Raw genomic sequence first — 72,089 nt, forward strand, 5'->3', positions numbered from 1 at the left:
AGCAACTAAGAATAATTAAACTCGGTTAGCAGCTAGCTAGGCCCCCTTATATATGCATGCATGGTACGTATAGCTGATCTAGCAATATTGACGTTTTCCACAAAATGGAAAACGCAAGCTTAAAGATGAGTAAAATAAGAAAAATACTTTGAACTATTTAATGCATATTTTACTTTTCTTTTCCAATATTCCAATTAGAGCCAAGCCAGTGAGTCTGATCTCTGCGTTGAACATTTCCTTGTAATATCGATCGAGGGTAGGGAATTACACGCGGTCTACAGCATAAGCTGCATGGCTAGACATTTCATTAGGATCAAGAGGTCCCATATATGATGTATCTGTATAATAAAAATACGTAAAAGTTGAGTTGTCATGAGATAGAGAGCCATGCAATCAGTGACGAAATAGCATTTGTTGCGTGGATTAGTGAATGGGTGAGTCCCTCTGACCAGCCGTGCCACCTGTTCCGATCCCTGACGTAGAGTACTACTGCTGCTAGTTTGAACCCTGATTATTGTCCGACGTACGCACGTAGGAATAAAATATCTAATAAAATATCGATTAATTAGCGCAGGAAATTAATTAATCTGTATTGCCCCTGCAGTACGTACCACTTCTGCATTCTGACGTCTGCTCTTAATTTCCTCTTATAGAATGATCAATCTTTGTTTAAATGGATTTTCTAATCTTTGTTCCTCGATCGATGGAGTATGAAATAGATGGATATATATATATATATATATTGTTCGAAGCACACATCTTAAGTCTTGTTAACTAAAATTCAAAACAAAAAACCAATCAACTTGACGTGCAATTGTGCAAACATGAAGCTGGCCTGGTGTGGTACTGTCTTTTAACTAAGATATATATGATAAACCAGATGCTAATTAACAGCTTATATATATACGTATATATATATGCATTGATCGATGGTTAACTATATATGTGCACATGACATGCATTTTGTGCATAAGAAAATCGCGTTAATTGTCTACAAATTCATGATTGCTATGAGAAACATGATAGTTAGTACATTGGACTAATGTTTGGATGCAATATCTGTTTGTGTCCATGAAAACCACAAACCTAAGACAAAATAAAGTCAATACTTAAAAAAAGATTGTCGGGGATACACGCGTCGTACTCATTAATTGCAAGAAGAAATGAAGGGTACGTATGGTAATTATTTTGCTAGCAAATGGGAAGCTAGCACGTCATTGCAATTGCCACCTTCCATCAGTTGGAAATTGACAATCCAGGAGATTACAAGAGCGAGGTGTGTATATATATGTGTGGAGAGCTGCCAGCATTTAGGTTGGAATTAAGGGAGGCAGCATAATCTCAAGGAAAGGTTAGATTTGGGTGGGGCAGCAGATTCTGAAGAGAAATAAAATTAAAGAGGCAAAGATGGGAAGGCCCCCTTGTTGTGATGAGAATGGCCTCAAGAAAGGCCCTTGGACACCTGAAGAAGACCAACAGCTTGTCAAATATATCCAGAAACATGGACATGGAAGCTGGAGAGCCCTTCCGAAACTTGCAGGTATGAAACCATAAATGACACCGGCCATTCCCAACTTTAATTGTTCTCATGTCTTCTGATCTGTCTCTCTCTAATTGTCTCTCAACTGATCAGCTGTCTTTATGGTTTTTACAGGGCTTAACAGATGCGGAAAGAGTTGCAGATTAAGATGGACAAACTACTTAAGGCCTGACATCAAGAGAGGGAAGTTTTGCCAAGAAGAAGAACAAACAATTCTGAATCTCCATGCCGTTCTTGGCAACAAGTAATTTCACCAATGCCCATTCCCTTTATCTGAATATATATATTACGTTTTCTTAACATCTTACCAGTTTTTGTTTTCCTCCATACAAGATGGTCGGCAATCGCAAGTCGCTTACCTGGACGGACGGACAATGAAATCAAGAATTTCTGGAACACCCATCTGAAGAAAAAGCTTATTCATATGGGATTTGATCCCATGACACACCGGCCTCGAACTGATATCTTGTCAAGCTTGCCTCATCTTATTGCTCTGGCTAATTTGAAAGAGCTTATTGATCATCACTCCTGGGAAGAACAGGCTTTGAGACTACAATCTGCGGAGGCCGTTCAAATGGCTAGGCTTCAGTACCTGCAATATCTCCTCCAACCTCTACCTTCCAATGGTAGTACTACCGCAAACAGCATAAATAGTTTCAATGAAATGGATGTTATTAATCATATCAAAGATAACTTAGGATTGGGTGCATCTCATTTGGACACCCCAACACCATCCCTTGGAACTTCCACCCTTCAACCAGGCCATGACGCAATCCCTTTCTCTCATTTGCCTGACCTTCAGATCCCTTGCAATGACTATCAAACGCCGCTAAACAAGGAGAATAATGTTCAAGCTCCTGAGTTTACCGCGTTGATCCAAGGGGAAAGCTCTCTCAATTCACCATGGCTTGCTTCATCTTCAAGTACTCCATCTCCTTCTGTGGTTCCGCCCATGACAGAGACTTCCATGAACAACTTAGGCGATGCTTGCAGTACTTCAAGCTACGGAGAAGCTGCCCCTTCCATTTGGCCTGATCTCCTCCTTGAGGACCTTTTGTTTCATGAGATTTCTTAGACGTTTTAAATGTGTGTGAAAGGTTTGTACGCGCGCAGTTGCACTACCACCATACACTGTCATAATAATTCATCATCATCCTTTTTTTTTTTTTTTTTTTTTTATCATAATAATAATAATTCATCATCTACGGCCGGCCGGGTTCTTTTTGTTCTGCCTTTTCTGCCCTACTTTTCATGTTCATTATTGTGTAGCTTATTTTATCTTCTGATCCATTTCTTCGGCCCTAATCTAATTTATCGCTCTATGTCAATTTCTTGTTCATCAACAATGCCTTTGAGACCTAGTCACAGAGAGAGAGAGAGAGAGAGAGAGAGAGAGAGAGAGAGAGAGAGAGAGAGAGAGAGAGAGAGAGAGAGAGAGAGAGAGAATTGACCGTAGTATCAATGTCAAAAAAGGTGGCGTAGAGGGACTTGCAATGATAAGAGGGACCCCCAGTGGTTAGGATAAAAACAAGTGTTTTCATAATTTTCTGACTTGCAAGAGATAATGGACGGATTTGGCACCAACAGTCTAGCTAGAACGTTTTATATATATCATGCGATCATATTACAGTTTTCATGTAATAAAGATCACGTACGTCCAGACTCCAGTCCAAAGTGCATTAACTGAACGGAGCAATAAACTGCCGCGCGCAATAGAACACAGAGAGTTTCAAAAATTGCAGGCGTACGTGCATGATCATTAACAGTTGCTTTCAAATTATAGAAAAAGTAATATAACTGTATATTAAAGGGTTATATCTCCCGTGTTTAATTAGCTTGATTTTCTCACTTCTAAGAAATTTTTGTTTCAGTGATTTTCTATTTTTACCATAACATAAAGCTGGAACAGATACGAAAACAGAAACTCCATCAATATAAACAGTAAACAATATTGCAGATCATGTGTAGATGAAATGGAAAGAAGAAACACTTATTTAATTTCTTAATGTAAACATTTTGAATTACCAAGCTGGAATATTGACCAAAATTGATCATTTACATGTACGTACGTAATTATGTAATTTCAAGGAAATTAAAGATCCACCCGAATGTCTGATGATGTCCAGCTCCATGCAGTAAACTTAGGCCTGCATCATGTATAATATCTTTAAATATGCCAAACAGCATTTATATATATATATGTATGCTAATTTGAGTATGGAAAATTAAAGATATGATTAGCAGCAACTTGATTTCAAGATGCCTGAACTCAATTAAATATAGTAGGTGGCATGGAGACGTGTACTCTGGGCGGGGCTGGGAACAAAATGGCCGGGGCAGAGACCTCCCAATCAAAGTTAGGTTTGCGACAGATTTTGAATACGACTACTACTACTACTTTGGGCTATATATTAAGATATATATATACCGACGATCATTTGTGGTGGTGTTCTATTGTAAGTCGATGCTTTCTAAGTTCCCTTTCCTCCCAACGAGATGAATTAATTTACAGAATATGATTTGTTTTTTTATCTTTGACCAATGATCATATTGATCAGAATAGACTAGTTGATCATTAAGATATAAGTGACGGAAGAAACCTGATTATTAATGCTACTCTTTCCACACTGAGTAGGTGAACTTTATTACTTTTCTAACAAGGGATTGACTGTCGTTTTTCCGCTAACTGTCCCGTTAACTCTCCCTAATTGATGAAAGCTATATATATTTCTGCATGTCAAGGATCTATTTTGAATATACATATATATATATTATATATATATATATATATATATATGAGTAATGCTATACACCACACTACCATCTTACTTACATCTCACTATATATGATGTGGAGCATTTATTACTATTTGATAATAAAGAAGCATGCAATAAATGATCATTTAAAAGTAGTAAATAAGTCACGTCTTAGTGTGATACAAATGAGATGATAGTATGGTGTATAAAATTTTCCTATATATATATATTTATATACACACATATATATAATAGATACCGTGCTATATTGATCAAAATCTAATGGCGCTGGGTGGTTGACTTATCCCGGCCTTTGAGTAAGCCATACTTCGAGATGTTGCGGAAAAGAGTGGAATTAATTGATTAAAGTCGAGAGGGCCATGTATGCCTAAAAAAACAATTAACATTATATGAAAGACATGCTGCTATGATTTCATAAAGGAGATAATTAAAAGCCAAAAGTTCAGCAGTACCTAATCCTCTCCCTTTAATTTGGTTGAATGATCATGACTAAATTAGTTTTAATTATATCGTAATTTTTCCACTAGCCACAATTTTTGAAAAAATTTATAGGCCTAATTTATCGCATAAAACCGGTTCAATAAGAGATGATTGTTCATTGCTTATAAATATGACCAAAACCTTATTTATAGGTAATGTGTAATTTATTCCTTAATACTCTCCCTCACGTGCATGTCAATATTTTTCTTAGTCCTTGTTACAGGGTAAGTAGTGTGGGCCCCAATTCATTCTGTGGTAGACTCTGATATACCATGAAAAAATTTATGCGTCTAACTCATTTCATAAAACCGGTTCAACAAGAGATTTATTCATTGCTTATAAACATGCCCAATACCTTGTCCATAGGTAATGTAGAATTTATTCCTCAACAATTTAAAATGATCTTAAAATGTAACAACCCAAGTAAAGTACTCCAATTTAAAGACTGGCCAAAGTTACCATTTGAATTTTGTAGAATTATTATGAATCCCATGATTTTTATCCCGTGAGGAATAAATTATGTGGGGCTTGAGTACTCTCAATTAATATTTATCAATACACCTTCATCTTTATCATATTCCTTCCATCCAATGTTAGACTTTATATGGGTATTAATAAATATTGTAGGACTTACTTCATGTGTCTAATTCTTAACAAAATTCGAGTAGAATTTAGAGAATATTTTCCTTAATTTTTTTTTTTTCTGATGACAATATATTACTTTAAAAGTAGAATATTATAAGACATAAGAAATAAAAGAACTTTCTTAATAAATAGATTAATTAAGGCCGGCTTGTTTGGGAAACATATCTTATTCATCTCAAAATTTTTCATAATTTTTTCTCCAAACATAACTAAAACGCAAACACCTTTAATTTCAAATCTTTAACTTTGTTATTTAATCATTACCTAATTATTCCAACTTTTTCAAATTTACAAACAAACCACAAAAAATAATACTACATTTTAAAATTTCAAAACAAAAATAGTAACATTAAAAAATTACGTTTTAAAAATATTTTAACTTTATAATATTTTTTTATTCAAATATTTATAAACTATTTTATTACTATATATACACAAAATTTTCCTCGCATTTAATTCATCAAGCCTCACTAAGTACAAGTCCATCCAAATAAAATAAGTCCAAAAAGGCCAAGTTACTTGGTAGTCCAACAAGGGTACTCACAAAGCCCGGACCAAGGAGAAAGTATATAATTAAGGGGCACACAATTCAGCACTAGGGTCCAGTCCAAAACAGAGGTAAACTTCTTTGAAAGAGGTGGGCTGTTCATCGGCCATCCATGGCTTCCAGAGGCAGAGGAGGCGGTCCGAGGCCATGGTACATATTTTTTTTTTAAAAAAAAAACCCGAAGAAAAGTCATTTTTCATCAATTACCTGACTTAGAAAACACATTAAAGATAGTGGGGAGTCTCCTCCAAATTCACTATACAGTCTGCTAAATGCAAAGCATGTTTACTTAGTTTATGTGCAACAACATTACCTTCTCCACATACATGTTTAACTATACAAACATCAAAATATGCTATTTGATTGAGATGAATTATTACATATTTTTAAATATTTAGAATCAATATATTTTAATTTTATTATTACATTATTATTGATTTTAGATAGAAAAATGATTAAAAGGCATAAATTTGAGTTATAATTTAAATTGGTTAATATTATAGTTTATGCTTAATTTTATAATTTATGATTTAATTGAGTAATATTTCTTCACATATATGCACAACATATTTTTGACATTTTGTTTTTCCTTTTTATTTGTTTTTAATTTTTGTCTATTTTTTTTTTTTTTTTAAGCTTCTAAATAAATAGGATGCTCATATCCACGCACGCATGCTGGCTGAAGGCAAGGAAGTCTTTTGGTTTTATACACCACGCAGGGCCCATTTATTTCTTTGCTTTTTGGATGGACGTGAGACAAAGGATGGCTTTTTGGGCTTAACGGAAGACATGCACTTGAGCGACCTTTTTGGGTTTTTGGACGCAGCACGAAGTAAGGCGAAGACGTTTGACTGACATACGGGACCCATAGGGATTTTTTTGATTCTCGTTTGAAGAGAACCACAACATGGGACGCAAGATTTTGATTTTGAGTTTTATTACATATAAATAAAATTATATATTAATTTATATATTAATATTAATTTTTTATATTTAATATTTAAATTAGTATAATTTTTAATAAAATTTATTTTTTATTAATCATAATAAATTGATATAATTATTAATACATAATTATACTTGTAACTAGATTTTTTTTCTTTTAATTTTTGAGTGCAACGAGAATTCTTCTGCACGCACACACGAAGATAGAAAGCAGGAAGTGATTTTTTGGAAAAGAGCTCCAGTGCTGCATTGAATCCAACCTCTTCCGTTGCCCAACCTTCCTCTACAGCTTGCCACCTCCATCTCCAGCCATCTACTTGGTTCTTTTTATTCCTTATTTTTCATTTAATTTTAATTTTAAGTTTATGGTGGATTTGTGAGATTTTTTGCGTAAAAGTTTAAACATTTTATTTGTTATTTATTTTTCTTGATATTAGTTATTTTTCTTCATTCTTTAAACTTCCATTAAGTACTAGGCATGACAATTGTTATGAATTGATCTTGAGAATTTATTATTTGAATACAAGAATGAATCCCTGAATATTGATTTTAGGACTTTTCAATTTTTAGTTAGTATTTTGTCAATTATTTTCTAATCTAGCTTAATTCTTGGCTTAGTTTTATTAATTTCTTAGTTCCATTGCATATTAGATTGATTAAAGGTTAATTAGGACTTAAATAATTTCAGTTTTATTATTTAATTTTCATATTAATTAAGATTATTTCGCTTAATTGTTTTATTAATTGTTAATTTCAATTTATTAGTCTTCTACATTCCATTTCGACACTTAAAAATTAAAAAATATGAATCTAGTCCATGATTCGTACAATTTTCATTTCTGTTGCACTCTTCCATTCATTATACATATCACTCATTTGATTTTCAATCTCTTTGTGAATATTTTTACCTTTACACAAGTTTGGTTTTAAACAACTTTCCCTGAGGAGACGATTTAAGAATTTTATTTCTAATTATTACATGACATCCTCCTGCACTTGAGATAGCCTTTGTGCTACTAATTTTTTAGCGAGTTACTATTCTGCTACTTATATCTTGGATTAGCATCCCAAAATAGCTTTCATATTCCTTTTATTTCTAAATGGTCATAACAACCTTCATTGAATCCCCTTCTAGTTCTACCTTTCGCATTCCCAATTGCATACCAAAATCTGCTGCTATAAGGGCCCTTTTTGCTTTTGCTATTGCTAGATCAGGAGCACAACTTTCAATCTTTCTCGTTGTTGCGAAGAAATTACCAACTTCATCTCTTACAGCTATGCCAATTCCTAGTTTGTAATGGTTTTTTATCAATTGCCATTTCCCAGTTTATTTTATAGAAACTAGAAGGTGGAAAAACCCACGTGACATTCCTTCTCATGTTGGAATTAGCATGTGCATCAGATATGTTTTGGAATTCTGCAATATCTTTCTTTATTTGGTTTACTCTGTGTAACACTACTTTGGGGTCAATTAATATGCTTTTAAAAACATATTCATTTCTTCTTCTCCATAAGTTCCATAGGATCGATGTCAGCTCTTCCATTTCTTATGTTTCCAGATGGTTGAGCATATCTTCTATTGGAGATTTTAACCTGTTGCATGAAGCCTTGCTTTTTTGTATCCTTCTAGAACCTTGCCCAAATATATCAAAGGCTGAGATGCACTCCCATAAGATATGTTCAGTGGTTTCTGGTTCCTCTAAGCACAATGGACAGCTTTGATCAATTAAAATCTTCCTCTTGCATAGATTGACTTTAGTTGGTAAAATATCCTGACATGCTCTCTATAGAAAATTTTTTGTAACTAAAGGGATTCCCAATTTCCAAATCCTTGTCCATCCTTCATTTTGCTGATTTCTAAGAGAGCATTATCCCTTGCTCCTATCTTGAATGTCACCTTGAATGAAATAAGCACTTCTCACTGTGAACAAACCATTTGATGTTCCTCTCCATATCCATTTATCCTAGCTGTTTCCTCTAGTCAATGGAATTTGACTTACTAATTTTGCCTCTTCCTCAGAGAATATTTCATTGATGAGGTTGAGTTTCCATTACTTTGTTTGTTGGTTTATTAGCTCCTTAACTATAGTTTCTGCATTGAAGTAATTCTAACCACTTTGAGGAGTGAATGTAGTGGGTGCTGGCAACCATCTGTTAGTCCAAATCTTAATATTTTTCCTATCTACCACCCTCCATATTAGTCCTTCTACAAGCAAAGGTCTTGCATGAATGAAACTTCTCCATATATATGATGGATTAGATCCTATTTTTGCATTTAGAAAATCATCATGAAGAAAATATTTCTTCTGCAATACGTATGAAGATAATGAGTTAGGATATTGAAATATCCTCCAACATTGCTTTACAAGCAAGGCTTCGTTGAAATTTTCAAAATCTCTTAACTCCAATCCTCCATCATTCTTTGAGGCCATAGTACTATTAATAATACATAAACTCGGTTCTTAAATATCTCTCCTAATAACAATAGAGACAAATACCATAGAAACATAATAACATTTAAGGTTTTAAAGTTAATCATTAATCAGATTTTGCATGTTGTGTCGCATTATCCAATATTTATATAAATTGTATTAGTATCTTAAGAGTCGATCCGTTTTATTAAATGGATCATATTAAAATTAATCAATATAATCTAATATTCATGAGTACTAATTAATATAACATGAACATAGACGAATACGAATTGCAATCACTAACCATATATAAGGAAGGAGCCTCAGTAGATATATTTAAACCAGATTAAAGATATACACTTACAACACATTTTTCATTACATATTTCACAACAATGTTGCAAGATAATGATTTTTTTTTTTTTTGTCACAGTCATGAACGGGACACATGGACCATGGGCTAGTTTGGGCCCATTACTTGTTGTTTCCCTTTACTTGTTTTTTATCTTTATGATATGTAAGGAAGTGGGCCATAGAGTAGTTGAGCCGTTCCCTTGTTATTTCTTTTTATCCAGTCCGTTAGTTAGTAGTCTTGGGTCATGTTTTATCAAGGCTGGGGCCTTTTTATTCAATGTTTGTGCTTTAGCATATAAGGGTACTATAGCTACTGAAAATGAATATCCAAAATCTTAATGAAAATATTTCTATTCTGTTTTCTCTCTCTTTTCTCTTGGAGGTTAGGTCAACCTCGAATGTGACTAATTTTCTTATATTTTCTCTATTTTCTGGTCACCTAAACATTTACTATCAAGTGTGTTATAAGTGGTATCTAGAGCTAGTATTTCCTTGGTAGCTATTTCATCAATCCATGGAAATGGAAGAAATTATATCATCATTACTCAAAATTAAAGAGATGGTCGAGCAATCGCAAAACATTTTGAAGTTATTTTGCAAACATTCAAAGATGTCGAGAGCAACTTTTAAAGCTTCAGGAAGAACTTCAATGAAGAGTTCACCTATCTTGAACAAGAGGTCCATGCATTGCAGGAAGAGGAAGATCAAACCAAGGGTTATCCAGCCAAAATTCCTTCTCACAGATTCGATTGGGAAGGCGCGTGGGTTGGAAGTAGTGGAGAAGCTGTGGAGGACAAAATGTGGCTGTTCGGCGAGGAGTTTGTTGGTGTTTGATGAAATGCATCAAGAACCCATCGAATATGAGGAAGCTCCTTTCAGCAATGATGATGGCAATTTATTTGTTCCTTACGACTGACAAGAGCTAGAAATGCTCGATGGCCATGGTGACAAGGCCAACCAAATTTGGGAGTTCATGCATTTATTGATGAACTCCAACATTAATGCCCACTTCTATGTTGAAAATCTGAGGGGTAAGAAATTTTTCACTCCTCTTTTGCTTGAGGTATTCCTATTGGGGGGTATTGTAAGCTATGGTGGAGGGAAAATATTAATGAGTTCACAAGTTTTTTTCAAGCCTCTTAAAAGAGAGAAAGAAAGAAACCCTTTTAGAATGATTGTGACATATTGGGGATTTACCACTCTAGATCTTATAGGGAAGCTTGATGTTGTAGATGGGGAAGAGGTTGTCTCATGGATCAAGAAAAGCCAACACGAGTCAGGTGGGTTTGGTGATAACATTGGGTTTGACCCTTACATACTGTATACTGTAAGTGCTGTACAGGGTTTGGGCCTTTTTGACAAACTAAAATTTCTTAATGATGAGAAGGTGACTAATTATATTGTTGGGGTGCAAAATGAGGATGGATCCCTCTCAGGGGATCATTGGGGCGAAGTCAATACGTGGTTCTCTTACATTGCGATATGTTATCTCTCAATATTGCATCCTTCAATTAAATTCAATGTGGAGAAGGTAGGGAGCGACATCGTGAGTTGCAAAAAAGGGGAAGGTGAATTTGGATACACAACTGGTGGCGAGTCCCATGCGGGCCAAAATTTCTGTTGTGTGGAGGCACTTGCTATAATGGGATCATTGCATCATATTGACAAGGAGCTCCTCGGGTGGTGGTTGTGCAAGCCTACTTTGATAATTTGTAATGTCTACCTAAATGTGTATGAAAAAATGGGTATGCCTTGGAATAAAACTTTGCTAGCTAGCACTCTTGATGAGCTACACATGGGATTATTAAATGCCATCTTGATGCTTAATAAGGTTCTCTCTGTTGTTGAACTTCTTCAAAATAAAGTTAAGCCAATGGTGTCTGTAATGAAGGTTGAGAAGGCTCCTGTAATGCCTTGTATTTAAGTATATTTTTTATTGAAGGATTATTTAAATTATTATAAATATTTATTCTCTTGTTTTAAATTATCATGTTTCTCGTTAGATTATTTTATGATTTTTAAGTTGTGAAATTTATTTTAATGGACTTTTTTTTATATTAATTATTGTTTTGCATTTAAATTACTCTCTAGTCTAAATTATTTTATTATTGGGTTTTAATTAATTTATTTTATTAATGTTTAGTTATAGTGCTTTTATTTACTTTTATTGTGCCTTTTTTATTTCTTAGATCTTCATTTTCGAATTGGGCTTATTTTAGTGAGTTTCCCTTTATTTTTGGGCCAAATCCTTTCAAAATTCGGGCATAGCCCGTGAGCCTTCAACCCAGTCAATTAAAACCCCCCAAATGGTGCAATTTTGTGTCCAGCCTTAGGGCTCCTTCATCTCTTTTCTTCTCCTTCTTTCTCTTGCACCGCTGCCTCCTTTCTTCTTCCTCTTCATCTTCAGTTTTCTGCATCTTCTCATTGCCGTGCGCTGCTGCTACTTGTCTCCTTCTCCTTCCTCTGGTTTTATTTTCTTTTTTTCTCTCTTTGATTCTTTTTTTTCCTTGTTGAACCGTATATTTCCTGTTCTCTATGCATTTTTATTTTCCTCTATTTTCCTCCATTACAGCTCCAAACTTTGAAGCCTCCATGCCCTTTTCTCTCTCTATTTTCCCTTGGTATTTCTGAAATTTTTGCTTGTGAAACTCCATTTGTATTTCCAGAAATCCGTCGGTTTTGCTATGTTTTTGGCCCTATTTTCATGCTCGGTTTTCTCTCTTTTTTCCTTAGTATTTTTGTGATTATGCTTGAGTAAAACTCTTGCTTTTCCCTTTGTTTTCCAATTGAATCGTGACTTGTATTGGACCTGAAAATCATACTCTATTTTGTCCCCAAACGTGAAGCTTCAAGCTCGGTTTTCCTTTCTTTTTCTCTAGTATTTTCGTGTACTAGATTATGGGTAAATCCTTGGAAGTTTTGGGTGTTTTTGGACTCAAATTGTGCCCTTGTTTTCGTCCCAAACCGTGGGTTGCATTTTTGTGTTTCTTGTTGATTTGTTCTTGTTGTGCTCCCTTTTTGGTCTAAATTCATGGGTTGCATTTTTAGTTTATTGGTATTTTGGTGCTGCCGTAAGCTTCATTTTCCAGCCATCATCTTTCAGATTTTGCCTTTAAGCACTATAAGTAATTTTCTAAAGAACATTTTTGAGATTTAAATATATTTTACACTAACAATTTTTTGTGATCTGATTGGTTTTGTTGGACGTTGAGTTCGAGGAATTTGGAGATCGGTTGGATTAAAGGATGGAGTTGTTGTGAAATTAGATTGTATTGGGTTGTTATCTATTGAGCATTGTGTCATGTTATACATTGCACTATGGCATGCATTTCCATGTGATTGAATGAAAACTGGACTTTCATGTGTAAAATATTTTTGAGTGTGTATGTATCATGACCCTAAGCCGAGATGTGACATTATCTCGGTGGAGCTCTTCTGGTCACTCGAGAGCGTAATATACTGAGTGATGTTCCCTGAGTTGTCGCTGTGCGACAATGAGATTGAACGAGATGGTAACGCTCTCGTGCTGACTCCGTGACCCATTTGCTGGTGGGGGTTAGAGGATACTTGGCCATGAACGCATTGGGCACAGAACTGTGCATCATTCATTACGAAGTCACACGCATGGTCGTTACTCGTGGTGTGGTGAAGGGAGCCAGTGTGTGCGGATGATCCATAAGGGAGATCATGATGCGTATGGTTTAAAATTGGATATTTGGTTTTGATAAATAGATTTACGTGAACCATTTTTTGGGAAAATGATGAATTTTTATATTAAGCCATTTTCTAGAAAAATGGTGGATGATATTTATAATGGACTTGGTTTTGGGGCCAAAATGAAATTTTGACGTGTGTTGGAAAATAATGATTTTTGGGAAAGGATGATTTTTTGGTCTCATGCATATTTCATTATATGCACGCATAATTATTGTTGCATGAATGTGTTTTCATCTCTTGGGCTGTTTAGTTTATTACTTATTGAGATTCACAATCTGACGGTATTTGATACCCTACGGTGTTGTTTCTTGGTACCATAGATTTTGATGCAGATAACGAGATAGAGTCTGAGAATGCGGCTTCGCCGGATGAGTGATTTGGGATTACTTTCTCATGTATCGGGATTTGTTTCCCTCTTTTGGTTATTGTATTTTGGTTTATTATGTTTTTCGTTGGATAACTATATTACTTTTTGAAACATTTGTATTTAAGCGAATTTGTATTTAACAATTCTGGTACTTTGTTGATTAAATTTAATGTATCCGTTGCATCTTTTGTCTTACACGTATTGCATGTGCACATATTTAGCACTTATCATTGGGTGCATGACTCGTATTGTCATCATCCCAACGCCTTGATTCCTGCATTTCTGTATATGGGAGTTAGGAGCGTCACAACTCCTATAGAATTATGTATTGACATTGTCGTTGGTAGTGAATTGAATAAAAAATGCTTGGTGATGGCTCAAAATTAGTGAGGGAACTCTTTAGAGTAGCTGATGACCTCTCACCTTTAAACATTTTCATCGATGAAATTGATGCAGTCAATACAAAGAGGAATGATGCCTACTCAGTTGGAGAACATGAAATTCGAAGGACTATGCTGGAATTGTTGAACTAGTTGGGTGGTTTTGCTTCAAGAGAAGGTGTCAAAGCGATTCTGCTACAAACAAGACTGAAAGTTTTGACCTAGCTTTGCTTTAGCCCGGTCTAATAGACAGAAATATTGAGTTTTCTCTTCGTTACCATACCTTAAAAACAAGGTGCTTCTATAGGGCATGGTTTGTCACAGTCATGAACGGTACACATTGGTCATGGGTCATTTGGGCCTATTACTTATTATTTCCCTTTACTTATTATTTACCTTTATGTTATGTTAAAAAGTGAGTTATTGGTAACTGGGCCATTATCTTATTATTTCTTTTTATCTAGTCTGTTAGTTAGTAGTTTTGGGTCATATTTTATCAAGGCTAAAGCCTTTTTATCCAATGTTTGTGTTTTAGCATATAAGGGTACTATAGCTACTAAAAATGAATACCGAGAATCTTACTAAAAAATATTTTTATTCTATTTTCTCTTGGAGGTTTGGTTAACCTCGAATGTGATTAATTTTCTTATATTTTCTAGTCACCCAAATATTTACTATCAAGTGTAACATTTTTATAAAATTATGTTACTTTTATAAGGTCTTTTATTAAATATCTTTAATTTAAAACATAATTGTATAAAGTATTTTGTTTCTAATTTAAATCATTTTCCATCCAAAGAATATGTCGATCCCATGAATTCAGGATCCGGAGATCATGCATAAGGATTAATTAAAGAGAAATGCTACACATCATCCTACACCACACACTTTATATATTAAAATATTATTTTTTATTTTTTTTATTTTTTATTTTATTTTATTCTTATTAAACTAATTAAATTATTTTATTTATCATCCACACACTACATATTTATTATAGAAAAAATGAAAAAAAAATTAAAATAAATGTGGTGTGTGAAGTGTGAGGATGACAAATAGATTTTTCCTTAATTAAATTAGATCGATCTGATCGATGATCTAAACCCAAGCACGAAGACCGATAAATTAATGGCTCACCAGCGCCTGGTCGAGATATCAGAATTAAGGCGGCGGCTTCATGGTGCATTCAGTACTTCGTAATTAGAGTTAAAGGTTGTTCTTTCTTCTTTCTCGATCGATCCCTGGCTACCAACCCACCTACCTATTAGAATTTAGAAACTCTAAGCAGTGACGCAAGAGTACTAATTAAAGAATGCAAATGATTTGAAAACCGATTCATATCACAAACAACGTACGACTCCTATATATATATATATATATATGCACATACCATATATCATGTGATGAAGTGGATTGAATGGTCTAAAGAAAAAAAGAAAAAAAAATTCAAAGTTTATACCCCAAATACATACATTAATCTGATCTCAAGTTGATTTTGAACGTGGTAATTCCTTCTCATATACGTAATCTCACACGTCTGTCACGTCACTACCTGATGATCATCGTCATCCCTTTCTACTTAGTCAAATAATGTATGCTGAATGCCGTGACAGACTACCTAGGCTTTAATTTCCCTCCCGTACGTCTCTGTGATTTTTGATAGCCATGGCGGCCGCCGGTTCCTGCTTGCTTTCCAACTCATGGAGGCAGTAGTCATGCATGATCTATTTTTATTAGAGAAAAATGCATCGGATCAAGAACTTCATGATTCTCTCTTTGATATATATAATGTCAACTGTACAACTTCCCATGTCACGCTAGTAACTGAGTTTTTCCTAATTTTAATGCACGATCCTTATCTTTACAATCATTAATAGTTGTATTTTATGTGAATTCTTCGTAATTTATACTTAATCCCTATTAGAAACTAAAGGCTTGTTTGAAAAAAGTTTACATCTCCAAATTCTCATCTCATCTCTTTTTTAAATATCACTAAAATATAAATGCTTTTAAATTTATCATTATAATTTTTTTCAAATTAATCATTACAAATTTTTTAAATTTTTAATTAAAAAATAAAAAACAATTAAACTTTTTAAAATTTTCAAACAAAAATAATATTAAAAAACTATATTGTAACAATATTTTAATTTTATAATATTTTTTATTCAATTTTTTCTCTCATTTTTTCAAAACTCCATAAAATATTAACTCAAATTATCTCACTATTATTCATAAACTATTTTATTTGTGATACCTTATATGATAAAGATAAGAATATGTAGTGTATGAGATCCCACATTACTTGAGAATGAGAAGTTTTTACTTTTTATAATGTTTCAATAGAATTACAATTATACCATTAACTAATCTTTTTAAAGTATAAGTCATGTAATTTGAATATTTCATTACGACATTACATTATTACTATTTATGAAATTTTCATATCATTTCACTCTCTAAGCTTCAACATATGTCACTATCGAAACATCTAAGAAATGTTTAATTAGATTTTGTGTACACAGAAAATGATGAATTTGCCGCCCCCTAAAATAGCATTGATCAATAGGAAAAGGTAGAGAGAATATGATGCCATAGCAACTTGAATAATTTGAGACCCTCCTTTTAATTTTCTTTTAACTTTTCAATTCTCGAAGAGTGTGGCCGGATCGTGCGAACTATTTCACCATCAAAATTAAAAAAGACCACGAAAAAGAAAACTGAAAAAACGAAAAACATAATATCTCCCACTACATACATTTATTCGAGTTTCGATTATAAGGATGTACATATATAATTCTATTGCGTCATGAACATATATGCTAGCTCCTCGCAAGCTGCCTTTTGAGGCAAATATTTCATTTCTTTATTTATTTTTTGCCGCACTCTCACCTTTATACTCTTGAAAGTATTGTATTTTGGCTTATCCACCATAGTTGGTAATCTCAAATAATTTTCACAATTTCCATTGGGTAAAACTCCTGCTGCTTGTATAATCTGTTTCTTATTAATTCGGACCTTTAGTGCACAGAATGAATGTATAAGGAGATAAGGGATTCCCCTGTCTTATACCTCTATTGGGTAGAATTTTTTCACTTGGCTGTCCATTTACTAGTACTGAGTATGAGACTTTAGTTACACAATCCATAATCAGTGCAATCCAGTTTCTAGCTTGAGAGCCATGCTTCTAGTTCTTCCTCTTTGTCTTCATCGGATGTAAAACTTCATAAGTCACCATAACAGTGTTTATGATAGGTCTACAAAAAATGAATACACTTGGGTTCTTGGAAAGTATGGCAGGGAGACTTTCTTTAACCTTCTTGCTAGAGCTTTGTAAATAATATTATGTATGAAATTACAAAACTAGTTGGTCTAAACTTACTAAGAGAAATGGGATTTATACCTTGGTAACTAAGGTAATGTAAGTAAAATTAGGAGGGTGATCCATACTCTCTCCTTTTAAGAAACTTAAAGAAACATTACATATCTCATCTCTTACTATATTCTAATGGGACTTGAAAAAACATGCTCCAACACCATTCGAGCTTGGGGACTTTAAGAGAGACATCTGATTAAATGATTCTTCAACTTCAGCTCTCGTGAACTCCTTTTGGAGGCCTTCATTCATTTCCTTTGTCAATTGAGTCTTTACTGATTTTAAACATTCTTCTATCTCCTTTTGATGGAGTCAAAGATCTAAACAATTCTTCAAAGTACTACTTGAAAGCCCCTTCAATCTCAGCTGTCTCCTTCAGCATTCTATTTTGAGTGTCAATGACTTTTAATATCCTATTTCTTCTTCTTTGGTTTGTATAAGCATAGAGATATTTAGTATTCTTATCCCTGAGTTGATACCAATTTTCTTTTGCTCTCTATCTCCATTTGATACCTTCTTGTTCTAGTAAGATTCTTAACTCCACGTGAACGTTTTTTTTTTTTTTTTTCCTTCTTCTTCTACATTGTGAGGTCCTTCTTCATTCTACAAGGTTTTAAGTCATTTTGGTCATAATATCCTTTTCAACCCTAAATTTCTATGAATTCTATCAAGTCAAAGCCCTGGTACTACAAAACTTTAGATGGTCTTGTACCCTCTGCATAGGATTTGAACATGCTTCACCCTTCGACCCCTCTTATTCCATTATACTCTCACATCCTTCATCTGTTTGTTATCTTGCTTTATATTACTCAGGGCAGTCATACAAGCAATTCTAGCATTCCTTATATGTGTTTTCAAACTATTAAGAAATCTATGTAAGGAGATCTCATCAATTATGTCTAAATTTTGGTGGGGTCACAAATAAAATAATAAAAGAATTCAGTAGAAGAGTTGGTGCAAGATGGGAAAACCAAAATCAAAAGGGAGTGTTGGGTTTCAGAGATATTGAAAGTTTCAATAATGCTATATATACTAGCTAAATAGTGCTGGAGAATATTGAACAATCCACTATCTATGGATGTAAAGATTATGAAAGAAAAGTATTTCAAGCATCTTCAATTTCTGGAGAAACTCAATGGACTTGCTTAAAGATGGGCTAATTTAGAGGGTGGGGAATGGACATAATATCAAAATCTGGGATGACAAGTGGATACAAATGCCTTCATCTTAGGGATGTTTGGAAACATATTTCATCTAATCCTATCTTATTTTATCTCAGTGCATCCCATTTCTTTTTCAAATATTATTACATTTTTATTTAATTACTTATGTTAGCTAATACGACAAACTATGTACCCCATTATCGGTATTAGAACTAGTATTATCAATACTTTAGTAGTACCGGATTATATAATGAATTATACATATTATAGGCTATAATTAAACGAATAAATTAAGGCAAAAGCCAATAATAAGGAGCACGCATGATGCATAGTCAGTAGATCGAGATTACATTATATTATATCAGTTGAAAACAAAATTAAAACAACTCAAAGCACGCTATCAGCTAGCTAGCTAGCTCGTTGATGCTCGTTCTAATCAATTAAAAGTCTTCTGGATCTTAGCATAGTTTAATGTGCATATATATCCCTGGCCTTTCAGTCTATAGTGAGATATTATTGCTCATGCAGAGACATCCAGGAATCATCATTGACGGAGAGATCGAGTTCTTTGCACACATGCATACTGCCATTGCTCTCCTAAATTTAAGCAATTATATATATACTAGGTCAAAGCAACGTGCAAAGCACGTTTGTCTAGTTAAATTAAACTTTACGGTATTATTTTGTAATTTTTAAATTGTAAAATTTAAATAATGTACTTTCTTGATATTAATAATTATTTTTATATTTAAATTACACTCTAGTTTAAATTACTTTATTGTTGGGGGTTTTGATTATTTTATTTTATTAATATTTAATTGTAATGTTTTTATTTGATTTTTCTTTATTTTTATTTTGCCTTTTTTACTTTGTTGAATTTCTAATTTCAGGTGGGCTTTGTTATAGTGGTTTTTTTTTTTTAGGCCGAATGCCTTTAGTTTTCGAGCCCAGCCCGTATGCCTTAAGCCCAGCCCCCTTTCTCCCCCAAAACGACGCCGTTGCCCTCCAGCCCTTAGGGCTTTCTTTCTTCTTTCTTTCCTTCTGCTAGCGCCGCTGCTTCCTGTTTCTTCTTCTTCTTCTTCCTCTGTTTTCTTTTATTCTCTCCCTATTCGAGAATTTGTACTACGGGTTGGTGACTGACTGTCCCAAGGGGAAGAACAAAGGGCGGGTTCTATCCAATGATTTCGTTGTTAGAAAGCTTGAAAAGCTCTGCACTGTCAAAGACATTTCTGCCAAGAAGATTGGATCAGGAACTGTTAGAGTTTCTCCCTATGGCAAGGATTCAATGGCAGCAAATGCGGTGTCGTGGTCTTTGTTCAAGATAACTCTCATCAAATTTTTGGTTCACAGAACTTTCAGTTGCCCGATAACATGTGATGAGACACAATAGCTCTGTCTGTTCTTTACCATAAATCATATTCACAGCATGAAGTTTAGGCCAGGCTGGATTAGATACAAGTGATTTTATGGGAAGGAGTAACAAAGGATGAATCCCACCTGTCCAATGCGGGTTTCTGAGAAGCTCCGATGAATGTACCTCTCTCCCTCTTTCTCACTCCACAAGTCACCGGGGCCTAATTTCAGGCAATAATGAACAGGAAAGCAGAGATTTTTCCATATGGAAAATTTCTTGCAAGAAGTTTCTTGATTAACTACATCGTATTCGGGGCTTGTGGTTTTGCAAAGCAGAGATGATCTTGCGGCTGGCGAATTTTTGAGGATGTGCTTTTCTGATTATGGGGATGGAATCGCATTCGGTTTGCTGCTTCTTCTTCCTCGTTCCATTTATATTATATCTTGTTTTAAGTTATAATTAGATAATGGAATTACACAAATAGCCACAAACGGTGGTCTAACTGTTGCTTAACGGGAAGGGAAAAATTAACGGCAAAACAACATTTTCTGTTAAAACAAGAAATTCTGTTTCATACACATTTTTTATATATAGAAGATATATATATATATGATTGGTTGAAACTGATGACGCGTAGTGCGTCGATTGGTCTGTCTATATGCTATAAAATTAATTTCTTTGCTCACAGTCACAGAGCAGAACTTAATGGGTTAAAGTTAGAGTTATAAAATTAACACTATAGGAAAATTGTTTATTTGCGATCAGTTAATTCTAGTAAAATGATTATTTTCAATTAAAATTAGTTACGAATAGTTTTTTAGTTGTAATAAATTGATTACAAAAATTCAATTTTCTTGTAGTGAGATACAATATTAATGTGTGCAAGTTGTGTATTTATTCTTAAAAAAATAGGATCTTTCTTTTGTAAATCTTGATTTACTTACTATTTTTTTAAAATAAGATTGCAAGATATTTGTATATTTTAAAATTTTAAAAATCATTTCTTACGTGGCGCAATGCTAGGGATCCCGTTCAAGCATTCTGCTCAACTTTTGTTATTATTTTTGAATTTCTTTTAAATATTTTTTTCAAATCATTTTTTAACACTTTTAAATATTTTGAAAAAATGAATAAAATTCACAATATAATTAAACAATATTTTCTTAATCTTTCGGTAAAAAAAAAAGTTAAAAAAAAAAAAATTAAGCTGGACAAAAAAAGGGGATTCGAACGGGATCCCTATCATTTTCCTTCTTACGTATGATGCTGCCTGCCGAATGCGAGACAGTTCAAACCTTCTCCTATTATCATACACACGATTATTAAGTGGCCACCCACTAATTTATTCTAAATATTTATTTGGTATTAATGGAAATTAAAAAAATATAACATTCATCATTATTTAAGACTTTAATATTTGGTTATTGACCTTAATATTGCCTCATGTCATTTGCCGTCTTCGATCTCATTAATGATGTTTACAGAAGGAATCTTCGTATTTCCCAACTCAATTAATTTTTTTTGGAAAAAAAAAAAAAAACCTTACATATTTTAAATTCTAATTTTAAAAACCTTCCGGACAATTTTGTAAAAATAATTGGAAGCACAATGAATACTTAGAATATTGGCATTAGATTAGCTATTTTAATCTTCAAATTTAAAGAATATGTAACTTTTTAATTTTTAGCAAACCACTCAACACTTAAAATCTACATTGGATTAGCCATCATATTCTCTATAATAATAAAATATTATTTTTTTTATTATTTATATTTCTTTAATAAATTTATATTTATTAATTACTTTTTTATTTTATTTTCCTAATCTTCAATAATCTCCAACAATTATATTCATTTTCATTTTCACAATACAACAATCTATAATATAATAATCTCATATAAAATCTCATATGTAAATACAAATTTCATATATACAATCCATAAAAATGCCACATCTATAATATAATAATCTCAAAATATAATAAAATAATATAAGAGAAAAAGATGAAATTAATAAATAATTCATATAGACTTGCTATAGGACTTTTCATATTTGAAGAAAAAGTTAAAATTACTGTAGCTCATATTTGAAATGAAAAAGAGTTAGCTAATTTAATGTGGGCTAATTTTTGATAAAATGAGTCAAATTTAAAAATGAAAAGTAATTTAAAGAAACTAATGTGGATGCTCTTACAAATAAAATGAGAGACGGCAAGAAAAGAATCTCTTTTGACTTCTTTTACACGTGGCACGAGAAGATAGGAGAGGCCCTATCGATGAGGCCATTCCATGGGGTCCTCCTTTCTTTAATCTTACTTTTAAATTTAAAAAATAAAAAATTCAAATGCTTAAATTTAAATAATAAAATCTCAAAGTTAGTGAAATATCTAGTTAACCATTAGGGTTTGGCTCAAGATATATATATATATATTACATATATTTTAATTTTTATTTTTTTTAAATTTTTTTGTTTTATTCTTCCTAAATTAATGAAATTATTTTATTTATCATTTTTTTAAACCGGCCAAAAAATGAAAATATAAAAAATCCTATGTAATGTGGAAATAGTTTGTAGATTTATTATAAAAATTTTATGCAAATGTTAAATCTTAAAATAAAAGAAAATAAATATATGATCCACATACCTTCCCCTGGACGACACGTGCATTGAGCCCCCCGTGTCCTACAAATTTGTTCTTTGTCCATACAGCTCATCATTTCCCAGTCTAACGAAGTCAATGTACCAGACTTGGATTTCATCCCAGTAACCTTCTCTGCATCTCTCTGTCTCTCTCGATTTTGGTTCATACAAATCGCATGAGATGTTCAACACCAGCGAATCTTTCCAGATTCCGGAGGCTTATTCCGCCTTGTTCGGTTCCGATCCCAGTAACGTTCGGCTCGAGCACTCGGACCTTCGCGTGCCGCTCCTGAATCTCTCCACGGTCCGGACGAGAATGGATACCCTGCAGCGCTTCCTGTCGGAGTCGGTCAACAGAAACCAGCTGATCGGCCAGGACCATTTGGATGTGGTCTCCTCCGAGATCGCCTCCGCAATCCACCAAGTCATCGTCAACGGCGCTGCCCTTCTCTCCTGCACTCAGACCCCGAGACCAATCAAATCCGTTCCCAACTCAACGATTCCTCCCAAAATTCTCGGCGAATCTTCGGGTTCATTGAAGGAAGATGCTTTTGACGAGGAAGTGAAGGACAAGGTTTTAGTTTCAGAGCCAAATGACTCGGAAATAGTGGAGCTCGACGCCGTGGAACTGCTGGCTCAGCATATCCACTTCTGTGACGTATGCGGGAAAGGGTTCAAACGCGACGCGAATCTGCGGATGCATATGAGAGCGCACGGGAACCAGTACAAGACCCCCGAGGCCTTAGCCAAGCCCGAACGGCTCTGTGCCGAGCCAAGCCGGGATACCAAGTTCTCTTGCCCGTACGAGGGGTGCAACCGGAACAGGCTGCACAAGAAGTTCAGGCCCCTGAAGTCGGTGATCTGCGTGAAGAACCACTTCAAGCGGAGCCACTGCCCTAAGATGTACTCGTGCAATCGCTGTAACAAGAAGAGCTTCTCGGTTGTGTCCGACCTGAAGAACCATCTTAAGCATTGCGGGGAGGCCAGGTGGCGGTGTACGTGCGGGACGAGCTTCTCACGCAAGGACAAGCTTTTCGGGCACATGGCGTTGTTCGAGGGGCACATGCCGGCGGTTGGGGATGAGGACGAGAGGGCCAAGGACCTGGCGGTGGATGCGGCTGCTTTAACGTCGAGGTCGGCAGGGATGGAGGAGGACGAGGACGAGGTCGTGGTTATCAAGAAGGGAGCTGGTGAATTAGCGCCAGCGAATTCCTTGGAGAATGGATTCTTCGAGGGATTATTAGGTGGGTTTGGCTCGATTGAACGTTTTTGTTTTCAAGATGTGTTGGGTTCGCCTTATGGATTCGATGATTTGTGATTTTGGAAGGTGATAGACGAATGTATATCTCTGCCTTCAATATTTTGTTGTTGGAGTCATATATATCGTATCTACGTATGTATATATGTACTTACTTCGTGATAAGATAGTCATGGATTTCGTTGTTATTTTTTTGTTTTAATGTTGCTCTGACTTCTAATAATTTTTTGTCCACTTTAAGACTTAAGTAGCAAGAAAATTCGTATTTTGGATAATAATTATGCCGTGTATGAGTTTTGATGTGTGTGTTTTCAATCCCCTGTTAATGTGAGACGACGATCTCGTACGTAATTTTGAGTTTACAGCGGTTGCAATTGGTTTACTCAGATGGTAGTAGTTTCTAGTAATTCTGTGTAACTTGAGTCAGATGAAGATTTGGTCTGTATATTGAACAATGATTACTCGGGAGTCTCAGAAATGATGTCCTGTTGTGTAAGATATGAAGCTGGTACTTGAAGATTCACCATGGGCTATCAATCTAGTTTTGCCAAGTGCAGCAAATAAGCTTTTGGGTTGTATTCATGTCTCTCTCTTTTTTTTTCCATCTTGAAGAGGATTAGAAAGTTTCGAGCAAAAAACAAATGCTGGAAGGATTTGGGTTGAATCAAGGTCCTCTGTTGTAGCTTCAGCAGCAGGGGGAAACCTAGATATTCATTCCTCTGGAAGAAATCATCTTACGCTAAAATCACTCCCCTTAACCCTGTAAATTCTCTTCTTCCAAGCCCCATCCCGACCTTTCTGTCCCCTTACCTTGGAGCTGAGACTCTTTCTCATTCAGTGACAAACTTGCCAGGTACACAGTCATTCGGATCTTGGATCCATGCCACCACCTTGTTTGGTTAAAAGTTAAACTCAGGTCTTTAAGGTAGAATTTTCAGAGAGGTTGAATGCAGGCATTATGGAGAGAGTTATCCGGGGTCTGATTAAAAAAAAATAAAGAAGGTTATCCAGGGTCGGTAGAGGTGTGCTGTAACTTCTGTTTCAGTTTTCAAATACGCACACTCACGTGGCCCTGCGCCCATACCCACCTTTCACACACAGGTGGTGACTAAGGTTGGGTTTGGGTGACACCCTAAAAGATTGGAAAATGATTTTTATACAATATTTTCACAATACTTTACACAACTATATTTTAAATGAGGTGCACTTTTATAAAATACCTTATAAAAGTAACATCATTTTATAAAAATATCTTATCTTATAATATGTTGTGAAATATATTGTGAAAATATGTTGTGTTTATATCATTACTAGTAAAGAGTTGGGCTTATCCACGAATTGCCACAACCGATGTCGATTGTAGGTTCAATCCAACTTTTAACTCCGGGCCCCGGCATTACTAAAAGTGGTCAAATTAGCACTACTTTAGTGTGGACATGTGAGAAATAGAATCATATATATAGACCCAATGATGTCTATTCTATACAAACCCTTCGCTCCTTTTGGATGGATTGTTGGATACCGAATGCCAATAATGATAGGGCCATGGACATCATGCTTATAATACGTGATAACTTGACACTACCAAATGGCTATTGAACATGTTTATTAAGATTATGGTTTATGAACAGGATTTTTAAAGTAAAATTATTATTTTGTGATTTTAATTAAAAATCGAAAAAAGCATTCAAAATAATCTTCCATTGCCACGTGTCATTAGATCTAGATCATGAGACAGTCTAGATCTTGTTCGGTCCAATTCAAGACTTTTAGCTATTTGTTTGGGGATTGCAAGATGAATTGTTGTTCTTTTTTACCAAATCAATTCTCATTCTTAATAATACTGAATGATATAATAATATATTTTAAATAATTTTTGATGTAGGGAGGTTTGGGATGATCGATGATGCAAAATTGTTAGATTTTACGTTGATAGCAATGGACTACCTTAAGAAGGTAGATGGTGTAACTATAACCAAAAACAACAAAAATGCCTTGAATTGAGATAATATTGCGTATTGATACGATTACACATGAAGCAACGCCACTAGGAGCATGAGGGCTACTAAACCGAACGTGCAATTGGCCGACTATGTAGCTTGAATTGGCAAGCTGAATCTCCAATATTTCTTTCCATGTGGTGATGTTATTTTATTCATTGTTATCTGTTCTTTCCTTACGTTAGATCGTTTTCTTTCTTTATTGGTATTATTTCTTTATTCAACCGTTATTTCCTTTTTGATGTAATCGGTTTATAACAAACCATGGAAATGGGTGATAGTTTTTTGATGCAAGAAGTTATCAATAAAATCGTGGTCTTCTCAATACCGTGAATTGAGTATTGGTTTCTTTGCACCGTGAGTAGAGAACTTTGGTGCTTGTACCTATCAATTGGTATCAAGAGCTGGTTGATTTTCCCTTCCCGCTATCCATGGCTGATCCCGCAAAGACGAATAAGGTTCGCTTTGAGCAACTTGAAGGAGCTATGTTGGAATTGCATCGTGGCATGCTAGCTATGCAGGAGACGAGTGTGACCACCCAAACTCTTCTTCAAGAGTTGGCCTCCCGCTCATCTAGTCAGGATTCGGATCGTCGCCGCAAGGCTTCGAAATGACATCTGTCCAAGGATAGTCCACCATCATCACCACGTTTCACTAGTTCTAGGAGTGTTCCTCTCAAGCGTCTGATACGGAAACTGACGATGGTCGCATCACAGCTACGGACAAGACTTTGCGCATGCATTCTCGCGTAAAGCTCGACTTCCCTTGTTTTGCAGGTGAAGATCCAATGGTTTGGCTTGACCGTGTTAAACAATATTTTGCTACTTAGGAAATTCAAGGCAAGAAGAAGGTGACGCTTGTTGCCTACCATCTCGAGGGCGAAGCCAACCAATGGTGGTAATGGTATAACCGTTCTCATGACGGGAAGACCGTTCCCATGACGGGAAGATCATCTCATGGCACAAATTTGAGAAGGGTATCTTGCGCCGTTTTGGATTGATGGATTTCGAAGACTATGATGAGGCGCTTAGCAAGATTAAATAGAGGGGCACTTTTCGGGAGTATCAACAAGAATTTGAGAGACTGGCTAACCAAGTGACTGGCTGGCCAAAGAAAGCATTATTAGGTGCTTTTATGTGAGGTTTAAAGGAAGACATTGCAGTTGAGGTTCATATGTTTCGGCCTAAGGGATTGAAGAATGCTATAGACCTGGCCAAACACCTGGATGAGAAGCTACAGAGAGCCCGCAAGCCGTCTGGCAGTGTTTCCTCCAACACTCGTCGTATGGGCACTGATGTTCCCACCAACTCCACTACTCCGCTACCCACTGCTAAGCCTGCACCCATTAATGTAATGAAACGTTTATCATTCGACTAGATGCGACTTTGATGTGAGAAAAACCTATGTTTTAACTATGATGAGAAATGTTTTCTAGACATCATTGTCAAGCTTAGTCATGTTTCATTGAAGCTGAAAGTCCACTTGACGTAAAAAAGGATGATGAGGAAGAATTGTTGCCTACGGATACACCAACAGATCCACTTATTTCACTCCATGCATTGTTAGGGAGTCTTGACAATCGTACTATGCGGGTTCGTGCTCTGGTCAACCAGCATGAAATTAACGCACTGATCGATGGAGGATCTAGCCATAACTTTATTAACCAAACAGTGGTCAATCGATTGAATCTCCCAGTTACACCTATCACTCCATTTTATGTCCGAGTTGCTAGTGGAGAGAAACTCGCCTGTCAAGCAAAGTATGAGAAGGTACCTATTTGCATTCAAGAATTTTTCTTCGAGACGATGTTATTTGCCTTACCAATTCGAGGCCTAGACCTTGTTCTGGGCTATCAATGGCTTGAAGGATTGGATTGTGTGGTACATGATTATGCCCGTCGCTCTATGGAATTTGTTATTGCCAATCGAAAATTTGTAATTCAGGTCGAACCCATGGGTCCGTCTTTGGTTGTAGACGTTAATGCATTGCTGCTGGAATGGAAGCACGACACTGAGCTATTTTGTTTGGCTGCGATTAAGAGTGATCCAGCACTCCTAGTGGATTCCACTCCAAATTTGAACCAAGAAATTCAGGCTATTTTATTGGAGCACCAGCAGGTATTGAACATTCTACAAGAATTGCCAGCCTCGCGAACTTTTGACCATCGCATCTTGCTAAAAAATGAAGCTGTGCTCGTCAATATAGCACCCTATCGGCATGCCCACTGTCAGAAAAATGAAATTGAATGCCAGTGGAGGAGATTCTATCTATGGGATTGATCTGCCCCAGTACTAGCCCCTTTTCGTCCCCCGTCTTGTTGGTTAAGAAAAAAGATGGTACTTGGCGCTTTTGCACTGACTATCGAGCCCTGAATGAGGCGACTATCAAGGACTGTTTTCCAATTCCCACTATTGAGGATATGCTAGATGAGTTATTTGGCGCGACTTATTTTTCTAAACTAGATCTCCGGGCAGGCTACCATCAACTTTGGGTTCATTTGGATTATGTCCATAAGATGGCTTTCCACACCCACCATGGTCACTTTGAATATTTGGTGATGCCATTTGGGCTTTGCAATGCGCCCTCGACTTTTCAAGCTGCCATGAATTCCATTTTTAAGGTTCATTTACATCATTTTATTTTTGTATTTTTTTATGACATTTTGATTTATAGTAAAACTTAGCCGGATCATTTATGTCATCTTCGGACTACTCTTGGAATACTAGTCGAGCATTACTTTTACATCAAACCTTCCAGGTGTATTTTTAGCCAACAGGAGGTGGAGTATCTCGGTCACATTATTACACTAGCAGGTGTAACGGTGGATTCTCGTAAAATTGATGCTATGCTTCGCTAGCCTTAGCCCAAGAATATTACTGCACTACGGGGATTTCTCGATCTCATAGGATACTACCATAAATTTGTGCGAAACTATGGTCTCATTGCACGACCATTGACCCAGTTATTACGGAAGGGGTAGTTCGCATGGAGTGACGAGGCTGATTGTGCCTTTACCTCTTTGAAGACCGCCATGACAACTACCCCTGTTTTGGCTCTTCCCAATTTCTCTGAAGACTTCATGATCGAAACAGATGCTTCTAGTTTAGGCGTGGGTGCAGTGCTTTCCCAAAATGGTCGGCCAATTGCTTTCCTTAGTAAGGCCATCGGACCAACAAAGAAATCTTGGTCCACCTATGAGAAGGAAATGCTCGCAGTACTGGAGGCTATCAAATCTTGGCGACCTTACTTACTAGGCAGACGGTTCAAAATCTGTACAGACCAAAAAAGTCTTCGTTATCTCTTGGAATAGAGTATCACCACCCCAGAGCAACAAAAGTGTTTTGCTACTCTTGGGATTTGATTATGAGATTGTTTACAAACCTGGGAGGGAACACGGCGTGGCAGATGCGCTTTCACGGAGCGGTTTAAATTATGAGTGATTGCCATCTTTGGACCGATATGGGAGATTTGGGATGACTTAAGGATGGCTACAAAAGAGGACGCCGTTTTGGGTCCTTTGGAATGCCAACTATAGACAGACCCACTCTCTGTTGCGGGTCATAGTCTAAAAAATGGGTGCATCATGCGAGAAGGTCGTATCCTTGTTCCTGAGGTTTCGGCCATTAAAGAAGCTATTTTACATGAATTTCATGACAGTACCGTGGGTGGGCACTCAAGCATTCTTCGTACGTACAAGTGGCTTTCCTTGCTTTTTCACATCCAGCAGTGCGACGCTTGCCAACGGAACAAGTATGACACACGACACCCAACTGGCCTGCTTGAGCAGTTACAAATTCCATCTGGGGTGTGGACCGATGTGTCCATGGATTTTATCAGTGGCCTTCTAAAATCAGCTGGTAAAAATTTCATTTTTGTGGTTGTTCATCGGCTTACTAAATTTGCCCACTTTATTGCATTGACCCAACCATATACAGCTCAAGACGTTACTGATGTGTTTGTCCGGAATGTGGTCAAACTTCATGGACTTCCATCGTCCATTGTCAGTGACCGTGATCGCATTTTCATGAGCCATTTTTGGGGTGTGCTCTTCCGTTTATAGGGCACTACGATGCGCACTAGCTTTGCCTATCATCCGGAAACTGACGGCCAAACCGAAGTCGTAAAACCGTTGTTTGGAGCAATACCTTTGCTGCTTTGTACACACGATGCTGAAACGATGGGAAGCTTTTCTCGCATGGGCCAAATTTTCCTATAACATTTTCTTTCATAGCTCCATACAGATGATCCGATTTGAAGTGCTTTATGGCCGCCCTCCTCCTGTTCTAAATGCTTACATACCGGGTTCCACAACAGTCGTTGAAGTCGAGAGTGCTCTTGTTGCTCGCGACGGCATTCTATGCCAACTCAAGACTAATTTGGTGATTGCTCACAATCGCATGAAACAACAAGCTGACAAAGGCTGTTGAGATGAAGTTTTTGCTGTGGGTGATTGGGTCTATTTGAAGTTATAGCCCTACCGTCAACACTCTGCTCTTAAGCGTCCATATCAGAAGCTGGCAAGCAAATGTTTTGGGCCCTATCAAGTTCTGGAGCGCAGTGCCAATGTGGCTTATCGCCTCCAATTGCCTCCAGGTGCTAAAATCCACTCTATCTTTCATGTGTCCCACTTGAAGTGTCGCCTTGGGACTTCCACAATAGTACAACCCACTCTACCCCCTTATACTGATGATGGATTGCCCCTGCTACAGCTTGAAGAGATCTTGGGGTCACATTGGGTCCAGAGTGCTAGTGGACGGGTGAAGGAAATTTTGGTTTGATGGAATATTTTACCTGCCAAAGATGGCACCTGGGAACCACTTCCAACTATTAAGGAGTAGTTTTCTACTTTCAACCTTGAGGATAAGGTTCGTCTCGCAGGGGGGCGAATGATACGATTACGCATGAAGCAACGCCACGTGGGAGCATGAGGGCTACTAAATCGAACGTGCAACTGGCCGACTACGTAGCTTGAATTGGCAAGTTGAATCTCCAATATTTCTTTTCATGCGGGGATGTTATTTTATTCCTTGTTATCTGCTCTTTGCTTATGTTAGATCGTTTTCTTTCTTTGTTGGTATTGTTTCTTTATTCAACCATTATTTCCTTTTTGATGTAATCAGTTTATAACAAACCATGGAAATGGGCGATAGTTTTTTGATGCAAGAAGTAATCAATAAAATCGTAGTTTTCTCAATACTATGAATTGAGTATTGGTCTCTTGCACCGTGAGCAGAGAACTTTGGTGCTTGTACCTATCACGTATATGGTAGGATTTTAGCCATAATTTTGACTACAAATATTAAAATTGTACATAAGAGTACCTCAATTTGAAAAGTTCTTTTGGACGCACATCAATTAGCTCGTTAGGTGTAAACGACCAAATAGAACAGCTACAACGGAATCCCCTGGCGCAATACATATACGCCCAGATTTCCAGGGTGACCTAGACAATCCTAACATCATTTATGAGGAGATGGAGGACAAAGTAGCAATAGTTGCCAAATGCTCTTGTAGTTCGACCTGCCTTGCCTTTCTTTGAAGCAGCAACCTTGAAATCAATTGTTAAAATATGTTCCTCTTTATATGAGTACCAATTAAATAAAAAGTTATTCTATGTATCAGTTTTTTCAATTCAAATAATTAATTTAATTTTGTTTTTATGGAAATATTTAATTTTGACTTTACAGGTGATTTTGACTAAGATTTTGGCTAAATTTTTTAAATGATTCTTATTTTGTTACGCATATAGTTTTTATGAAATAATTAGGATTTTGCCTTGTTGGCCAAAATTCTCATGATTTTGGACTTTCATATCTATTTGAGCCCGGCTTCTAGGGTTTAGAATCTGACTTCTAATTTTATTAATTGAACCTCTTTTAAGAGCTTTCTCATCTTTTCAATCATTTTGTTCGACTTCAACTTAAGATCAAGTCACTTAAGGTACTTAAAATAGGGCCTGTTAACTGATATATGACTTAAAATTATAAAATACAGGATTAACAATAACACATTTATATTGGAAAAATGCTACTATGTTTCCTAATGATCTATACCTCTCATGTTACCCCCTTGAAATGGCACCCCAAGTGGTTAATTTATTTTATTAAATAATTTGCTATGGACGCTGAAGAATGGGAACTACACGACTCGGTGCAGCCTCCTGCACCCCATTTACTGGTAGAAGAAGATCAAGATTACAAGGAGCAAACTAGAGAAAAAGTCAGAAGAAATAGGGTTCCTGTAATATGTCAGCAAGAAGTAGGTCTGCTGGAAGGAATTATGGGTACATGCTTGGGGCCATTGATAAGTTTAATGGTGAGAACCATTAAAAAGGGAAAATGATATAAGCATCGCATTTGACGATCAAATTTGCAGAAGAGATTTGACTCAATCTGGCCTCTGAAGCAGTAATACTTCCAACAGAAGAGATTCAAGCAGTCTTTTCTGGACACATTTCAACATGAGACTCGGAGACTTCCACTGTGGAAAATCAGGCTGCAACAGTGTCTGCTGCAAACTATACTGCATGAGCGTGTCTCCAATATAATATGTGATCATCACCTGCCATTCCGGTCTGGACTAGGTGCAGTTTTGCATACAGCTCCCATGTATTCAACAGAATTTTGTAATTTGTTTAGGATTTTCTTTTGTTATTCTTTTCGAATGGTTATTGGGCTGGGAGGAGGGAGAGGAGATCGAGGAGGGCTAGCCCTTAGTACTGTTTGGATTAATTCTTTATAAAATGCTTTACTTTTTATTCATCTAAATAATCAGATCTTAAATAACTAAAGATATCTTTTGAACATATTCATAATATTCTACTTTTTTTAATTTTAATTGCGTAGGCCGGCTCAATAGATTGTAGGGTCTAAGGCAAAATTTTGAGTGGGGCCTTTTTCATTAAAAAGGTAAAATACAATCAATTTATTTTTATTTTTTTAAGTTATATTTTTATTTAAAAATCATTCCTATCATAAATTAATTTTTATTTAAAATTGTATACCACATTCTCAATTAATAACCGACTTGATCTTTATTAAAAAATTATCCGTTTAGAAAAAATTTTATCAAAATTAGTTTTATAACTCGTGCTTTAGATTCTCAAAATCAATTATATTCATTATTGTAAATAAAATTCTATAAAGGCACACATTTGGGAAAAAAAGGGCTCTTCTCTCTTCAAATGATTATACTAAAACCTTTTATCAACACTAAAAAATAGATTTTGCTCTTTATAATTTTTATATTGTATATTAAACTAACAATAACAAAAGGAAAGTGTACCACAAGAATGAGATTATGTGAAATAATAATTTTGTGGAGATAAGATAAGAATTTAGATCATTTCATGTTTTGGTACCAATACTAGAAATGAAAAGGAGATAGATAGAAGAAAAAGTTTCGTCATCATCAAGTGAACTCAAATATAATAAAACTCTAAAAAAAGAATTCCAATACTCTAAAAAAAGAATTCCAATACTAACATATATATATATAGAGAGATATATATATATATATATACATATATGTATATATATATATATATATATATACATATATGTATATATATATAATCATAAAGATTCAAGAATAATCTAGAAAAAAAAAAAAAAAAACTTAAGCCAATGAGTAAGTTTTTGGTAATTACGAGCTTTACTAACATCTTTATTAGTTACTTAATATGGAAATAAAAGTTTTGATGGTAAGTTGAAAGATTCTAAAAAAGAAAACTATAAACTAAGAAAAGTTAAATAAAATTGAGTTTTAAAAAAAAAAAAATATATATATATATATATATATATAATAATCTAGAAAGAGAACCAACTACATAAGATCTATTTGATACTTTTGATAATTTTTTGTTGATTTATTCAATTGTTTCTAATTATGACTTCTTCTTTTTCTTTTAAGAAATTCTGCTTGAAATATTTTTAGGGGCCTTCTTTCACTTGGGGCCTTAGGCAACTGCCTACGTCGCCTGGTGCATATTGTAAATTAAATAAGTGGTAACTTTGGTTGTATAGATTATATTTCCCCACAAAATATAGTTGACAAAACTTCCTCCCATGATTATCAACTCAATTTCATGTTGGTTGTTACGTCAAAAAGTTGTACATGAATAAACTTTAAAAAACAATGTAGTTTGGTATTAGTCCTCAGGATCATCCCTTTCGTCAAATTTAAGTTATTAAATTAAACGGTGCACGGATGGTATTACGTAATCATGATCTTGTCCTTCCATGGTAGTTTAGCCACAAACAAAAGAGTATTAACGATAAATACAAGTTTAAAACCTTCAAGCTTCGTACAATGTCTATGCAATCTTTTTGAAATAAGTGGAGTACTCCAACGTAAAAATAAAGCTATCAGCATGCATTCATGCTCTAGGCCGCCAGCATGCACAAATCAACTTAATTTTAATTAGAAAAACATTTATTTTTTTCGATGAGAAACTTTAAAGTTGTGGGTTTAGCATATTATAAGATTGAAAAAGTTTCTTGCAAACCCAACTTATTTTAATATTTAAAATTCATGAGCTCAAGTTTAGTCCGAGAAATTATAATTAGCTACATGCAATAATATTATTATCAACATTATCGAATCCAAAAGAATTAGAAACCCGAGATCACAATTAATGTATGAGCTAGGCATGCATATATAGGTAAACGTACGTAATAGAATGCGTCAGGCGCCCAAGCTGATCAGAATTGAGCATGTGATCTTAGACTTTTGGGCAATTGACTTATCTTGTAAATTCAACCCACATGTCGTTCAAAATGCCTCTTTTTTTGTTTTTCTTTTTTTTTTTCAAGCACTCTGTTCGTACCGTAGAAGAAGTTTGTTTCAGAGAGCTGGCCTTCGAGAAGCATGTCCCCATTCCCTATCCACAACTTTCTCGTGTTTGTCTGTCTAATTTGCAATACCTTTGATTTTCTACGTCAAAGTCAAGACACCGTACGTATATTCGTAGTAAATGGTTAGTAGCTAGTGTTTTGATGCTTTTGATCATTTTTGCATATGCACTGACATCATTGGAAATCACGGGTACAAGTACAACGATATAGATCGCCAGAATGCCATGCAATGCCCGTGCCTTTTCTTCTTTAATTTCTCTCATCTGTGCTGCTAATAGGATACATGTATATATTTCTAAATTATGTTGCCATTTTATCTTGCTGAGATGAGCAGCGACGAGTTCTTCCTTACAAACAAATTAATTAACCAAAGTGGATATTTATTTGTCAGAGATCCAGCAATGTCTATAGAAGCTCTGGCAATGGCAGGCATCGATTACAGAGAAAGCATAATCAAGATTGATCAAGAGTGGGATGAGAAGGATGGCAGCAGCTTGGAACAGCCGCCACCGCGCGCATCTGCTGGCTGAAAAAAAAGATGAACATGATGTATTTGTTGCTAATAGAGAATATTGCGTGAAGGCCAGGATACGCGAATGGGCTAAAGCTGTTGCTGTAATGAATTATCGGACTTCGCTACACTGTGAAAGGGGAGCTGTATTGGCCAATGGGTACTATAGCTGATCATTTGATAAATGACCGTGTATTTAATTTTTTTTTTTTTTTTGGTCTGGAGGACGGACGTTTTAGACAGGATTTTTTAACGTCTAGCTACGAGAGTAATTATATTTATTATATTATATTGTAATCGTATTGTATCATCATGTACGTAGTATAACTACATGGAGTTTGTAAAATTCTTGTGGTAAAATTTGTATTCAGTTTTAACAATTTTTTTTTTTTTTAAATACCAGCTGCAGGCTGCATGCCTGATCTGTACATGAGACTCATTTATTTGTATTTGATCATGCTAGCTACATGTAGTGCAGAAAATAAAATTTAGAGATAAGATATATATAACGAGTCATGCCCAATTAAAACAAGTAGTGATCAAATCCCTCGATCTGGAGTGCATTTATTTATATAAGCTGATCAATCAGTGATGTTTCAATAAAAAAAAAAATTTTGATTAATTTCCCCCTTTAATTGTAATGCATCCTCTATCAAGATTCAAGGTTTAAGTGGCCCATTTCTTATTCATGATCTTAATAACGAGATCTTGGTTTGAAGAATATATATAGAGAGAGATTTATTTATGTATATCTAGGTATTATATGGCTTCAAACATATTGATCATTAACTTACAGAAAAATACGAAAAATACTTTATACTAAGAAATATATAATCTTTTTGGTTTCGTTGGAAAAACTAGGCTTTTGATATATTACTTACCTACAAACTCAACCTACTTTAATATCTTTTTCTTCGTTTTTTTTTTCCTATTTTTATAGAAATAATAATATCATTAATCAACAGAAAATTATTACAGATAATTATCAAGCCATAAAACTTGAGGATACTCTTTTCAGAAATGTATCTTGAATATTATTGCTCTTCCTCCATACAATGATACTCGTATAAACGAGCTATTTATAACCAACAGTACATACGTAAATCATAACAACTAAATACAAGATTAAATATCTACTGTACACCTCATCATCTTTCTGTTATGCAAACAATTCCAGAATATTCCAAGAGTGAGAGTTTGTTATTTCTGTCCAGAGGGTGCTTGGTGTGTTGGCATGTTGCGGTTACAGCCTTGCTGTAATTCTGAAGAATTTGTTGCTTCAATAAGTAATAATATTGTCGTCTATATTTGATGCGTGGGTTATTGGCTTGTCGTAGTCATTAAAATTTAAAACTGTTATAAATAAGTTACAAAATGGCTCCATCACGGTACTTGCTAATTTAATTAATCTTGTTATTTTCTAATTGGCCAAAAAGATTTTCCGTACGAGAGAAACGTGGCAATTAACAAATCATTATGGATCGTTGACCAAAAACTGTCATATCATTCATGCATAGCTTTGAATAAGCTATAGATCAAAAGTAGTGTGAAGTTAGCTAGATTTATTTCACATATCATATATGCATGAAGATTCATGCATAGCTATCCTTTTTATCTTATTTCTTCTTCCATTGAATTAAATCGTATTGCCACATTACGTACGTACCATGCAATGAAGTGTAGAACCACAACGATCCATCCCATCACCGGGCGCAGCTTATAATTACTACATACCATGCATATAACTGGCTGTTGCTGGCCTTTTGGTAAAGCAGCTAGCTCTTGGAAATGCTCATGCAATCGATATTATTTCATGCATGGCGATTCCTCTCTTGGCCAGGCAGTTTGGCTTGAAAGATCAATGAACCACCTGAACTAGCTAGGTCTACAAAGTTTTTTTTTTTCCCCCCTTTCATGTGTATAATAATATAAGTAATTGCCATTAAACAAATATGAGTCGCATGCGCATGACAACGACAAAATGCACGAAATCAAACAAGTACATGCGCCGTGATCGATCATTTTCACGAGGGTGATTTAAACTGTTGCAGCAGTTCTATACTGACCTGGTCAAATTTAACAGATATTTTTGTCGAGCAATATCTTTTCCCTCTTTTGTAGGCAATCTCAGGCTTAAAAGAAAGAACCCGATGGATTTTTATTCAGGGAATAAATGCGTACGCTTATTCTGGCATGCGTATGACTACTTGATGAAGAGCGCTTTTTGGGTAGTACTAATTAAAACAGATACTGATTGAAGCATACACGACTCTTGTGCTCGATCGGTCAACTTAATTATAATTATTGTGTCTGAATACTCCAAGTTTTGTCCATACCTGGTTTTGATTCCAGATATCAGATATCGATCCCCAGATCGATAAACTCTCAACAATTAAACAAACTCATAATCGAGTGTTCAAATTGGGGTCCAAGAAAAAGATCAATCTCACGTCATGATCATGAGTTTTGAAGGTGGACTAGTAGTACTACTGTACATACATGCGTGGAAGTTTATGTTAAGATTACATTAGCTTAATTTTAGTAATCTGGAGATATTCTTTCCTGTATATATTTAGGTGATTTGCAATCCCTTCAATTATGGGAATTAGTTGAGATATTCTTTTATCTTCCTGCAATTCAGGACCTTGATTTTCTCTTGTAAACTTGTATATAGCAGTCCTCTTTTGACTGTTGATAATATATGGAATGACAGTTTTTCTGCACATGCATTTATTTTTGACATGGTATCAGAGCAATGATCTTGTTGCCTCTGTAAACCACTTCCGCATACTCTGTCACACTATGTCTACATCTGAGATTGATTCCACAAATCCTCTTTTTCTCCATCCTTCTGATCATCCTGGTATGCTTCTGGTTCCAAAAGTGTTAGATGGAACCAATTATGCTATGTGGAAGAGATCTATGCTTGTAAGTCTCAGTGCTAAAAACAAACTGGGGTTTATCAAAGGAACAATTTCCACTCCAGATGCAAAAGACCCAAAGTACTCCTTATGGCAGCGTTGCAATGATATGGTGCTTTCCTGGCTATTTAACTCTCTCAGTTAGGAGCTTACACACAGCGTACTCTATGTTGAAACACCTTTAGAGGTTTGGACAGACCTTCAAGAACGATTCTCTCAAGGTGATTTTTCCCATCATTATCAAACTCAACGCTCTATTGTTGAATTGAAACAAAATCAAGACTCCATTTTTTCTTATATACAAAGATGAAAATGTTGTGGGATGAGCTAACCACTTGCAGTCCTTCAATCACGTGTACTTGTGGAGGACAAAAAGATCTAAAAGACAAAGAGGAAAGGTTTCGGTTGGGACAATTCCTTATGGGATTAAATGAAACCTACTCTGCTGTGCGAGGACAGATCATGCTAATGCATCCTCTACCAACAGTCAAAAAGGCATATTCACTTCTTTGTGAAGAAGAAAAGCAGTGTGGCCTTACTGAGGCTAAGGGTACTGATCTCATTCATGCCATGAACATCAAAACTTATGACAACTCTAAGGACTCACAATTTGATGCTCAAAGACCACCCAGACAGTGGTCATCCTCTCATTCCAAGTCACATGGCACTAGAAAACCACTGCTATGTTCTTATTGTGAGGGAACAACTCACACTGTGGAACGTTGTTACTACTTGAATGGATTCCCAATTGGTCACAAGCTACATGGCAAAGATGTTTAGCCACCAAATCGCAGCAGAAAACCAGTTGCACATCAAAGCAGTACTGAGATGCATCAGGACACCATCAAGATCCCCACCGATCAAACTTCTCAATTCACCTCTGAAGAGCTTGCTCAAATAAAAGCCTTTTTTAGTAATGGTAAACATTCTGCCAGAGCCAACTACACAGGTATCTCTGCCCCTTTCTGCTCATCCTTTAGTGCACAAAAGACAGCCTTGAATCATTGGATCATTGATAGTGGTGCGACAAATCACATAGCCACTTCCGTACCTCATATCTCTCCTTTTTCTTCTCAAGTAACCTTACCCAATGGTGCACCTTCTAAGATAACTGGCGTTGGATCCACAAAACTTTCAGATCATATGCATGTTAAAAACATACTATGTGCACCATCTTTCCATGTCAATTTATTGTCAGTTAGTCAACTCACAACTGCCATGAATTGTTCCATTCATTTCTTTCCCACTTTTTGTATATTGCAAGACCTCACTTTGAAGAAGATGATTGGTTTGGGGAAGCAGCTTAATGGCTTGTACTACTTTGTTCCTCCAGTGGAGTCTGCACTACATTCCTCCTCTGTCACCTATCATGTTGATTCTACTACAAATCTTCCATGGCACAAGCGGTTAGGACATCCATCCAAGGCACCTTCACAATTTTTGAGCCATGTTATTCCCTCCTTTGTATTTGATTCTAAACATTCCTGTGAAACTTGCCATTTGGCTAAGCAAACACGGTTCTCTTTTTCTTCCAGCTCTATTCAAACTTTACATTCCTTTGATCTTATTCATTGTGATATTTGGGGACCCCTTCGTACTGCCACTCACACAGGGGCACATTATTTTTTAACAATTGTTGATGATTACACTCGGTTTACGTGGATATTCTTAATGAAATTCAAATCTGAAATGCAAGGTTTATTAAAAACCTTCATTTCTTTTGTCAACACTCAATTTAATTGCCAAGTTAAATGCATTCGCAGTGATAATGGTTCAGAATTCATCTCCATGAAATCTTACTTTTCCGAACTTGGCATTTTATTTCAAAGCTCTTGCCCATCTACACCTCAACAAAATGGTGTAGTTGAACGAAAACATAGACATCTCTTAAATGTTGGCAGGGCCTTAAGCATTGATGCTAATCTTCCCTTACGGTTTTGGGGGGAAAGTTTACTTACTGCTGCCTATCTTATAAATCGACTCCCCACCCCTGTGTTGCACCATAAATCTCCATATGAAATGTTGTATAACAAACCACCTGTCTACTCTCACTTGCGAGTTTTTGGATGTCTTTGTTATGCCACTAATCTGCAACCCTCACACAAATTTGACTCTCGCGCCAGAAAATGTGTCTTTCTCGGTTATCCAATAGGCCAAAAAGCCTATCACTTATATGATCTCAACACTAAACAATTATTTTCCAGCTGTGATGTCATTTTTCATGAATCTATTTTTCCTTTTCTTGCTCCAGAAAAACCACCAGAACACATTGTTTCTCAACCTGAAATCCCTGCCTCTATCATTAATTCACCTCCACTTGCCCCTTCTCCTGTTTCTTCATCATCCAAGATCACTTCTACATCATCCGAGATCACTTCTACATCATCCAGCTCTACTCCTTCTTCCTCTCCATCCCCTGCTGCACCTCCTCTTCGCAGAAGTGAACGTGTCAAACAACCTTCCATTCTCCTTCAAGATTTTCATTGTGGACAAGTTAGCACAATGCCATCAGCTGCAACTTCAAAACCAGCATCTTTGACTAAGTCAGGTACTCAATATCCTCTAAGTACCTATATTTCCTATGATTCTTTGTCTTCTGCTCATAAACATTTTGTTAATACCATTTCAAGTGTCCTAGAACCTACCTCCTATGCTCAGGTTGCCTTAGATCCCAAGTGGCAAGAAGCAATGCAACAAGAACTTGATGCCCTCACTACTCAAAAGACTTGGTCTTTGGTTCCCTTGCCTGCTGGTCATCATCCCATTGGCAACAAATGGGTCTATCGTATCAAATATAATTCCAATGGCACAATTGAACGCTACAAAGCTCGATTAGTTGCTAAAGGATTTTCTCAACAAGAAGGCTTCGATTATACTGAAACTTTTGCTTCTATTGCCAAATTAACCATTGTTCGATGTGTTCTTGCTGTTGCTACTGCACAAGATTGGCCATTGTATCAAATGGATGTGACCAATGCCTTTCTCCATGGTGATTTATAGGAAGAGGTGTACATGACTCCACCACCTGGTCTTTGTCGACAGGGGGAGAAACTTGTATGTCGACTGCATAAGTCCCTTTATGGGCTTAAACAAGCTCCTCGAAATTGGTTTGCAAAATTCTCTCATGCTATCAAAAGGGCTGGCTTTGTTCAATCACATGCAGATTATTCATTATTTGTGAAGACTAAAGGCTCATCTACAACTATGGTGCTTATCTATGTAGATGACATAGTGATAACTGGAAATGATGCGCAGCTGCTATACAAAGTCTCAAACACTTTCTTCATCAACAATTTCATATTAAAGATCTTGGTCTCCTTAAGTATTTTCTTGGGTTGGAAGTTGTAAGGTCCAAAGCAGGTATTGTTATCTCTCAACGAAATACACTTTAGAGATCATAGATGATGTTGGATACTTGGGTGCTCAACCATCAAATTCTCCCATGGAAATGAATCTGAAGCTCACAGATTATCAAGGAGACTTGCTACATGATCCAGCTTGCTACAGGAGGTTAGTTCGACAACTAATCTACCTCACAATTACAAGACCAGACATTACATACTCAGTTAATATTTTAAGTCAATTTATGCATGCTCCGAGAAAGACTCATTGGGATGCAGCTCTACGCATTATCAAATATTTGAAAGGCAGTCCTGGTCTAGGCTTGTTATTCTCCTCAAGCAATTCCTTTGCCTTAAAGGCCTAACTGCCCTATGACAAGAACAACTACAGGTTATTGTGTGTTCTTAGGGAATTCATTGATTTCATGGAAAGCAAAGAAGCAGAAAACAACTTCAAGATCATCCTCAGAAGCCGAGTACAGGTCCATGGCAGCAGCAACTTGTGAGCTAACTTGGCTCAGATTTTTGCTCAATGATATGCAAGTTTCTACCGGACCAGCAAGGTTGTTATGTGATAATGAAGCTGCTCTTCATATAGCAGCAAATCCAGTATATCATGAGCGCACCAAACATATAGAACTTGATTTTCATGTTGTAAGAGAAAAGATACAAGATGGCCAGATTATCACTGAATTTGTTCCATCTTATTTGCAGCTGGCAGATGTTTGTTACAAAGGCTCTTGGAGGAAATGTGTTTAAGGAATTAAGAATCAAGTTGAACATGGTAGATATACATGCTCCAACTTGAGGAGTGTTGTTAAGATTACATTAGCTTAATTTTAGTAATCTGGAGATATTCTTTCCTGTATATATTTAGGTGATTTGCAATCCCTTCAATTATGGGAATTAGTTGAGATATTCTTTTATCTTCCTGCAATTCAGGACCTTGATTTTCTCTTGTAAACTTGTATATAGCAGTCCTCTTTTGACTGTTGATAATATATGGAATGACAGTTTTTCTGCACATTTATTTTTGACAGTTTCTGCCTAGGTGCACTTCAATATATATCAGCTTCAAATTAAGGCATTTTTTGTTTACCTAAACCTAAATTATGTCATCTCATCTTATTATTACAATTTTTTTTAAATTATAAAATAAAATTAATATTAAAAAATTATACTATAATAATATTTTATTCAACCTTCAAAAAAACATCTCATTTTATTTTATCTAAACTGTGTAATCAAATGAGGCTTAGAACACGCACGCACATGCATAATATAATATATATATATATATATGATGAAGGTCGAGGAGGTGCTCAATTGTATTATCTGCTTCATTTATTGCGTATGCGCTTACACAATTGAAATCACGGGTATAACGATATAAACAATAATGCATGCATTGCCGTGTGTTTTCCTCTTTAATTTCCCCCGTCTATGTTGCGAATAGGAGGTCAATATTCCATCATATATACATACATACATATATATATATATATATATCTCTGTGTGTGTGTTTATGTACTAGGCCGCACTACAACAAAAATAGGTTTTAGTGACAGATGAAACTGTCACAAGAAATGCAAAAAACGTCATGAAATATATTTGGTGACGGTTTCTGACCGTCACCACAACTGTCACGTAATGTGCGTCACGGATTACATTTGGTGACAGTTTACTGTACAAGCATCACTAAAAATATTTTTAGTGACGGTTGGAGATGTGCCGTTTGAAATAACGTTCGAACGTATTATTTTCTGTGACGGTTAGAATCTGTCACAGAATATAACGTTCGAACATAAAATTAAACGTTCGAACGTAAATAAGACGAGCTGACATCCGAACGAGAAAAGGTAACGTTTGTTGATTATAGTTCGGACGTATAATGTAAACGTTCGAACGTTTATACGTGCGAACGTTACTTTCGAATCTCGAATCCAACGAAAATGAAATAATGTCCGAACGTTTGTAACATGACGTTCGGATGTTAATTCGAATGTTAAGAGAGTAGAGTTCGAACGTAAAGTGTACGTTCGGATGTTTGGAACGTTAAACTTTTTTGACATTTGAACGTTTTTTTAAATTGGGTTTAAACGTTCGAACGTTTTGTTACTATTTTGTATGGTTACGTTCGAACGTATTTTCGAAGGTTTAATACTGTTGAAACATATTTTTTTTACATTCGAACGTACATATCAGAAATGCTAAACTCATCCACTTAATAAACAAACCAATTGTTTCACATTACAGTACATATTTCACAACCAATATTGTTTGAAACTGTTTTCAAATTAGATGTTAAAAACGTAATACAGAAATAAAATTCGTTTCTTTTTCTTTCCTCGCCCAGCACGATTCTGTTGCAATGACATAACACGCTCCATTTGCATCATCATCTCCCGCTGCACTTGCTCTTGGACCTCACTACGGATTCTTTCCTCATGTTCTCTTTGTTGGTCCTGCAAACGCGTCTCTAAATGAGACTGTCGCTCTAAGAGGGACTCCAACTCTTGCTGTCTAGACCTCATATACTCATTCTCGCGTCGTGCAGCTTCTAAATCTTTGGTAAGATTATTAATTTGTGATGTCGATGAGGTTGAGGAAGATGAACCGGAATGCTTGAAAGATCGTCCCAAACCTCTTGCCATACTAGAGTTGGGCCCAAGCACCTGTGAAAAAATGTCCAAGTCACTAGGAGAGGAATCCCCAGAAACTGACTGCATCTCCATCATTTTTCCTTGCAATTTGAAAGATCAAAACACACAATAAGTAACATATTAAAAGAAATACAAATAAAAAATAATTTAATCACATGTTACATAATTTATTCAACAAAAGGAACACCGCTTACATAATTAATTGCAGCTGCAGGATCCATCCACTCACTATGCTCATTAGTGTGAGCAGCAGCATAGACATGAATGAGGAAAAAGTTTTCAGGATCATCACGTTTCTAAGCAAACGACATTAGCAATTTGAAAAAGACAATATTAGTACTTATATAAAAGAATAATAAGAAAAAATATGAATTATTGCGTTTATTAATTACCATTTTTGCAGCAAGACGATGGAATGATCTTGAACCAGCACGATGGTGAATAGTCAGAGCAGATCTATTATTTGCATTTGTAGAACTTAAGTGCTACAAAAATAATTCTCACCGTTAATTGTAATATATGTACATACATATAATATAAACAACAAATATAAATGTAAATAATTATAGAAAATAAATCTAAAATACCTGATATTCTGGAGAGGCAAAAAGATCACAACACTTTATCCAGTCGTCTAATTTCATCTGCTGAAAAGGGGACTGTGCAGCCTCTTCAAACGTCTCAAATTTCTTGAAATGGTCGTGACATTGTCCCTTGTGACGTCGGAATAGTGTAGCCATTAACTCATTCACAGTTCTCAAATCCTCGCTACGACCAAAGTCGAGGTCAAATTCATCCTAATTATAAATTAATTACGTTAAAATATAATAAACTAATGTAGGTGAAAAAAATGATATAATAAGTAAACTCACCAGCACACGACTCCGAATGTGTTCCTTAATCTCATTCGGCACATCTCTCCAGGAGCGCACATAAAATGGAGCGTAAGCTCGAATTACTGTGCCAATATAGGAGGAAAGCGCTGCTGCACTATCATTCACTCCTCCAGTGGAATTATCAGGAATTGTGATTTTCAATTTACCATGTCTTCGATTTTTCTCAAGTGAGATGCCACGTGTATAGCCACAACCGCGACGAGCCAATTGTTCATCAACTAATAGATGATAGTATAATTTTGAAGGTTATATATATTATTTATTGAAACAAACATCTTCAAGTATATATAGTATTAACGTAAACATTCCTTACCGGTAGGTGTCGACTGTGCATCGTTCTCTGTAATGTTAACTTCATCTTCGGGAACAGACTCCTCTGGTGGGGAGTCCTCAATGGGTTCAGGACTTGGACTCGGTGGAGGAGGCACATTTTTCCTTTGTCTTTTTGGCGGCATACTTGAAAATGATTATATATAACAAAAAAATATTATTAGAATAAATTTATATTTATTATAAAATTCTATAATGGCTGTATATGAATAAACTTTTTAGTACTTTTAGTCTTCATCTTCGGATGTATTTTCCATGTTTGTTTCAGAATCTCTCTGTATAACATCTTTGTCATCATCATCAAGCTCTTGTTCGTCATCCTTATCCACTTCCCCCCCGGATTCTTGTTCGTCTTCTTCTTCTGACTCTTCTTCTGTACTTTTCTCACTTTCTTCAAATGAGTGATAATTTAATGAAGACGGGTCGAGATGGATGAGTGGGACGTCATCTCTACATAAGGGGAGCAACTCGAGTGCACCGAGGTCAACAAATAAGTTAATACCCCCCCTCCATCTTCTTGGTAGGCCTCTACATTTAGAGTGTCATCTTCATCTCCACTATTATCGTAATCTGCACTCGTTCCTACTTCATATATATTTCGAGGGACAAATTTTTGTACAACTCGCCAAGTTATCTCTCCACTATCTTCATCAGCACTTTTCATTGGATCAATCAAGTAATAGATTTGAGTAGCTTGACAAGCTAGTACGAATGGATCATCTTCGTACCATTTAGATGCAGTATTGACACTCGTAAAATGATTATCCCTATATATCGAATCCCGACCACTGCCTAGATCCCACCAATCATATTTGAAGACATATGTTATAGACCTACCCAGATATTTCAATCCGATAATATCACGAATGACACCATAATAATCAATATCATCTGTTCCATGACTCCCCTCGACCAAGACACCACAGTTTTGAGTTTTTCTATTACGTTCACGGTCCAGAGTATGGAATCTATAACCTCGAACTGTGCATGCAGTGTATCGAAGTGCTCTGTTTGATGGACCACGAGCCAATGCATACAATTCAAAAGAGACTGATCCGGGATCACGAGCACGTTGTTCCAATATCTAACAATTTAAATAATGTCATTTATTAAATATTAGTTAGAGTTAAAACTTTCATCATGTAACATATAGTATAGAGTTTAGTTCATACATGTTGTTCAAACCATCCAGAAAATTCTGACTCGTGTCTTGCCACTATATCCTCGACGCCTTCCATCTTAAGTTTGTCCATGTGCTCACTGTATAGTATATATTATCATATTATTTTACATAACAATAGTTAAAGTTGTATATAATCTTTAGAATTATTTAAACCTTGTACAACGACATACCTGAGATAGTGATCAATCTCCTGACAATTATTTAGTACGTACCACCGAACTTTACCCAACTCTGTATCAAGTAAATCGTAACCCGTTTGTGCACCCAAAGGTCGTACATTCTAAGAAAACACTGATAGCTCACGAGAAGGCAGAGCAGCAAGATCAGCATTTCGTTCTTGACGAATAAATCTTGTCTCAACACCAGGAAGATATAAAGAGCAAAATGTTAACTATTCATCGTGTATATAGGCCTCTGCTATTGAACCCTCAGCTCTGGCTTTATTCCCAACAGTGCGCTTCAGTCGACCTAAATATCTTTCAACTGGATACATCCAACGGAACTGTACTGGTCCACCCAACATGATCTCCCGGGGTAAATGTATTGCTAAATGGACCATGACATCAAAAAATGACGGTGGAAAGATTTGCTCAAATTTACATAGTATAGTAGCAATGTCTTCTTCCAGTTTCTGCAGCATATCTCGCTTCACTACCCGAGCACACAAATCCTTAAAAAACATACACAATTCAGTTATGGCAACACGTACAGCAGATGTTAGTTTCCCACGAATTCCCACCGGTAATAACTTCTGTAAAAATACGTGATAGTCATGACTTTTCAATCCACCAATTTTCCAGTCATCATGACTTACGCATCTATTGATATTTGAAGCATAACCATCTGGCAACTTCACACCTTGCAACCATTTGCAGAAGTCCATCCTCTCCTCCCTTGTCATTGTAAAACCTGCATGCGGCATGACCACCCTCTCACCATCCACTCGTAAATGCAAATTATGTTTAATTCTCATTCTCTCAAGATCTTTCCTTGTCTTAATCGTATCTTTCGTCTTTTTATTGATGCTCATCAATGTACCCAGTATATTATCACAAATATTCTTCTCAATATGCATTACATCCAAACTATGTCGCAACATGCAGGACGACCAATACGGCAACTCAAAAAAAATACTACGCTTTGTCCAATTCAATTCTGCTACGCCTCATTTTCTCTTGTTCTTTCCCCGACCTTTGCCAAAATTGTTCGCTGCCACATGTACCAATTGTTCCAGGATCTCTTCCCCAGACAACTCATTTGGTGCAATTCTATCTTCTACGCGTCCATCAAACTTAGCGGATTCTGTTCTCCATGCATGATTAGTTGGTAGATAACGTCGATGACCCATGAAACACAACTTTTGAGAATATTTTAACCACTCACTAGTAGTTTCTTTATTACACGTCGGACACGCTAACTTTCCTTTAGTACTCCAGCCAGAAAGATTCCCATATGTCGGAAAGTCATTTATCGTCCACATTACCGCAGCATGCATCTGAAAAGTTGTTGATGTGGATGCATCATAAGTTCTGACGCCTGCTTCCCATAACTCTTTCAACTCTTCAATCAACGGCTGCAAATATACGTCAATGTCATTCACAGGTGATCTCGGGCCGGGGATAAGCAAAGTTAACAAAAAGTTAGGCGCCTTCATGCACCTCCATGGTGGAAGATTGTACGGAATCAACACTACAGGCCAAGTGCTATAACTTGTACTCATATTTCCAAAAGGGTTGAATCCATCAGTTGTGAGTCCGAGACGCACGTTCCTTGCTTCTATCCCAAACTCTGGATATTGATTATCGAAAGATTGCCACGCAAGTGAATCAGCAGGGTGCCTCATAAATCCATCATTTTGAACTCTTTTCTCTTTGTGCCACTTCATATCGTGAGCTATTTTCTTACACATGTATAATCTTTGCAACCGGGGTTTCAATGGGAAATATCGCAATACTTTAACCGGAACGCTTTTCTTATCCTTCCACCTCGACTCTCCGCATACAGGACATGCTTGTTTATCCTCGTTCTCATTCCAAAATAAAACACAATCATTCTTGCACGCATGTATGGACGTGTACTCAAATCCTAATCCTTTTCTCAACTGTTTCGCTTCATAAAAGTTCTTCGGCAATGCAGATCCTTCGGGAAGCACTTCGTTAAATAAGTCTAATACCATATTAATTGCTTTGGTTGACATTCCACACAATGATTTTATGTGAAGCAACCGCACAATAAACGACATTTTAGAATGTTTTGTACAACCTGGATAAAGCTCACGCTTTGCATCTTCCCACATTTCTGGAAAATTATCTGAATCATTCCGTCGCCTACTTGAGCCATTGTCGTCAACCTCATCCATAAACATCCCAGCTCCAATGTCACTCAACATCTCCTCCATCTCATCTCGCTCATAATCATCATCCACGTTATGCAAATTTTCCCGCTGACTGAATAAGTCATCCGCTGATTCAGCATACGGCTCACCATGCAGTACCCATCGAGTATAGCCCAAATTCATACCATTCACAAATATATGACTTTCAGCTTCATCCAATCCTATCGCACACAAATTTTTACAACCTCGACATGGACACTTAATGTAACCACGACTATCAGCAGACGCCTTTGCAAAATCAATGAAGGCCCTTACTCCACGCGCATAGGGTATGTAATCTTTTCCAAGTCTATCGCGTAAACGCATCCAACTTTTATCCATTTCTAAAAACATCTAATTTTTTAGTAATTAAGGTAAAGTTAAATACACATACATGTCATGATATATCATGTTCAAAGTACTCTTTCTCAAGGTAGTTGGTCCTATCCCATTCGAGATTATATTCTCCATATTGCACAAGTCCCGTCACTCTACTACTTTGAATGTTAGTAAAAATTTCGGCAGCACTTCCCCATAGTTCTCCAAGTATACATGTTCACATATAGGGATTATGACCCTAAGAACAGTATACCCGAAGAACAAATGAGGAAGACACCGAAACTTCATACTAAACGTTCAAAGTAGGAATAACGTTTATGTGCAATACAGATAATATAATCTCAAACTGTCCACACTGGACAATTCAGGAATTAATGTACACCTAAATGTACACTAATTCCCAAACGGGTCTAAGGTTATTTATGCAATGTTATACAATATCTAACAAAAAAGTCTACAAATAAATTAGCGCACATTGTTTGAATTATCCCGATGTACTAATAATATTTATATTATTAATGATTGATAACACTTAGAAATTATTTGTAGACTTATATAATTCCTAATTTATTATATTATATGTCATTTATCAGCTATATAATATATAACACTACTATAAAATATCTTATAATTACTATTATAAGTTACTGATAACACTTATATTTTATCTGTTATTATATAATATAAAATAACAATTTTTACTTATTTATCTCGTATTTAATATAATATATAGTAAATTAGATTATAATTACTAGTTATACTATATATTGATAACACTTAATTGTTATCAGTTATTATATAATTATTACTATTATTGCCAAAATTATTATAATTATTATAATAATTTTTATTATTAAATAAGTAATTATTATTATAATTACTTATCTATTTCTTATTAATCATTTTTTAATACTATACATTACATGATAATTATTATTATGGATTAATACTAATATACTCTATACTATATATTATTAGATAAAATATTTAGGATTATTGAGCTATTAGATAAATAAGTATTATTATTTTATAATACTTATTTATATTATCATTTTAGTAATACGATTTTTTATATATACTATATAGTTATGCCTTATTATTGACACTTAGTAATATATGATAATTTATTATATTAGTTATTTAACTAATTATATATATAATAGTTATAATTGTAATATTATAATTTATAATCTTCATCATCCAATAAATTATATTTTAAAATTTTTATTCTTACACAAATAATCACACTATTTATTTATTAAAAAAATTGTTATATATATTCTTTTATAACAGCAAATTACTAAAACAGACACATAAACTAACAAATAATTATTATTAAAAAACATACACTATACTAAAACATTATCACATTAAGAATAAACATATTCAATAACAATAATTTTTCTTTTTAATTCATCCAAACAACACAAACTTAATCACAAATTATATCCACAATAAAATGTAACAATAGAGTTTAGTATATATACCTTGTGCTTTAAATAAATTCTTCTTCAAAAATCACAACTTCTCAACAATTCACAACAAATGATCCTTCAAAAAATACACAATACAAGTTAGTTAAATATATATGAAATAAAACATTGATAATTATCATGTATATTACAAATAAAAAATGAGAAAAACCATTTACCTTATTGCTTAAAAAAATACCTTTGCAACCTCCCTCTCACTATAACCCTCCACTTCTTCTCTTCCTCTCTCTAAAACTCTCTGTCTCTCCCCACTACTTTCCACTTCCCAGCTCCGTCTCTCTAATGAACGTTCGAACGTTTCATTTTACGTGCGAACGTTTACGCATTAACGTTCGAACGTAAAATTATCCCGCCCAATAATTATACAAAATGTTCGCACGTATTGTTGTCCATCCTACGTATTCGTCAATAACATTCGAACGTTTATATAGTACGTTAGAACGTACTGTGCAAATTTGGTTTAAGCGGAAAATTTTCCTCCAAATTTATTATAACGTCCGAACGTTTCTCATTAAGGTTCGAACGTTAATATTATTATTTACATATTATATATTTAGTATATTCCTCATAATATACTTATTAATTAAATTATAAATTATACAATATTAATTAATATATAATTTGTACCAATTATAATATATATAACATAAGTATTATATAACAACGTACTATATATATATTATAACTTTATACAAACTAATAATATAAAATATATATTATATTATAACTATAATATATAATAAGTATATTATATATTATAGTTATAACAAGTATATTATAATATATTATATAGGAAAAATTGTATATTATCCTAGTATAGTATACTTTAATATAGTATATCTAATAACTATATTAAAGTAATATAGTTATTAGATAATGTAGTATAAATATTATATAATATATTATCTATATTATAGTCTATAATATAGTATAAGTATTATATACTATATTATCTATATTATAGTCTATAATATAGTATAAGTATTATATAGTATGTTATCTATATATAATAACTATATAATATCGTATAATATATTATATAGTAAATATATTATAGATATAATATAGCAGAAGCAATGTCACAAGTATCAGACAGTGATGAAGAAGAAGACCATCAAGTCAGATTATCTCCAGCACAGCAGACAACATCATCGCCACTACAGCAGGCCTCTCCATCCCAACAGGCCTCTCATTCTCATGACAACTCACCATATTATCCCTCACAGATGATGGATTTTCAAGATCCGTATGAATTGGAACTGGCAAATTATGACCCTCAGATTATGTAATTCCAAAAGATTATCGTCCTTTTCTTCCATTATCAGAACACTGTTTAAGATGCTCGTCACTGTTCAAGATGCCCATCAGTCAAGAATCATCCAGCTGTCTAGTTACTGTTTAGCCGCCCATGTTTAATAAATGTAGCCGCCTATTTACTGTGTATGAGTCACTGTACATGTCAGTAATATTATTGTAAGGTACTGTTTTGGAGTCTATAAATAGGCAGTTTGTAAGTGAGGAAAGGCATTCAGAAATTCTCATCTAAAGCCAATCCTAGTCCCTTTCTTTCGTCACTCTCAAAACTTCTCTCTTGTAAACTCCTTTCCATGTCTCCTGCCTTTCAAACTTTTAAGAATTAATCTCCTTGTAAGTATTATGTTTTCAATAAAGTTGAGTTTATCTTATTTTGATCTTTACTTTTATTCATGCCTTTATTTTCTGCACTTTATGCATTTGTTTATTATTATTTATTCTATTATCTGTTAATATATCTATTATATTAGCTATTATATATATCCTGGTAGATATTACTATATACCAGGATATTACTATATATAGTAATATAGTATACTATATTACTATATACTATATAATATAGGTTTCAATAATACATATATAACATTATATACGTATTAAAACTACATACTATATAACACTATATAGTATACACTATATAGTATATAGTGTAATATACTATATACTATATAGTGTAACACTATATAGTATATAGTATACACTATATACACGTATAACAGTATATAGTATACGCTATATACACTATTAACACTATATACTATATAATATACGTATATTATACGTATATAATATTATACATTATACGTATATAATATTATACATTATATAATATATAATATTATATATTATATATCATATTATATAGTAATATATAGGTAATAATATATATTATAATAATATATATAATATAATATATAGTGTAAAAACGTTCGAATGTTATAACCAAAACGTTCGGACGTTTTGGTTGACGTCCGAACATATACTATAGTACGTTCGCATGTTAACACAACGTCCGAACATAAAAGTTATACGTTCGCACGTATGCTTTTACGTCTGAACGTAATCTGCATAACGTTCACAAGTGCAGTTAACGTCCGAACGTTAATTAATTAACGTTCGGACGTTAACTGTATATAAAGCCAGGCACGACGGTTTCCAGGCCATAACTTGTACGAAACCGGTTATAAAACTCAAATTCTCTCATCCTCTCCGCCACGCACGCCGCCGCAACCGTCGCCATCCGCGACCGCAACCGTCACTAAAAGGTAATGTGCCCTCTCCCTCTTCTATTTCCTTGCTTTTAATCGATGGGTTTCAAAAATTCGAAACCCACCGTAGCCCGGTTATAAAACTTGCATTTCCGGCCACCATTCGCAGTAAAATGATAGAATAGGACCGTAGAAACATTCCCCATCTTTTGAAATGCATATTTTGGTTGTTTGTGGCTTCGAAACATGCGTTTCGAAGCTTTCGGTAATGGCTGAGTCGACTCAGCGTTTTTGTGTCGTAACGTTCGGACGTCACGACACAACGTCCGAACGTGTGACCTTTTGTATTCTTTACGTTCGCACGTTATATTGTAACGTGCGAACGTATTAGTTTTACGTGCGAACGTTTTTATCCAACGCTTTAACGTAACGTTGGATAAAACGTTCGAACGTAAACCGTTGGTATTCTTCGGCTAGTAAGAACGTCCGAACGTATGACGGTTCAAATTCATTACGTCCGAACGTTTGGATAATACGTTCGGACGTAATGAACTTATTCGCACATTTTTATCGAACGTTTGAATGAAACGTTCGATAAAAACGTCCGAACGTATCATCTTTGTAAATTCACACCTATTTTAACGTGCGAACGTACATTGTATTAACGTTCGAACGTTTCCTATAAAAAAAATATTATATTGTTTCTTTTAGGTATTATTATTTTATATATTGAAAAAGTGAAATTATTTAAAAGTTTTACTGGCAAAATTATGTAAATTTATAAGGATGATATTTTAATTTTTAGTATAATCCATATATGTCATAATACGTATGTATCTGTGATTATAATCATTTGTTTAAATATTATAACTTATATATATATTTTTTTATTTTCAGGATATGGCTCAGTATATGACGACAAGGAAGCGAGGGAGGGATGGAGGCAATCCGGACATTGCTCGACTGGGGGCACGAACTGTTATGGGGGAACGAGAAATCCTCATTAATGAGTTTGATGAGCTCAGCTGGGAGCAAAAGACGCTGAGAGACGTCTTTGTCACCAGAGGCTGGGGCCCCATATGCACATTGAGGGGAAAGATTTACCCCACAATGGTTCGAGAGTTTTACATTGGGATGACCACCATGCCTAACGATGCATCATCCCATACTCTCAGTGTACGCGGTGTACAGTTTCAGTTCTCGGCGGATGTTCTCGCCGACTTGCACCAGATTCCGCGTATACTACCTGAGTCGACAGCTACTCAGGCTGATGACATAGCAGCTGCATTTTCCCCGGGCATATTCGAGGCAGATCCAGCCGCTTCTGCTTCATCTTCAGGCCCTGTTGAGTTTATACCCAGTCATGAAGAAGATCGACCCGAGGGCGATCCTATTGCTGCTGAGGTTGGTGACGATGAGCGGGACCAGGATTTCTACATCCTCACTGGCACGGACCGCACAAAGCTCGATAGGCCGAACTCCTTCAGCCAGAATCAGCTGCTGCCTTTCTTTCGCATGTTGCACATTTTTGTTGCAACAAATGTAGACCCGGTGGCACATAAGAGCACATTCAGTCGGGCTCATGCACAGTTCCTGATTGGCTTGGCACGTGGTGAGCCCATTGACTTGCCCCTTGTTATATTTGAGCGGATCTGTTAAGAGGCCAGCATCGTTACCACGGATAATCTCCCGTACGGAGTCATCATCAGCTGCTTATTACTAGCCCGGGGAGTGCCACTCCAGGCGGAGGAGATGGTTATAAACCAGATGAGCCCTATCGACATAACCACACACCGCCGGAGCATTGGACAGGGGAGAGGCTCAGCTCGGCGTCAGTCTGGTCCTACGCCAGATCTTGTTCCCCCGACTGAGTCTGGGGCCGATGTTGCTTGCCCGTCGGTGAGTACTAGTCAGCAGCCGGGAGTTACATCTGCTGGGGATGTGCGACCTGCTTGGGTTGATACAATGATGACAGATATGAAGGCGCATATAGACCAACAGATCGATAGACAGATTGCACATATAGATCAGGCTGTCGCACATCTTGCACATCATGTAGATGTGTTAAACAATAAGGTTGAGACATTGACTGAGGAGTTTCGATCTTTTGTAAACCAGCAGTTCTGAAAGTGATTTGTAAAAATTTATCATTCGAATGTTTTTTATTTTTGACATATGTAATGGACACAAATATTTAATGTATGTATTGTGTAGCTTAATTTCTACTCTTAATTTTTTTTAATATAACGTTACTCAACCTTACTATTAAAAAAATATATATTATGGTTAATTTATGTAATTTAACATATAACGTTCGAACTTTATCACATTAACGTTCGAACATTGGCGCTAATATATTCACGTTCGCACGTAATTATGTAAAACGTTCGAACGTTCGCGCTAATTTTTTTTACGTTCGCACGTAAATATACATAACATTCGAACGTTACTTTGACGTACGAACGTATTATGTTAAACGTCCGAACGTTTTGAAATTCTTGCCCAACATTTAGTGACAGTTCTCACAAACCGTCACAGTAAATACGTTTTAGTCACAGTTTGGAAACCGTCACTATTTATAATCTGTCACTAAAAGCCATATTTGTTGTAGTGCCGCCAGCATGCACAAATCAACTTAATTTTAATTAGAAAAACATTTTTTTTTTTTTTTGGATGAGAAACTTTAAAGTTGTGGGTTTAGCATATTATAAGATTGAAAAAAGTTTCTTGCAAACCTAACTTATTTTAATATTTTAAATTCATGAGCTCAAGTTTAGTCCGAGAAATTATAATTAGCTACATGCAATAATATTATTATCAACATTATCGAATCCAAAAGAATTAGAAACCCGAGATCACAATTAGTGCATGAGCTAGGCATGCATAGGTAAACGTACGTAATAGAATGCGTCAGGCGCCCAAGCTGATCACAATTGAGCATGTGATCTTAGACTTTTGGGCAATTGACTTATCTTGTAAATTCAACCCACATGTCGTTCAAAATGCTTCTTTTTTCAAGCACATTGTTCGAACCGTAGAAGAAGTTTGTTTCAGAGAGCTAGCCTTCGAGAAGCATGTCCCCATTCCCTATCCACAACTTTCTCGTGTTTGTCTGTCTAATTTGCAATACCTTTGATTTTCTACGTCAAAGTCAAGACACCTTACCGATATTCGTAGTAAATGGTTAGTAGCTAGTGTTTTGATGCTTTTGATCATTTTTGCATATGCACTGACATCATTGAAATCACGGGTACAAGTACAACGATATAGATCGCCATAATGCCATGCAATGCCCGTGCGTTTTCTTTTTTAATTTCTCTCATCTGTGCTGCTAATAGGATACATGTATATATTTCTAAATTATGTTGCCATTTTATCTTGCTGAGATGAGCAGCGACGAGTTCTTCCTTACAAACAAATTAATTAACCCAAGTGGATATTTATTTTTCAGAGATCCAGCAATGTCTATAGAAGCTCTGGCAATGGCAGGCATCGATTACAGAGAATGCATAATCAAGATTGATCAAGAGTGGGATGAGAAGGGTGGCAGCTTGGAACAGCCGCCACCGCATCTGCTGGCCGAAAAAAAAGATGAACATGACGTATTTCATGTTGCTAATAGAGAATATTGCATGAAGACCAGGATACGCGAATGGGCTAAAGCTGTTGCTGCAATGAATTATCGGACTTCGCTAGACTGTGAAAGGGGAGCTGTATTGGCCAATGGGTATAGCTGATCATTTGATAAATGACCGTGTATTTAATTTTTTTTTGTCTGGTGGACGTACATTATAGACAGGATTTTTTAACATCTAGCTACGAGAGTAATTATATTTATTACATTATATAGTGATCTTATTGTATCATCATGTTCGTAGTATAACCACATGGAGTTTGTAAAATTCTTGTGGTAAAATTTGTATTATTCAGTTTTAATTTTTTTTTAAAAATAATAGGTGCAGGCTGCATGCCTGATCTGTAGATGAGACGTATCTATTTGTATTTGATCATGCTACATGTAGTGCAGAAAATAAAATAATTTTGAGCTAGATAAGATATATATAAACGCGCGAGTCACGCCCCAACTAAAACAAGTAGTGATCAAATCCCTGGAGTCCATTTCTTTATATAAGCTGAACAATCAGTGATGTTTCAATACAATTAAAAAAAATATTGATTAATTCCCCTCCCTAATTGTAATGCGCGCATCCTCTATCAAGATCTAAGGTTTAAGTGGCCCATTTTTTATTCATGATCTTAGTATAAATGAGATCTTGGTTGCAGAATATATATATATGATTTATATATATATATATATTTATATATTATATGGCTTCAAATTACATATTGATCATTAACTTACATAAAAATACGAAAAATACTTTATACTAAGAAATATATAATCCTTTTGGTTTCGCTGGAAAAACTAAGCTTTTGATATATTACATACCTACAAACTCAACCTACTTTAATATATATATATATTTCTTTTATATAGAAATGATAATATCCTTAATCAACGAAAAATGATTACAGATAATTATCAAGCCATAAAACTTGAAAAATACAATCTGGAATACAATCCCACCAAACATCAATGCCTTTAACCTTGAAAACATTCCTAACTAAATTGTGAGCTACCATATTACCCTCCCTATAAACATGTGAAAGCAGACAATGATCAAAACACATGACAAGTTTTTTTATCTCATGATATAACACCCCTAACAAAGAGTTATTCATGCTATCGTCATTAAGAGCTTCAATACATAACAAACTGTCACTTTCCACAATTAGTCTTGAAGCGTCCATAGTAGCATATTGTTGCAAACCTTTGAAGATGGCAAACAGCTATAAACCTTCTAAATCTTCCATCTGAAACTCAACTTTACTCACAGCCATAAGGACCTTGCATGAATCATCCCTCAATAGTGCCCCAATACTCGCCTTATCCCATTCAGGAAAAACAACAGCATCAACATTTAGTTTAAGCCAGTCAGATTGAGGAGTTTGCCACTTATAATGCTTCATAATTTGGACCCTTGTCTTTTGCCTAACTTGGCTATGACTTCTCAACATCACAAAGGCACTCTCAGCTACAGTTTAGGACTAAGTAGCTCTTTATCATGCACATATTTGTTTCTTCTAAACCAGAAACTCCAGGCGTAAAGAAAATAACCAAGCTGTCATGCATATTTCTTTTACAGATTTGCAAGGCCATCTCAATCAAAGACACACTAGGATCAAGCTTTAATTTGGGTAAATAAGAACTCCACATACCTTGAACAACATTACAATTTACCACAGCATGACTGATATCTTCCTTTGTTGTTAAACAAATACTGCAGGTATCATCTATCAACACATGTCTCTTCATGAGATTTGCTGCAGTAGGCAAACCATCATTGCATGCACGCCATGCAAAATTTTTTATCTTGTTTGGCACTTTCATTTTCCACAAAAGCTTCCACGTACAACACTTGTTGATCCTGCACATTAGATGATTCAACACACTTATAACCAATCTGATTAAAGATAAATATGTAACAGCCTCTTACACTGAACACTCCATTTCTTTCATGAGCTCACACCCTCCTATCCTCTACATTATTAGAACATAAATGAATTTTAAGAACATTTGAGACTACATTTGGATTGAAGAGAGATCGTAGCTTATGTATATCTCATACTTTTTCATTGGAAACAAATAAAGACTCAACAGAATTAGATCTGTTGACATCCCCTCCCATCACTCCTTCCGATAACAAGGAATTATTCCCCATCTACAACCCACTACTAACCATTTCCTTGCCTCCCAAATACCCCTCTAAGTGTGGGATGGACATTTGCCCAACCCGGCTTGCATGAAATTGGTTTTGGGGAAAATATTTGGCCTTTAGTAATCTATGCAGTAAAGAGTTGTCATCTTGAAATAATCTCCAACGTTGCTCTACTAATAAAGCAAGAATGAAACTTCTTAGATCTTTAAAACCCATCCCTCCATAAGTTTTCTACTGACACAGCTTACTCCAACTCAACCAATGAATTTTCCTCTCATTACCTCTTTGACCCCACCAAAACCTTGACCTCATCCCCTCCAATTCAGTACACAAACTAGAAGGAAGAAGGAAACAACCCATTGTATATGTAAGGATTGATAGGGCAACTGCTTTCAAAAGAATTTCCTTCCCACCTTGTGACAACAACTTTTCTTTCCAAGCTTGAAGTTTTTGCCATACCCTTTGTTTTATAGATTGGAAAGCACGATTTTTAGACCTCCCAATAACATGTGGAAGTCCCAAATATTTCTCATATTGTTGTATCTCACAATTGCTCCAAAGATTCTTAATCTCATTCTTAGTTTCCATACTCACATTACAACAAAACACAATGGCAATTTTTTCTTTATTGATTCTTTGACTCGAGGCAGTTTCATATCTTGCCAACAACATTTGGATCCTCCTATTTTCCTTCACATCAGCACGATGAAAGCAACACTATCATATGCAAATAGCAGATGATTTATGTTTGGTACCCCTCTACAAACTTTTATCCCTAAAATATCTTTTCTTAGCCCAATAGTTTTCAATAAGAAAATCAACCCTTTAGTGCAAAGGAGGAATAAGTAAGGGGACAGTGGGTCCCCTTGTTTTAATCCCCTAGTTGGCAATATAGGATAAGATGCTTTCATGTGAAAATATTTCATGTTACTGTCACCCTCTTTTAAGCCATAGAGCCTTAGAATGTTGTCTCCACATAATCACATTTCTTTCCAACCAGATTTGCACCTCATCTCTTGCCAAATTCAAATCTTCCAAGGAAACTAATTCTGGACCCCTCTCATGCAAACTATGCATAGCTCTCTATGCTTTGCTAAGTGAGTTTGAAAATGCCCAAAACTATGCTTATTCCACATCTGTAAGTTACAGTGCCACTATCTTTTATCAAATCTGAAACATCCCCCATATTAGCCTAACCAGAACACCTTCCTCAAACACCTTTGATGATGTCCTGATAGTCTTTCTCACCCACCCATATAGCCTCAAATTTAAAAGGCTTTCTAACATGGCGAGAATCAGCTACACCCTACTTTAATATGTTAAAAAGTCTAGATTCAATCTATTTTATAAGTGGATGAATTGAGGACGACTCCAAGCTAGCATGCCAACTCAAAAATGAAACGGGGCGTTTCATGGTTGGGCGGGAGAGAAAAAGTCAAATTCGTAGAATGCGAGGAGAGAAGGCCTAAAATGAAACGGTGCGTTTCATGAACAAAAAATCTCCTTCTCCAATATTCCCCCATCCCATTCTCCTTGAAGCTCCATCTCCTCCAGTTAGAGATAAAGCTGATCATTGTCCTTGGCTGAATGCATGTGCCAATAACATCTCTCATCCATTACAATCTCTCCTATATATAGAAACTAGGCAAAGAATTTGAAATTTTATTACAGTCTATCCTATGTACTAGATCTAGGTCACAAAGAAGGAACCTCGTATTCTTTCTTCTCCGTGAAGGATATGACGATTTCATTGGAGGTGGGCCAACCTTTGAATCGGAAAATACTAAAATAGAGGCCGGAACAGAGAAACCACCAAACAAAAAAGAGTTTTGCTACATACAAGCATAGTCGCGCATTAATCTGCGTACCAACACTGATTTATTCATACTTAAAATTTGAATTAACACTATTTTCAATAAAATCTACTTTTTGACTAATCACATCACATTGGTGCACAAATTAGTGCACAATTGTGCTTGCAACTATACTTTTCCAACAAAAAAACCACCCAAATGGGAACACTGGATCCTGGTATTTCACACTGAAATCACCAAAGAGGGAGGATACGGGTTTCTCAGAGATTCGCTCTTTTCGTGTTTTTCTTCTTTCTTTCTTCTTTTTTTTTTTTTCAACAAGTACTAATGCGCCAAGTCAAATTCGTGCGCAAACTTGCTGCGCGCAGAAGAATTGAAATTAATAATATTAGTGGTTAATTTCTAGTTTCATGAGCCTATATTTATTCGGATAAATAATTATATTAGCGACATGCAATATTTTTCTCGCCATTAACGAATCGAAAAGAATTAGAAATTACAGGAGAACAAATGGCACACAAGCACGCATATATAGTTATACGTAATAGAATGCGTCAGGCGGCCAAGCTGATCACAAGCTGCATGATCTTAGACTTTTGGGCATGCAATTGACAGCTTATCTTTTAAATTCAACCCAGATCATGTTGTTCATAATTTTTCTTTTTAATTTTTTGGAGTACATGCATTAATGTACTCCAAAAAAATTCAACCCAGATCATGTTGTTCACTACAACATTTTGTGGCTTTTTCCACAAAGGAGAGTGGCCGGAAAAAGTTAAGATTAAGTGGCAAACAAATTTTTCTCACCAAAATTTTTCATGGGATGTTAGTGGCATATAATAAGTGGCGAATACTATTTTGCCACCAATTTTTTTTTTCATGGAAAAATGTACATTTTTTGCATGAATCTAATTTGTGGTAAAAACTAGTTTGGTTCGTGGCAAAAATTGTTTAGATTTAAGCCCTTATGGTCCTTTAAATTTATTTACCCACTAATCTTTTTAGTCGGAAATAATACAATTCTCACGATAATATTCATGAAAAAAATGGTGGCATTAAGTTTTTTGTAATGTATCTTTTTGTGCCAAAAACATGTTTGTAATAGATTTCGTGGTGCCAAAAATAACACAATGATTTTTTGTTGTCCAACTCCATCTTTTCCTACCATCTTGTATGATTGCTAATGTTCATTTTTCACGAAAGTCTATAATTTGGTAGCAAATACATATTAGCTACCAAGCATATAGTGGTAAAAAGTATATGCCACGAGTTACATTCATGGAAAATGCTAAGATATTTTAGAAAAAAATATACAAAAAAAAAAAAAAAACAGATAAGAAGAAGAAAAAAGAGAGATTTAGCCAAAAATAATCATAACAAATAGTCTAATATTGGCTTAAATAAATGTATTCCAACATTAGAGATCAAAATTGACACGTACAATAATTTAAAAAGAAAATATTATAAAAATTTACATTTGTTTTTACAAACTTATCCATTCCCAATACATTCAAGTTTTAGAAACCAATACCAAATCATGTCATACAAACTCAAAACTGCTCCATCACTTAATCCCAACACTTCAAAATATCTTAGCATTATCCAACTCCATTCCATGCTCAAACATCAACACAAATGAAGCCAAATTACCTGTAAAATATTAGGTGTCTAATCAACTTGACCTACAAACAACTAAAGTTCAGCATTTATCAATCAAAAAGAAACTAGCAAGAAATGAAGGGGAAAACAAATGCATAGAGAAAACAAATGCTACTTCTTCAAAGTGAAAAAGAAGGGGAACACAGTATCTTTGCAACTGCCTTAGGAGGGTAATCTCCATTAAGTCTGGTATCAACACACTGCTTAAGGTTGTCTTCACAAAGTTTTGGTGTAGCCTGACAAATTTCAAAACCTTCTGCGGTTCTAGAGCATGTCTTAAATTCGGACCTTAACTCCAATTTCAAAATCCAACTCTACATTTCATCCCATTTGACTAAATATTCATATGGTTACAGAAATATGACACATGTTGAACGTCCATCATGAAAATTCATATATAATATATAGCAAAACTTCAATAATCTCAATTTTTTGTCAGAAAGGGAGAGATAATATCTATTCTTAAAATATTGTTTGAGATCAGGGAGAGGTAATGATAAGGTTAAATATTAATTATAAAGTACTATTAATTCGTGAAAGGAGTACTATTATAATTCTTTAAGAAGTACTCTGCATGATCATGTAACACTATACTCCAAAATGATAAGGTTAAATGTTGTTAATTCGCTTTTTAAGATGTGACTAATTAACACTATGCTCCAAAAAGATTAGGTCAAGAGGGAAAGGAACTTTTGATTGATTAAGAAATTTCTCGCAAGTAGTGTTACAGAGCAGAACAGAATCCAAATTGCCTAAACCAAAACAGAGCAGAATTTTATTCTACCTTATCAAGCAGTAGGTTGAACTAATTTCTCTTGTTTATAATAAAAGTAAAACAAGCTTTTCAAAATTACAAACAATAAATAAAAACAGATAAACGGCGACTTATGATGAGCTTCTATATCTGTAATTTAATTTGACAAATGGATTGAGAATAGGCAAGAATACAAAAAGATACTGAAGTGAGCATTTAAAAAAAAAAACTTCCAGTGAACAACCCTGAATCAAGAGCTACTTTGGAAGAAACATCAATGCCTAGCTGTTCAATATCAACTTCTAACTTATATCCTGCTCTAGTATATGAATATTGGAACTTCTAAATTAATATAACATGATCAACTAAGCTACTGCATCAATGATATTTTCTAAGGGTGCATGATAAGTTGCTTCAGGAGGGTAAATAAATAGGATTGATATTGCTTTATAAAAATCACCAAGCTAGTCATCATTGATCCCATAAACATAAGTACTACAATAAGATGCTAACCTTGAGATGCCCTCTTTCATGGAAAACCCATTTGCTAAGTTCAGTAAAAATGCTTGAAGTGTACATGAACCTGCAATTTTCAAGACAAATTATACTGCTAAATAAAACAGCTGCCAGTATTCTTTAAAAAAAAAAACTAAGTTACTAGCCTAGTACCAACATGACAGTTAGAACCTACTAGTTTGAACAAAATTGTTGGTTGCCTACTTAGACGATTAATCTTGAAGAAAAGTGTTAAAAAAAATAAATTCTCATATCCACTAGTTTAAAACATAGTCATAAAGGTTAAACATAATCAAAACTATTAATCAAACTCAATATTAAAAACAGAAGATCTTCTCAATATTAAAAAGAGTAAAAATAAGTATAAATATTCAAGGAGCCTACATTTGGATCAAATACATATACAAAGTCTTAAATTAGTTGAGATAAACTACTCCATGTGAAATCTAAAGCACACCTACTTGAAAGAAAGTTGTAATACCTGCAGATGACTTTTCACATAAAAAATGGTCAATCCATCTGAGCCCATCAAATTCAGTATTGCCTTTGGGGTTGCCCCTATTGTCATGGCTTAAAGAAATCATTAGAATAATGTAATTTTTATCCGAAATTTTAATGATGATTTTCCCTTAGTGTACTGGGCTACAGAGTGGACAATGAAGCATGCATACATTAAAGTGGACAATGAAGCATGCATACATTTGGCCTACTCTGCATTATTTTGTCTGTTGCAGTTCTTGGCAGGCAAAGACATTAAAATTATAAACAATCAAACATCAATTATATAACAATGGAACTTTAAGGAGCAAAAGTTACATGAATATTTGACTTTGCAATGGATTTGATAAAAAGAACTTACTTCTCCAGACCTACAGTGCCCTTCTTGCATAGGAGCAATATGGCATACAAATAAGTAATCTGGGTGCCCCTGAAATGTTAGTCTAACACACACACATAGCTCATCTAACAGTTTTCTACCATTAGACACCCAAACCACATCCAATAAAGTTAAGATATTAACTGTAGAATCTGAAATCCTTAAACCTTATTGAAGCACAAAAAAAAATCCATCATTTTTGTCATATTTCAATGCAACAGACTACAAAAACAAGTAACAAGTACTTATACCTTCATGCTGGTCACACGAAACAATAGAAAGAAGATATAGAGTCAAACACCCAATCATGACCAATCGGAAAAATTGAAATCCCTATAAGCCTCATTACTCTGTAAATGCAAAACTCGTGGACCTTGATTCTCGTTATGTTCATTTCAACAACCAAAATTGCAATAATAACACGAAAATTAGAAACAGAAGAAATGTTATTCGAAGAGCAAGAAACCAAAGTCCTTAATAATAGGCATTTGGGAAATATGTAAAGAAGCAATAGAGATTAGGGTTTCTTCCCCAAGTACCCATTTCTGCATCTTGGAGCTTTCCTGCCGCTGAGCTATGTCTCTTGCAATGAAACCCTAGAAAAATGATTGCAAAGAGAAGGAAACAAGAAATGGGCGAGGGTGGGGCGGCGCTGAAGGAGATAGTGAAATGCGTTTTGTTTTAGGGCTTGGGTATGCGGGTTGCGACAGCGTCGTGGAGAAGTAGAGAGGAAACTTGGCCGGTCTCGAGGAAGAGGAGATCAGGGAGAGAGAGGCTTCGTGGGAGGCTGGGCTGAGGAGATGGTGGCGTGGCGCTGCAGTGATGGCGGCGGCTGGGCTGTGGCTTGAGGAGAAGAGAGGGAACACGGGAGAGAAGTATCGAGAGAAGTTTGAAATCGAATTGGGGAAAAAGTATTGCACTTGCACTTAAACGGTGTAGCTTTAGGGGATGTTAATTTATTTAAAAATATGTATAGCTTTTTTACGACTAAAAATATTCGTGGGAATTACATATTTAGTAATGGATAAAAATAAATAAGCCACACAGATGAGGATACAAATTAACTAATTTTTTGTGATGAATTTATTCTGCAGTAAAAAGACAATTTAATTTCTGTGGGAATTAAAAGTGCCAAATGCAGAGAAACTTTTTCTGTGGAAGGCATCAAACAACTTTCTACCTACAAAGCAGAATCTTTTCAAAAAGAAGGTAGTGGAAGACCCCAGTTGCCCAATCTGTTCTCAACAAGTGGAAAGCATTGAACACGCTTTGTGGGAGTGTGAAGCAGTACGGGATGTATGGGGAATGTGCTCAAGGAAACTGCAAAAAAGCTACATCAGTAACCAAACCTTCAAAGAACTGTTGTTCTCACTCCTGGACACGGCAGAAGAGGAAACTCTGGTAGAAATGGCAGTAGTGACCTGGAGACTGTGGAAGCGAAGGAATGAAGTGATTTTTCAGAATGAATTTACCAGCCCTTTGTCGTTAATGAAGCAAGTCAATCAGAAACTCCAAGACCTTAAGCTGCTGCAACATCCCACGCAAATAATTCCAGCCATGCAGGAAGAAAGAGTAGAACCATTACAGGTCTGGAAAGCGCCTCCTTACGGTTACTACAAAATCAACTGGGACGCAGCAGTCGACCACAAGAACCAAAGAGTGGGTATTGGAGTAATTATAAGGGACAGTGATGGACAAGTAATAGGCACAATGAGAAAGAACAAGTTCCTTAATCCAGACCCCCACCTAGCCGAGGCATGCGCGGCTCTCCATGCAGTATTGCTGGGATCTAACATTGGCTTGCGAAATATTTTCCTTGAGGGGGATGCTCTAAACGTGGTTAATGCCATCAACGGAGTAGGAGAACACTGGGGACAAGCCGGAATGGTAATTGTTGATATACAGGAAATTCTCAACTGTTTTAATTCCTGGTTTGTGGCTTACTCTCAGAGATCGACGAATCAGGTGGCACATGTGTTAGCAAGAAATGCCCTCAGCATTGAAGGGGAACTTATTGAACTGGAAGAAATTCCGAGTTGTATTATTTCAATGTTGCAGAATCCTTTTTGACCAGCAGACTATGTATCTGTGGTCCGTATTTGAGTAATGTTGTAATGCCTTCTAAGTTGAATGAATGAAAGTCAATTCTCATTTCAAAAAAAAAAAAAAAGAAGAAAGAGGCTATCTCAGGCTTAAAGGAAAGAACCCGATGGATTTTTATTCAGGGAATAAATGCGTACGCTTATTCTGGCATGCGTATGACTACTTGATGAAGAGCGCTTTTTGGGTAGTACTAATTAAAACAGATACTGATTGAAGCATACACGACTCTTGTGCTCGATCGGTCAACTTAATTATAATTATTGTGTCTGAATAGTCCAAGTTTTGTCCATATCTGATTGTGATTCCCAACATCAGATATCGATCTCCAAGAAACTCTCAACAATTAAACAAATTCATAAGGAAAACACTATGGCCACCGCTGGTGGCTCCCGCTGGGGGCCACCGCTGGCTCAAAAATTTTTTTTTTTAATTTTTTCTTTTTCTTAATGATTAAGAAATTTTTTTTAATATTATTATAATTTTTTTATATTTTTTTAAAATATTTAAAACTATTAAAAAATAATTTGAAAAAAAAAATGAAAAAAACAAAAAAATTTTTTTGCCTAACGGTGGCCACCAACGGTGACTGTAGCAGCGTCCAATTCATAATCGAGTGTTCAAATTGGGGTCCAAGAAAAAGATCAATCTCCCGTCATGATCACGAGTTTTGAAGGCGGACTAGAAGTACGATTGTACATACATGCGTGGAATTTTCTGCTCAGGTGCACTTCAATATCAGCTTAATGCCTCTTTTGTTTATCTAAATTTAAATTAATTCATTCCATCTTATCATTATAACTTTTTTTAAATTTTAAAATAAAATTAATATTAAAAAATTATATTATAATAATATTTTATTTAACTTTCAACAAACGTCTCATTTCATCTCATCTAAATTATATAGTCAAACAAGACTTAGAACGCGCACGCACATGCATAATCTAATATATATATATATATATGTGTGTGATGAAGGTCGAGGAGGTGCTTAATTGTATTATCTGCTTTATTTATTGCGTATGCGCTTACACAATTGAAATCACGGGTATAACGATATAAACAATAATGCATGTATTGCCGTGTGTTTTCCTCTTTAATTTCCCCCGTCTATGCTGCGAATAGGAGGTCAATATTCCATCATACATACATATATATTTATCTGTGTGTGTGTATGTTTATGTATATGTAATTGTGGCCTATCTTTCTGAGGGGATCGGCGACGAGTTCTTCCTTACAAACAAATTAACTGAAGTGAATATTTCTTAGAGATCAAGCAATCATGTCAATAGAAGCTCTGGCAATGGCAGGCATCGATTACAGAGAGTGCAGCATCAAGATTGATCAAGACTGGGATGAGAAGGGTGGCTTGGAAAAACCGCCACCACATCTGCTGGATGAACAAAAAAATGATCATGATCATGTACTTGTGACTGACCGAGATTATTGCATGAAAGCCAGGATCCGGGAATGGGCTAAACTTGTTGCTGCAATGAATCGAACTCCGCTACACATTGAAATGAGATCAGCTGTATGTTAGCCAATTATTTTGTATAGCTGGTCATTTGGTAAAGAGAAATGATAGTGTGTGTGTATATATATATATATATATATATTTAGGAGGTTTTACTGTTTTAGACAGGATTCTTTTAACATCTACGCACGAGAGTTGTATGGATAAATTTAGTGAATTAGATCATTAATTACACGATGTTTGTAAAATTCTTCTTGTGAAATTTCTAAGATTTTAAAATTATAGCAGGCTGCATGCATGGCTCTCTTGAGACTCATCTATTTGTATTTCATGCGACGTATGCACAAAATAAAATAGAGATAATATAAGATGACTCAATGACTCAAAGGAGAGATGCTTGCAGGTTTTTATTCATTTATGATCCCTTCATCTATGGCGATGGGCGAGCTTTGATTTTGTCAAAATCTAAAGGCATGTTTGGACATGACAAGATATGAAACAAAAAGTTTTCAAATGGTTTAATATATACGGCTAAGAATAACTCGTATCCAAACGTGTTCGAAGACACTTCAAAGGGGTAATCCCATTAGGGTAATGATACAGGTACTACCCGTTACCCATACGTGAGTACTTTAATTTCTTTTATTTTTTTCTTAACCTTCACCCAGTTGCTTGTGATCTTCATACTTTGCTGTTGAAATTCAAAAACCAAATTTTGCCGCACGCTCGGCCTACCAAAACTCATATAATCCCAACCTCCACCGACTTGAGGTGATGGATAGGGGTGGCCTTACCGTGCGGAGTACTCGAGGAGATGGGCATGTGAGGGATGGGGGACCACAGAGCATTTTACCTCGAATTCAGCCACTACTTGGTTTTGTTTATTTTCATCCTCCTTGCAGGGGAAATCACTCTTGATGCCTCTCCGAGTGTTGGTAACAGCTAGGTAAACTCCACAGCCCAGAGATGGGTGCCAGTGTGTTTTTACTCCATAGAGCTGAAACCTCTGGTGTTGTTGCTCCCGAAGCTGGGTTTGTGACATTGAAGGTGAGGTTCAAAATGGTGAGGAAACTGGATTGGGAGGCATTAATCTGGGATCAGCCTCTTTTGGAGCAAGCTACTACTATATCGAACTGAGAACTCACAGTTTTGACATGCTATTTATAAATTAAAGTCGGTTGTTTTATATATGGATGTTTAAAAACTTGGGTACCTTTGCCAATAATAGTGGATAAGATAATGAAGTTTCCATTCTTCTTGTTTACCATTTTCACAATGTTACACCCCATTGGGATGAATGTGAAATTAATTTTCTTCCTTCTCTGAGTAGATTTTGAAGGTTCCATTTTCTATCGTTTACCATTCTCCGAGTGTTATACCCATATGTATGGATGTGAGAAACCCCCTAAAGAGTGGATAATTTGCCAGGGTTAACAGTTTTGAGTTACTTCAACTCATGGATTAGCTTATGAATTGAAGTTAAAAGAAGTTTTGCTGTTCGGTTTGGTACAAGGGAATGAGCAAGGCTATAGCCTATAGTTACTCTTTTTCCAGCTGGTTTCTGATCTGCGCTAGGGGAAAGTTCAGTTTTTTATGATTTATAGACATTTACGGGACTGCTTTTCGTCATCGTTGCGCCAATTTCATTACCCGATGGTTAACAGTTGGGCGTGTGCGACTAGAACCGAAGTTGGAGGAGGGTAGAGGTGCGTCGAGCCCTGGCCAAATCTGAGGGTTGAGAAGGGAGGAGGGTAGAGGTGCGGCAAAATTTGGTTTTTGAATTGAGCACAAGACGGGTCCCGATAAGAGAAAACTTTTTCTTTTAATCTTTTTTCATTATTTTTTTTATTCACTTAAACCTTTTAAAAAAATTTCAGAACACGATTAAAAAAACACTTCCTTAATTTAAACAGAAAAAATTTATCGGAATCAACTGTAGGTGAGAGTAACATTTTTCTTTTGAATTTTAGTACACAAATAGGCAACTCGGTGAAGGTTAAAAGGCAGAGGAAAAGAAAAAACAGAAAAAGAAAAGAGAAATTCACGTGCATGTACGCATTCGAGTTATCCCCATATATTAATTGAGGAAAAAATTGGTTTTAAGTCATTCTGTATATCAATATGCGCATCTATTTGACGTTATACTTATTGATACACAAATCAGTACGTAAATTCGTTTGTAAATTTACAAATTAACATAATTTCATAGAATTTATTAGATCTTGGTATCAGAGCTAAGAGCTCTATTATAAGATTAACTATCTTTTGAGTTAAGATTTTATAGCTAACATTGCAGCTTCATTTGGTGAAATTCAATCTAGCAGTCGGCCTCCACTCTTTTGTGGAGATAATTACTCATTCTGGAAAGTTAGAATGAGAATATTTTTTCAAGCTCAAGGTAGATAAATCTGGAAATGTATTGTAAATGGACCTTATATTCCAACAAAAGTGGTTGATGGAGTAAAGGTCAAAAAGGAAGAAGAAGAGTTTGATCGTGAAGATGATAGACTTTATACTTTAAATTTAACTGCTATGAATTTATTATATAATGCTCTTAATGGAAATGAGTTGAATAGAATAATGAATTGCGCTATGGCAAAGGAAATTTGGGATAACTTGGAAGTAACTTATGAAGGAACTTCGCAAGTCAAGGAATCAAAAATTTATATTCTTACTCATGAATATGAAATGTTTAAGATGAATGATAATGAATCTATTTCTAGTATGCACACTCGTTTTACTAACATCATAAACAGCTTAATAGCTCTTGGCAAAATTTATTCCAAGGTGGAGATAGTAAGAAAAATTCTCAACTCTTTACCAAAACGTTGGGAATCAAAAGTTACAGCGATTCTTAAAGCTAGAGACCTCAAGAAGCTCGTAGTCAATGAACTTATCGGGTCACTTATCACCCATGAATACACATTGAAAAGAGGAGAAGAAGAAGGAAAGCCAAAAAATAACTTAGCACCTAAAACTGTTCCTCATGAAAGTGAAAGTGATGAAAATGAAGAAAATGAAGATAAAGATGAAGAAGTTGCGATGATAACAAGAAGAATTTAGAGGTTCCTAAAGAAAAATAAAACTCCTCCGAGAAAATCTTTCAAAAAGTTTTCCAAGAAAGATTCAGGTAAAAATGACACTTTAATTTGTAATAAATGCAATAAGCTTGGTCATATCAAACCAAATTGTCATCTGCTAAAGAAAGATCGAAACAAGGGGAAAAAAGCAATGAAAGCTACATGGGATGATGATTCAAGTAATTCAGATAGTGAAGCAAGTAATGGAGAATCAGCAAATCTTTATCTTATGGCTAAAGATGACATTGAGGTAACAAATCTTGATAATATTGAAGATCCTTCATATGAACAATTGCAAAATGTTTTAGAAGAGGTATATGAGGAATTTGAAAAATTGGGTATTAAGTATATTGCTTTGAAAAAGAAAAATTTTTCTTTAACAAACGAAATTGATATTTTAATAAAAGAAAGTATCATTTTAAAAGATGAAAATCTTGAACTGAATAAGAAGAATACCGATTTAGAAAATATTGTTGAAAACTTTACGAATGGAAAAAGAAATTTTGAAAAACTTCTTAGTAGTCAAAGATGTGTTTTTGACAAGGCAAGTTTGGGATATATGCCAAAACAAAAATACAAACCTTATAAAAATTTCTTTGATAATCCTTCTACATCAAAAACTAATATTCAAAATTCTTTTCATAAAAA

General features: G+C 35.4%; 3 protein-coding genes and 1 long non-coding RNA gene across 4 annotated transcripts; 3 read left to right on the forward strand and 1 right to left on the reverse strand.

Annotated features, from left to right (window-relative positions):
• Positions 1 to 1,195: 1,195 nt before the first annotated feature.
• On the forward strand, positions 1,196 to 2,690 carry LOC122307832 (transcription factor MYB93-like). Its single transcript, XM_043120939.1, has 3 exons — positions 1,196 to 1,540; positions 1,655 to 1,784; positions 1,874 to 2,690. Exons 1-3 carry the CDS (start codon positions 1,408 to 1,410, stop codon positions 2,613 to 2,615), a joined length of 1,005 nt encoding a protein of 334 aa, XP_042976873.1. The 5' UTR covers positions 1,196 to 1,407; the 3' UTR covers positions 2,616 to 2,690.
• A 20,068-nt stretch (positions 2,691 to 22,758) lies between these two features.
• Positions 22,759 to 24,144, forward strand: LOC122306684 (protein SENSITIVE TO PROTON RHIZOTOXICITY 1-like). The gene has a single exon (XM_043119146.1). The coding sequence runs from the start codon at positions 22,880 to 22,882 to the stop codon at positions 24,014 to 24,016; it is 1,137 nt and encodes a 378-aa protein (XP_042975080.1). The 5' UTR covers positions 22,759 to 22,879; the 3' UTR covers positions 24,017 to 24,144.
• A 38,247-nt stretch (positions 24,145 to 62,391) lies between these two features.
• Positions 62,392 to 64,427, reverse strand: LOC122306987. The gene is made up of 3 exons (XR_006241600.1): positions 64,392 to 64,427; positions 63,908 to 63,977; positions 62,392 to 62,631 (listed from the first exon to the last, which is right to left on the reverse strand). It is a non-coding gene; the product is annotated as an uncharacterized LOC122306987 (long non-coding RNA).
• Positions 64,428 to 66,194: 1,767 nt separating this feature from the next.
• LOC122306248 lies at positions 66,195 to 66,857 on the forward strand. Its single transcript, XM_043118682.1, has one exon. The coding sequence runs from the start codon at positions 66,195 to 66,197 to the stop codon at positions 66,855 to 66,857; it is 663 nt and encodes a 220-aa protein (XP_042974616.1).
• The last annotated feature ends 5,232 nt before the right edge of the window (positions 66,858 to 72,089 follow it).

This window comes from Carya illinoinensis, chromosome 4 (genome assembly GCF_018687715.1).
Source record: "Carya illinoinensis cultivar Pawnee chromosome 4, C.illinoinensisPawnee_v1, whole genome shotgun sequence".
Classification (NCBI taxonomy): domain Eukaryota; kingdom Viridiplantae; phylum Streptophyta; class Magnoliopsida; order Fagales; family Juglandaceae; genus Carya; species Carya illinoinensis.

Excerpts from the sequence above, each read along its gene's own strand:
- LOC122307832 (XM_043120939.1), top strand. The coding sequence starts at position 1,408 with ATGGGAAGGCCCCCTTGTTGTGATGAGAATGGCCTCAAGAAAGGCCCT. Across the intron at positions 1,541-1,654 it reads AGCCCTTCCGAAACTTGCAG|GGCTTAACAGATGCGGAAAG; the intron begins GTATGAAACCAT and ends TGGTTTTTACAG. Across the intron at positions 1,785-1,873 it reads CATGCCGTTCTTGGCAACAA|ATGGTCGGCAATCGCAAGTC; the intron begins GTAATTTCACCA and ends CCTCCATACAAG.
- LOC122306684 (XM_043119146.1), top strand. The coding sequence starts at position 22,880 with ATGTTCAACACCAGCGAATCTTTCCAGATTCCGGAGGCTTATTCCGCC.
- LOC122306248 (XM_043118682.1), top strand. The coding sequence starts at position 66,195 with ATGGCAGTAGTGACCTGGAGACTGTGGAAGCGAAGGAATGAAGTGATT.